Source organism: Euprymna scolopes, chromosome 16 (genome assembly GCF_053919585.1).
Source record: "Euprymna scolopes isolate OS-2025 chromosome 16, ASM5391958v1, whole genome shotgun sequence".
NCBI lineage: Eukaryota > Metazoa > Mollusca > Cephalopoda > Sepiida > Sepiolidae > Euprymna > Euprymna scolopes.
Window position 1 is genome coordinate 131,931,383 of NC_136497.1, and position 72,089 is coordinate 132,003,471.

The following is a 72,089-nucleotide window of genomic DNA, read 5'->3' on the forward strand; positions in this document are numbered from 1 at the left end:
TAAAGAAGCTGACTAGCAGGGGGATCCGGCGTTGTTAGGGATTGGTTGAAGAACAACGCTCCACTTACAATACTTTTATTGTTATCAAAATCGGTGAAATCAACATTTTTTTAATATCATATACTTTGTATTTGTTTTACATAAGTATTTATATGTTGCTACACATTCATGAGCATGTTTCGCTCAGCCAGTTACAAGTAACTAGAGAACTATTCAGGGGATATTGCTTATACAAAAAAGCATAGTCCGTATCCTTATAATAATGTCAGCTTTTTCTCCTCTTCGAACGAGAAGCATTTAGCTTCGAAATGCCATGGTTTAAAAAGGTTTCTCCTTCATTTTCCTTTGTTATATAGGGGTTTCATTATCATTATTGTTATTATTATTCTGTTTCTTTGTGTTGTTCTTGTTGTTGGTGTTATATTGTTCGTTGTTATTAAAAGTGCATGTTAGAGAGTCTTATTAAGAGAGAGAGAGTCTTTTATTAAGAGAGAGTTTGTCGTTGTGTCTTAGAGAGAGAGAGAGAGAGAGAGAGAGAGAGAGAGAGAGAGAGAGAGAGTCTTAGTGAGAGAAATGTTGATAGACTTAGAGATAGATTGTTCGTGTTATGAAGATATTCATATTTATTAAAATGTTTATACTTAGAAGTGTAGAAGCTCTTAGAGTGAGGAGTCAGTCTTCAGACAGTCTTAGTGTTCATATTGTGTATGTAAGATGTGTATGTAAAGACATTTTAAACCACATGATATACAAGACGTATAATAACAATTTTCACTTTACCTTTTGGTAGAATTACAACACAAAGACGACGTTTATAAAAACACATGATGGGTTTATTTCTTCTCACGACCGGTCGTGGCTTCCATCATCAAGAATTGAAAGCTTCACATATTAAGTTTCAAAAGTGAACGTCTCGCTTCTAGACGTTCGAATGTCCATGTCTGGACTGTCGTCTGTCGTCCTCAGACTCTCTCTGACTCTCCCCAGTTTCTCCTCAAGTTTCTAACTATATCTAGAACTTCCCATTTTCCATGACGTCACACATGTTAAAACATGTGTCTTCTTTCACGTGTTCTGGACATGCGTGTACAAAACTTTTTCCCTTGCTTACAAAAGGAATTTTAACCTATATTCCCAATAACCTATTTTTCCAATATGTTAAAAACATGTTTATTAAATTATCTTGTATAGTTGCATTCCTCAACTGAATTTTTCATAACAGACTTGTCAACGCACATTCTTTTCTTGAAACTATTTTATCTCTAAGCTAAACAATAGTTTGTTTTACATTCCATTTTCTAATTCTCTCTCGTAATCTATTTCTAAACCTAATTTACGAGGTTCGAATTTCGTCTATTCTATTTCATTTTCATTTTAACTAAATCTCTCTATTTTTATACTTACATGAAAAGGGGACAGCCCTTATCATGTAACACCTTTCTTTAACCTTTATTGACTTGATAATGTAACTTTACTTTTTTCTTCTAACATACTCCTACATACAGCGCCTGGTATTCCTAAACTCACGAGAACCGGTGTGTCAACGTTATTATACTCCAGGTAAAGTTGCTTCTGCATCATTTTTTTTTATATGTTCTGGATCAAACCTTCCTCGACTTCGCATGCAATCGTTTCGTTTTACTTTTCGTCGGGGTAAACATCTGTAATCATGCAGATGAACGAATAGCTGCGGTTACGAGGGGGACTTCATGCAGACCAGAGAATCTTAAGGCACATGCTTCGTGAAGTCTATGCAAAAAACCGTCTCCCTTTACAAACAAGAAAACATACAAAGAAAGCCTAGAATTCCCAAAATGGTTACCCATCTTGTTCTGACAAGGCTAAACGTTGCTTAGCTTCTGATATCTAACAAGAATCGGTGTGTCAACGTGATTATGTCAGAGATTTTTTTTTTACCCCAAACTAGGCATATTGCCATTTGGACGCAATGAGCCACTATTTACGACCATGTCTACAGGAGAAATATCTAAGTAGTTAAACAGAAAGATGTTTGTTCACATTACATTTAAACTCCTACTTGTTAGTACAGCAAAGGAAGCAGAAAACAGGAAGGGAACTCCAAAGTCTAGCAGTCTGAAAAGAGAAGCTAGTAGAGTATAAGGCTTTCCGGCATATAAGGACCTAAAAAGTGAAGGGGCAGGATTTTGCTGCCAGAAGGTTTACCAGTTGTATGCACATGAAGAGGGTACAAGTGAAATAAGTTCGTCGGAGCACATTCCATTGCGAGTGTCTCGTGTTCGTTACCCTAAATATTTCCTTTGCCTCAACACTCACACCGCCATGTTCCTGATAGGGGATTTTGGGGAGGGTTCCTGGAAAAGGTACTACTATTCGAAACTAGCGATAAGTCTGTCAAAAAGAGAATTAAAGAGAAAATTCCAAGGAGAAAATTCCCCACCTCCACCCCACTCCCGCAATAGAAACGCTAATCTGAAGTACGCATGCGCTAATTATAAATCCAGGGATTTTATTTTCTGTCCTTTTCGAGCGGCGGTTTATGAGAAATGAGCCGCGGCGGTGGTAACTATGTTTTCTTCCTTTTTTCACTAGAGAGCGCACAATGAGCCTAATTTGACGAACTTCTGCAATGGAGGCATCGGTTTAACTCGAAAGCTTTCTCTCCGACCAGTACGCATTGTTGACAACGCAGAGAATATGAATATGTTTAATTATATATATATATATATATATATATATATATATATATATATATATATATATATATATATATATATATATATTTATTTATTTTGTGTTTGTCGTCAATGACTGGGATATGAATACATGTTTACTGCAAGACTAAAAATTTAAGCATGAATCAATAACTACTACGTTGTGCATTCGTAATGCTGGCATTCGACCGTCACCTGGCAAATTTCATTTTTTTTAAATTTTCACCCTTTTGCACCAATTTTTCTGGGCTAAAACAAAAATATAAAGTTTTGCATGAGGTCAAATACATTATATATGAAGCTTCATGTCTGTAAATCATAAACTCTAGGAGAAGTTTGGTAGGAAAAATTTGTTAAACAAAAATATATACGTATACATAAATATATATAGAAACAGTTTTGTGTTTACTATAAAATTTTACGCAAATATTATGCAAGTATAAACCATGTAGAATCTCTGCATGAATATAATTACATGTAATAGTTAACTAAAGATGATCATCCCATAAGAAAACCGAAGCAACTAATAGGGAATTAATTAAAATGAATGTTTAAAAGAATATGCAAATTAGCTAGATCTTTTGCTAGTGAATGCAATTCCACAATCCATATATAAGAAAATTGTATTTTCTTTTTAAATGAATAGAAAAGAAGGGTTTTAATATGAATATCAATACACGCAAAAGAAAGACGAATTTATAGGAGTATATATATATATATAATATAAATATATATCTCAAAGTAATCAAGCAAATATATATATATACTAGCAAAGATACCCGTGCTTCGCACGGAGCTTTGTTGCGCACTCGGGTACCAAAATCTGTGGGCACCTTTCCAGTAAGTTGATGTTGTAAGAGCAACGATTGCATAAGGTGATTAACATTTTAACTACCTCTTGTAGTGACTGAAATTCAATCAGGAACTTCACAAAACATTTTCATCAAAAAGGAAGGTTACTTGATGTTACATAGTAAATTTTTCATTGAAGTAATTTTCAACTCTTGCTTAAATTTTATCTTGCACATTCAATACTAAAAACTTACCACAATCAGATCATGTCAGTTTTTCCTCATATCCATTTCTCGAACTTTTCACTGAAGAGCCTCAGGGTAAACTACATTTCTGCTGCTTTGATTTGGAGCCAGAATGTAGAGTTTTTCTGAACTTCCTGTCCGGCTGATGGAGACGTAGAACATACCGTGACTGAAGCAGTCTGATGTCAAGTCTATGCCAATGGTATTAAATGTCTGACCTTGACTTTTGTTTATGCTCATTGCAAAACACACCTTCACAGGAAATTGGAGTCTCCGGAATTTAAATGGAAGTTCTGAGTCCGATGGAACTAAGGGGATCCTTGGCAGTAGAACGGTTTCGCCTTTGTAGGGACCACAGGAAATGGTGGCCTCAAGTACATTGGTGTGCAATCTGGTGATAACACATCTGGTTCCGTTTGTTGTTTTTGGCGGTTCCAAGGATCGAAGAATCATGATTGGCGATCCAATTTTGAGATTTAAAATGTGTGGAGGTATTCCAGATATCTCCAAAGAGTTTAAAAACTCCACAGGGTAGTGAACAGCTTCATATTCATTAGTAGCCGAATCAACTGACTTGTATTGCTTTGTGTCTCCTGGAAATTCATCCATTATTGAATTGTTCAAATGATTCACATTGCTGTTTAATGGCGAAATAATAGCCCTCTCAGCAAGCCAATCCGGTGATTTTCCATTGTTTTGCAGGTCTGGGTACACTTTGTCTTTCAGTTGCTTCTGATTACCGACACATTTACCAAGCGCAGTTGGAATCTTAATTGTGTCAGGTGAAGAAGTGATAGGAAACTGACCATTACCGATTTGGAGAAGCAATTTTGAGAAGTCTGCTGCAGCTGTGTTATCAGAGATATAGGCTCTCATATTAGTAGTCAGTCTCTTCACTATAACGTGCCTCCAGAGATAGGATTGTTTCAAACTTGCATTGACAATGTTAGCCCTTGTGCCATTTTTAACCACTGGGAGGATTTGACGGAAATCACCGCAAAATAAGGTTGGAATGCCACCCATGGGATTCTTGTTTCCTGTGATGTCTTGCAGTGTTCGGTCAATTGCTTCATAAGCACTCTTGTGCGTCATTGGGGCTTCGTCTACAATGATTGCAGAGGTGTCTCTAATTACATTTGCCAAGGCTGAGTTACCAGTAATTTTGCAAACTGGCTGATCCATTCGATGAGTATCCAAGGGTACTTTAAAAGTGCTGTGAAGAGTGCGGCCACCTTGTAGTAGAGTAGCAGCAATGCCACTGAATGCTGTTGCAAGCACAATCTTTCTCATGGATCTAATCTTTGCAAGGATCAAATTGATTACAAAAGTCTTGCCCGTACCACCTGGAGCATCAAGAAACATCATGTTTTTGTTCATTTCACCTTGTGCTTCCAACATTGCCATGAATGAATTGTAAACTTCTCTTTGAGAATCGGTCAGTTTTTCTTGCATATTTTCTGCTTGTAGGGAAAGTTCTTCAAGATTATAAGTAACTTCACGTTGATACTCTCTCGCGAGTCTTTCATCTCTCCCTTGCGTTGGTGCAGGTAATCCATAGCTTGCCAATGGTTGACCGCACATAAGGAGAACTTTTTCTTCAATTAGACAAAGAGATTTATTGTAGATGTCCTCATTAAAATCTGCTTCTGGATTGTTAACTTCTTGCCTGTATCTGTGAAGAATGTCTTCAGATATTACATCACGAAAAGCCATCCAGATCTCAAGAGGATTTCTTGGCTCACAGGCTGTTAAAATTATCACAAATAGGCTTCGCAAATTTGAAGGTGATTGAGTGGCACTTGCCTCTCCTACTGCTTGATGCAAGTGATGGTCATTTTCTAGAAGGCCTCGAGCAAGGCACGCTGCTCTGTATGTTTCAAACACCTGACCATTGTATGCTCGCAAATTTTGAAATGAAGTTGGACCAGCAACCTCATTGAGCAACAGGCGTAAGAAATAACACTCCCCTGCTTTTGGACTAATCGTGTAGATTCTCCCAATGCATGGTGCCTTCCATACATCATCATTTTCAGTACCTTCAACTTGTACCCCACGCATTCTTCTCATCCATTTCTTTGTCGATTTGTTCCAAGTGTAAAACTCAGGGACTTCTGCGTATTTGAGACCCCTTGCAAAGTCATCCTCATGGCAGAGTTGAAAAAATGCTGTCAAAGTTGTGGCAGGCGGTGGACCTTGGGCTTGTTCCAGAGCAGTATCAGCTGAGAACATGACACGCTGCCCATTTTCAAGATGAACAGAAAGTTGTACAATTGGGGGGAAATGTTCATAGATGGGATGTTCCAATATCCTCCAGGCCGCCTCTGAACTGCCAACATACCTTGCATTCTGGAACTGCTGGATCTCATCCACAATGTGACTTTGTACTTGGCCTTGTTGGTTAGCTGCTCCATCAGTTCTTTGTAGTTCAAACACTGCTTGATCACATCCTTTATTCACGTATTTGAGGACATATTTGATGCTTTGGATCGAGCTGAAAATTTCTACGTTAATGTGAGCGTTGAACTGCTGAAGGAGGACCTTGTTGTACGGAACAATCCACTGGTTTGTTATTTCTTGATTAACATACCGACCATTTCTCTTCATCCTTATTGTACCAGTCTGGCCTCCATCTTCTGGTTTTCTTCGCCTGTACTTGGGGTAAGAGTCTTGGCCTTGCTCGGTACACTGAAGAAATTCTTTTGGGTATTTTTTGGAACATTTGTTGTCAATCATACATGGACAATTTGGATTAAATGGTCCACAAGGTCCATGCACCATATGTGCCATCACTTTAGCATGAAGATCAGGATCTTCCTCTTTGTCAGGGATCTCTGCAGATATGCAGAGATCCATTTTTTCTGGTAGAAGTTTGTCCTCTGGGGCCTGCCAGGTGAGGATGTGTGCATGCGGCAGTCCTCTTTTTTGATATTCAATACTGTACAGGAAAGCCCTCAGCCTGCCAAATCCTCCCTTTTTAATAAATTCAAGTAACTTTTTTAGCTTCTGCCTGAAAACCCTGGCAACAATATCTGGACGATCCTGAGGGTCTTGCCCTTGAAGACAATTTTCTGTAATTTCTGTCCACTTTGGATTTGTTGTGAACGTGATGAAGAGGTCGGCTTGGACCATTCGCCGAACATATGCCATGGCATCACTTTGACGCTCAAACATGTATCGAGGGCCTCCTGTATAAGTTGCCGGAAGTACAACTCGTTGACCAAACTGTTCTGGATTCCCATCCTCCCTAAGAATTGAATCTCTCAAGTTGCTATAATTGTCAGCTCTCAGGGTCTGTTGCTCACGCCTCGGGAACTGTAAACGTTCTGTTTCAATCTTGCAGTACACATCCACCAGCCATTGTTGAAATAGCCTTCGGTACCAGAGAAAATAGTTTCCAGGCCGAGTCATTAAATGGTACGAATAAAATTGCTGTTGGGTAACTTTTCGCCCATTGGATGCCTTCATGTAGATGTTGTAAGATGGAGAACCATAGGGGTACATTAACGGGTACATTAAAGTATCGTAGAGGGGATGTAGTTCGGAGATCCATTTTAATGTATCATTTCTAAAACGCAAGACAATATCCCGGTTAGCTGTTGGTTCATTCTCCATTAATATTCCAATCTCATACGTTGTTGTTGGAGCATTGAATCGCCGTGGATGCTCTTCTTGCGGCCTTCGGTCTTCCCTTATGACAACTTTATGTTCTACCAAGTGTTCTTCTTCAATCCTCTCCTTTGTTGTTTTCAGCTGACAAATAAAGCTGTTGTTCTCATGTAAAAATTCAGTCAGACTTTGGAGAATGTCTCTATTGAGTCTACTGTCACGTCCCCGATTATGTAGTTCCTCTTCCAGACTATCCAAGAAGTAGACTTGAATAAACTTTGCTGTTTCATCTTCAGGTGGTAAAAGACTCCCAATCTGGTGGCAAACCTGGCCTTGAATTCTAAAAGAAGGATTCCACCCATGTACTGCCGCAATTTTGTGACCAAATGATGTCATTGCAAAACAATTGTTATAACAGCGTAGATTTTGCAGAAAATCTTTAGAGATGGGACCATTGCCGGAGAGCAAATCTTGAAGCAACTGAGGCAGTGGTGGAAAGCTATCAAGCACAACTTTGCCAGAAGAACAACAACAACCAGCTGAGCAATGTTGACATACTTTGTCCATTTTTCCTATATCAGCTGTAGTGAGAGAGTCATTTTTGTTGTAGAGCAATCCTTTTCTATTGCAGTGTTCTATTTCATGGTGTCTCAAAGCAGTCATTCGTTGTCTAGCTGCCTCGTTTTCTGTCAATTGCTGGGGCAAAGTCATACCCTCTCTCCATGCAGCCTCTCGTTGTTGCCCTTGGTATAGGCGAAAGCTTCGTTGGGTTTCCGATTCATTCTGATGTCGTTGAGCCCCTCTCAACTGACCTTGTGTACGTCTACTTACCTCATATAATTCATTCGATCGTAATATTGCTTCTCTTTCCAGTGCATATCTTTGCCTTTCTTGAATTTCATCTTGTGATGAATTTAACCGCCTTACAGCATGTCTAGTTCTGTCAGCTTCACGTTGGGTTTCTCTTTCCAAATCTGACAGTCTTGCTCTCCTTTCTCTTTGACGTATCCTGTTAAGTTCTAGACGTCTTTCTCTATCTGAATTGTTTTAATTGGAGCGAATTGCAGCAACTCTTAGTCTATTAGCTTCCAATCTTTCCATTCTTTCTTCCTCACTTTCGTTTCTACTTCATTTGGGTGGCATAATTTCGGTTTTTAACGGAATTGTTTAACGATATTAATGATTGTAAATTAATTAAGCGTAAAGGAAATGTATACTAACTGAAATGGACGAACTATAAATAATATTTCTGAATAGTACAATTATAAACAATTATATTGTACCTATTTACTATGCCTCCCCACGGGACAGAGTTAGACACCAGGGTCGTTTTTTAACGTGGAGAAAAGGTACAAAAATAAAAATTGTCTCAGTCGTGAAGGAACAAGATAATGAAGTGCAGCATCTGAAGAACAGATACTACACTTTGATCTTGACCAAAAGGAATGAATAAAAGCGACCTACGTGTGACTCATTACTTCCGGGTGTAAACGTCACAATCTAAAAGTAATAATTAAAAAAAAAAGTAAATGTAAAATATATGTAATACCAACTTAGGTTAACTAAGTAAACAGTACAATTAAAACAGTTCTATTAAAACAAATAATTACTAAGATCTAGATAATTGTTAGTCTCATTGTTATGGTTTTAAAGAAAAAAATGTGTAAAAAAAGTTCTGCTTTTGTGAGTACGTGTATTTCTTTTAAATTACATAACCTTTTTATTTTATTAATTATATCTCTTTTAAATTTATATATTTTGTTAGTAAACTGGAAGAAATTCAGTTGAATAAAACCTTGTTCGTGTTCTTTACGTTAAACTCATATTTTTATAAAAGGTTCATCCGGTTTAAAGAAAGCGCTAAGTTTAAATAAGACTGGAAATAACTAATTCAATATATAAATAGAAAAATGAAATAAATATAAGCTTTAAGTCTTAAGATAGTAATAATCAAAATGTAATAAATTATTTGTAGTTCAAATCTATGATAAGACAAGCTTTCGAAATAGGCTCGACCAGAAAGATTAAATTGGAACGAAATTATAATCTCCGTGCCATTTTCAAAACAACCCCACAAAAGTAACGATATCCTGCAGTTGGTTAAATGACAATGGTTGTAAGAAAAATGTAAAAGAAAATGCGCTTATCTGTTTATTTTGACCTGTTTTATTTAATTAAAAAAACATTGGCTATAACTGGAAGAGAGCGTTATGTTTTGGGGGTTGTTTAAAAAATAGAATGGAAATAAAGTTAGTTCCGTTTTAATTGTCTTTAATTGCGGCAAGCGCTAACAAAATCGAAAAATCACTGTTTACATTCGAAATGTTAACTTTTATAGGTTTACAGGTTTGCTGACAAGGCTGGGGGTGTTTAATACAATTATTTTACTAAATTGATTTTTTTCATTTAAAAATAAAATTATTTCTTTTTTAATAAAGTTTTATTTTAAAATATTTGTTTTTGTTTATTTATATAAAATTACGATAGTTGAATTGTATTCTTTCAATTATATTGGCAAGTAAAATATAAAAGATTAAAACGGAACGAAATTGAAATTTCCATTACATTTTCAATACAATCCCAAAACATAAAGCTTTCCTCGCCAATGAATTGTTTTGATAATATACGTAAAGTGAAATAAATCGAATATAAAATTAAATGAAAATATATTAAATAATTAAATGTTAAATAGATTTTGTAAATAGTACAGTTGAAATGATTAGAATATTTCCAATATGTAATAAGGTCGAGGTAATTAGTTAAAGAGATTTAATATAATGTGATATGCAAATGAGCATAAGTCATTCGATATGGGGGTGGTTTGTAGACTAGTATATAAAGAAATTAGGCATAGATTCTTATGTCTCCTATAACAGAAACATCCTAAAATGGGTTCTAATGTTTCTCAACCAGGAGAGATCTACCCTCTTACCTCCTTTATATTTCGTTGATGATGGAGAGCTGTACACACAGACAGAAACACACGAACCCTATTACTTTATAAAAATATAGATAGAGAGAGAGATAATATATATATAATACAGTATATATACGTTTATCAATATGTATATATATAATATGTTTTATATATCTTGATTGTTTGGTTGGTTGTTTTTGTTTTACGGCATATCAACCCTTTTCGGGTTATTTAATGCCGAATCCAAAGATTTTGAAGAATATTTTTTTAATAGAATATATTTGTTGTTTTCACGTCGGTTTCTATTCAACCCATAGTTGGGACCCTAACAGGTACTACCACTCCGGGTCAGAGTGGACCTGGGAGCAATGGTAATTAAAGGGTGGCTCCACACTCCTCACAGCCCACAAGCTGGGGCCTCACCACTGGATATAGTTTAAGGTCATATCCAAGACCCCGATTGAGGGACTTTTACACTCTGCAGAGGGGCAGTCGGCGTATTCTAATGCCCCACCGACAGAGCCTATATATTTGGAATTATGGGTGCATATATATATTATATATATGAACAATGTTTGATATATATAATATATATATGAAATATAATATATATATTATATATTTGATATGTGTATCATATATGCATGATGGCAGCAACTCGTTCTCGAGTATTGCCATTACTTAATATATCTCTGGCTCAAATGACGCAAACATGAGCGCAACTAGCAGCACGTGCCAGACGGTCACTTGTATGAACTTTCTATAGTCCTGCACATTCACTAATGACCGGGCCCAAGCTGTGGTGCCCAAACACCTACCAGGCCAGACTCTGGAAGTTTCAGAGCCCTTATTGCCATTGACGCCCATATTTGCATCAGTCCTCATTGAATGTCCATTTGCCATTTTAGGCTAAAGCCAACCTTTTTGTTATCGAGACACACACTGATTGCAAAATGCGTATTCCATTGCATATCAAGTAATGCTTGTGCTTGAAGCTTTTTATAGTGAGGAAAGACTTTGCACCGAGACAATCCCACTCTCTAAAGAACTGTCACATTGAACCAAAAAGAAGAGCAAGTCAACATCATTGGAACCAGCAGTCGCCGCAAGTTTTATATCAGGGGTTTCCTTCTCCTAGAGAGGTTGCCTTCACCACGGCTTACAGGATCCCTCTCCACCCACCATGCCATTTGATCCATGACTGGGACTTAGGTTGCTGGGCACCAAAGCATACTCCACACGCCGGTGGGTCATGTATGCCGCAGCTGACAGGGCCTAAGCTCCTCTGGAGGTTTATGTCAGGGTTACCTCACCCTTAGCCTTTGGTTAAAAGAACCTTGGCCTACAAGGCAGTGGAGATCCAGTTATACGGCGCAGGACACTCGGCGTTCATCAGAGCCCCGTCTTTGTGGCAGTGTTCACGACGAGCACGTGGGGTTGATTTGTCTGGAAAAAGCTTAGAATGACGCTAAAACATCTGTGTGCTTTTAACTCACGTCCACACCAAACCTTGAGCACCATACATACATACATACATACATACATACATACATACATGATGATTGCAACGTCTTGTCAGACGTGTGCCACTCCCTCAGACATTTAAAATCCAGGAGCCCAAATGCCCGAGGGAGTATCTATACAAATATGATGTTACAGAATCTTAGCTTTGTACGACAGCTAAGTCACTCTCTCGGTTCAAAATGTTGAGATCCAGCAACAAGCAAGAGCAAGATAGCCAGCAACAAATTAAACTGCAGACCAGCTTAATGCGGGTAATGGTCTTCCGCTTTATGGTTTTTTAAATTAGAGATTTTCTTCTCCTAGAAAGGTTGCCTTCACCACGGCTTACGGGAGCCCTCTCCACCCCAATACACACACACACACACACACACACACACACACACACACACACACACACACACACAAATATACACGGTGCTAGTTGGCCGTTGACCCAGAAAAAGAGTTCATTCGCCCTTTGGAAGGTCTTGTTTAAAAAACAAGACATACATACATACATACATACATACATACATAATATGTTTTTATTCTTTCAACCCTGGGGATTTTTACTCAAATCATTATAAATTGTTTCGATAGACAGGTCAATAAAAAATCCTGTCTATCTCTTCAGACAATTCAAGCTAAAGAAAGAAAAAAAAATTCGAAAGAAAAAAGATTCTTTTAAAATTACGTACGGATATCAAAAACAAGTTTAACTGCTGGACAGAGATGAGGGAGGGAGGAGTAAGAAAATGAATAAGAGTGTGGGGAGGTATAGATAATATTTATAATTAGGATTGAGATTAAAATTGAAAATAACAAAAAAGAAATAAAAAGAATAAAGGGAAATAAAAAAAGGTTAATAGTATATGATACAAAGTATACCTACAATAACAAAATAAAACATTAAAAAAGATAAATAAATCAAACAATAAAATAAAATAAAAAAGAAATATAAAATAACATAAAAGGAAAAGGAGAGGGGAACTATATATGAATTAGAAAGAGAAAAAGAAGAAGAAGAGACACGGAAGAGGAAAAGGAGAGGGAAAGTATAGCTAAATTAGAAATAGAAAAAGAAAAAAGGGACACGGAAAAGACATATGTCTGAAATGTGTCAAGGGCAAAGCGACAGTAATTTGCGCGTGCCAACAGAGATATAATTTGGTTAAAAGTTCTGTAGTCTCAAAACTACCTACGGTAGTTGTTAATCGGTGCAGTTAGAGCAAAGATACGCCCACTCCAAAAAGTGAATACAAACGCCCAAGAAATCAGTATAAGGTCTTAATAAATAAAAAAAAGGGGAACTTATGGATTGTTGCATGGAAAGGAAGATTATTATACACGACATCAAACAGCGCTTTAAAAATTCGACATAAGATTAATAAAACGAGAAATATGATACTGAGGAATAAACGTTATACTATATTGATTGTAACCCTAACAATGGTTAGGATGAAATTATGATTTAGTCAGTATCTATATAAAAATTAGACTATGTATCATTGTATATATGTATACATATACAGACAAGTGTCATTGCCTGAGGGAGTATGTTTACAAAGATGTTATTACAGATTTTTAGCTTTGTACAACAGCTAAGTCTATCTTTCGGCTCAAAATGTTGAGATCCAGCAACAAGCAAGAGCAAGATAGCCAACAACAAGTCAAACTGCAGATCAGCTAATGTGGGTACTGGTCTTTCGCTTTATGTTTTTTTTTTTAAGTAAGATATTTGCTTCTTCTAGAGGAGTTGTTTTCACCACGGTTTAGGGGAACTCTCTCCACTTCAATGCCATTCGATCCATGAGTGGGACTTAGGTTGCTGGATACCAGAGCATACTCCACACGCCGGTGGGTCATATATGCTGCAGCTTACTAGGCATAAGCTCCTTTGGAGATTTTTGTCAAGGTTACCTCACCCTTAGCCTTTGGTTAAAGGAGCTTGACCTACAAGGCAGTGGGGGTCCAGTTATGCGGTGCAAGACACTCGCCATTTATCAGAGCCCCGTCTTTAGGGAAGTGGTCATAACATGCACGTGGAGATGATTTGCCTGGGAGAATCACAGTATAACGCTAAGATATCAGTGTGCTTTTAACACGCATCCACACCAGACCTTGACCACCGAAGCAACAAACCTTCCCATCCAATCATGGGAATCTCTGGATATGTAAGGTGTGTGATCGGGCCCTGTTGCACGACACACGTTCCGTTGCTGTTAGTCTCACCCTAGTCAACGATGCTTATCAGTGTCATGCGTGTTTGAGGTGTTCAAGTCGCTGGTAGGACTGTAGAGGCATCTTCGGGCACATGGACATTCGGTGGCTAATGGAGTGGCACTCGTCTGACAAGACGGTGCAATCATTATGTATATATGTATGCGTGCATGTATGTACGTGTCTACATATGTATGTATCTATGCATGTATAAATTTATGCATGTATGAATTTATGTATGCATGTTTAAATCTATCAGTCCTCGCGCGAAATAGCAGGACACAAAATGTTTTAAATAATAATAATAGAATAACAATAACAAAGACTTTCGCTGGCGAGGACTACTATATACCGTAACCAACAACAACAAACAGCCTATCCTGCCTTGACAGAGTACAAAATAGACTTCGTGGCTTAGTGGAGGATGCCCTTTTCTCTACCCTGCAACCTCTCTCCCACAGAAGAGACGTTGCGAGCCTATCCTTGTTTTATCGTTATTTCCATGGCAGGTGCTCGTCTGAACTCCAATCTCTGGTCCCCCCCTCGCCAATCTTTCACAAAAAACACCCGTCTAGCTGAATCCACTGAGAAAAAATTTCCCCCACTCTTTATCTGTGCCTAAATCAAAACGTGGATTCCATGAACAAAGCTTCTTTCTTAGAACTGCACGCCTGTGGAACTCTGTTCCGTCTGCCTGCTTCCCATCTGAATACAACTTGGATGTGATCAAGTCCAACGTTAACAAATTACGAATAAACCGCCCCCTTAATTAAGCACTTTATCAAATCTCCACACTAACGTACTGTACTTGCAATAACCTTTATCCCTGAGTGGCTTCCGGGTCTTGATAAGTGGTGACCACCGTGTAAAAAAACAAAAAAAACAACAATTATACAGTCATTTTGAAATTTTCATCTTTATTTTTCTCGTTATGTACTGAATATTTGTGAATGAAACCTATATGAAATATGTTCCTAATTAAATTTGAAAGATTTTTTATTCTGAAAGAAGTTTTAAAAAATTTAATTTAAAAACGTTATTTTAAAGATTTTGTTAAAAAAATTCAGATTTTCTCATTATTCAGACCTGTATTACAAAGAGCGGGGTGCAAAAATAAGTTGCGGTGTGAGGAGAAATACAAACTGAAACACAGAGAATATTCAGATCTGTAATAATACAAAGAGGGAGTTGCAAAAATGAGTTGCGGTTTGAGGAGAAATACAAACTGAAATAGAGAGAAGGAGTGTTTAAATTTTTATTTTAAAAAAGATAAGATACAAGTTAGAAAGCATTTCATCACAGGCATGAAAATTTTTAAACAAAATGTTTTTACTATAGGCTTTAAAAATAAAGGTACAAGATTCAATTTGAAATTTATTTATCTTCAAAGTGCACTTTTATGAATTTTACAAAGTAAGGTTGAAAATTTAATTTAAATTGAATCAAAAAATTACCTTGGTTTTATTTTATGTAATGTACATTTTGTTGCAATTTAAAACATTATCCTTCATCTAGCAATTAATGATATAGATATAAAATTTTCAATGATTTTTTTAAAAAAGTCCAACAAAATGTACATTACATAAAATAAATCCAAGGTAATTTTTTGATTCAATTTACATTTAATTTTTATACCTTACTTTGTAAAATTTATAAAAGTGCACTTTGAAGATAAATAAATTTACATACATGTATGTATGTATGTATGTATGTATGTATGTATGTATGTATGTACGGCATAATCACGTTGACATACCGGTTCCCGTCAGATCACCGAAGCTAAGCAACGTTGAGCCTGGCTAGTACCAGATGGGTGACCATTTGTGAATCCTAGGCGCTGTATGTGGTTTCCGCTTATCTCGGCATTGTTTCCAGTCGTCCGGAACCGCCATTTGCCACTGGTATTCAACAATATGGACTCTGGAGATGTGTGGTTGGAGATTGCGCAACTCTTGCCACATGTATGTATGTATGTATGTATGTATGTCAGATCATGTCATATGCTACTGGTACCATGTAACCCAGTACTACCTGCCTCATGGTCGGGTCACCGGCGACTAAACTGGTTCCCCCACCAGACTTGTTTGGTGAGGAGAGTAGCTAGTCTCCCTGAAGGATTAAAAACAAGACCTTCCAAAGGGCGAATGAACTCTTTTTCTGAGTCAACGGCCAACTAGCACAGTGTATATTTGTGTGTGTGTGTGTGTATATATATGTGTATTGGGGTGGAGAGGGCTCCCGTAAGCCGTGGTGAAGGCAACCTTTCTAGGAGAAGCAAATCTCTGATTTAAAAAACAAAGCGGGAGACCAATACCCGCATTAAGCTGGTCTGCAGTTTAATTTGTTGCTGGCTATCTTGCTCTTGCTTGTTGCTGGATCTCAACATTTTGAATCGAGAGAGAGACTTAGCTGTCGTACAAAGCTAAGACTCTGTAACATCATCTTTGTATAGATACTCCCCCAGGCATTTGCGCTCATGGATTTTAAATGTCTGAGGGAGTGGCACTCGTCTGACAAGACGTTGCAATCATCATCATACAATCATCATGTATGTATGTATGTATGTATGTATGTCTGCTTACTATGTTCATTAAATGAACGAAGATATATTTCTTTTTCATCGTGGTTTCAGTAATCGTGGGGAGATGTCGTATCGAAATTAAAGGTGACTTTCGTTCGGGTTATAACTAGCCACGGTGATTATTGTTGATTAAGATGAAACTTATTTGGATATTTAAAATTATGTTTTTATAAATAATTATTGATGCCACATTCAAAGGGAGAGCACTATAAGTGAAAAGATTTGAATATACATAGTTTTCGCAGACACATATTTCATCTTCTCAATAATTATCGCCGGCGAACCAACCACGAGATTAGAACGCCAGACATTTATTATTATTTTCTTCACTTTGAGTTTATCTATCTGCTGCTTTAAATAGGCAATATATATATATATATATATATATATATATATATATATATATATTGTTAAGAGAAACATTTTCACACCCTTCATATATATCAATTAAGCAGACACCCCTTCCCACACCCAATCCTTAGCAGACGGAGTCAAAATGAGGCTGGCCGAGCGACCTAGATTTCTACACCCACGCAATGACCTTCAACTGTCGCCAACAAGAAAAACGCGGGAGAATCAAGGCAGTTCGACGAAGGCGGTGGACACGGAAACATGTGTGGGGGCATTCTGCTCGAAAAATGGAAACACCACAGTTGATTCGCATGGTGAAAAAAAAAAAAGAGAAAAACATCTCGTCGACTCGTATCGTGCCACAAAGGAACAATATATACCCACCTTGGCACTAATCGATTGGAATTCACGCCGTGCTGATAAGGAATAACATATATCCACCTTAGCATAAATGGATTGGAATTTACGAGAATCGATCCTTCAAACCAGCACCTCATAAAAGGGAAAGAAGTTTCGGATGAATTGAACGTCGACTCAACAAAAGAAGTTAAGTAACTCTTTCTAAATTGTTTTTGCTCGATCAATTATGTGAACTGTTGAATGCCCCATGAAAAAAAAGGAAAAAGAAAAAGAAAAAAAATGGGGAAAAGAAAAGCAACCCTCGAACTAAGGTTTTTTTTCTAAATGCTGAATCCCCCCCTGTTGATCGGCCCACAAGTAACATATCATTGACTATAAAAAAAAGAAAAAAAGGAAGAAGAAAAAAAGGGGGAAAGAAAAGAAAATAAAAAATAGAGGAAAGAGGGAAAAACTATCTCTATATCTTGAGACTTTCAGTGTGACCCCCCCTCTCTGAGTATCACTCATATCTCGTTGATTCTCATCGAAGAGAACAAAAAGAACCTTCCTAAGACAATCGAAATATCACTCACCCCCCTCTCCTTGTCCCAAATCATTGTCTGCATGTATATATTCTTTTATTTTTTTTTTCATGTTATTTCAGTTATGATTTCAGTTGCATGTTCTGTTTTCGTAGTTACATTTTACCCGGTTCAATTTGTTTAAATAAATTGTTGATTTAATAACTCTCATACCCGTGTCGACTTGTGTCTCTTTTGTTTGCCTTACATTGCCGCCCGTGAATGCCTCGAGTATATTCCACGACGATTCTGATCTGAACCTGGACACTGTACCATAGAGACCGCATAATTTGCAGTCGGTACCCGTCAAACTTTTCTTTTTCTTAAAACGCGTGCCCGGCCTTGGGATTTTCTCTGAGAACTCCAACCTTGGTTCCGTACAGGGAGGTTCTCGTCAAGAAACAGGCTCGTGGTACCGTCACATGAGGGCTCTCCGGAGATCAGTTATACACCAAGCAAGTGTAATTTCCTTGCTTGAATAAAAAAAAAAAAAAAATCCTCGTGAACGTACTTGTGCATTATACACGGACGGTAGGACAAATGACGGACACCGACGAATTCCTTAAAAATCCATCCCCAGATAAATTATATAGATTAAAAAAAGATGATCTAATAGTAATAGGAAAGAAATTAGACCTAGAGGTTAGGGGAGCTATGAGTAAAAGCCAGTTAATGAAAATAATAGCTGAGCACATGGTAGACAATGACCGCTTCGATGAAGAAGTGCTGGAAGATTTACCGGCGGTGAAAACGACCATGACTCCTGATCAGGTCGAACTAGAGAAAGCCAGAATAATGGCGAAAGCCGAGGTAGAAAAAGCTCGAATCGAGCAAGAGATTAGGATGAGCGAATTAAGTATAGCTCACCAGCCACAGCAAGTCAGACAAAACAGATTCGACATAACTAAACAAGTGCGATTGGTCCCAAAATTTGTAGAAAAGGAGGCGGACGATTACTTTGCGCACTTCGAGAGAACCGCCCTAAATATGGGCTGGCCACAAGAGTGTTGGGCAATGCTGTTACAAACGGCATTAAGCGGTAAGGCCCAAAAGATATATGCGGCACTTCCAGCGGAAGACTGTGCCGATTACGAGGTAGTAAAAGAAGCAATTCTTAAAAGTTATGAACTCGTCCCACAAGCTTATCAACAGAAGTTCAGAAACTCAAAGAAAAGCGAGGGACAAACCTACGTAGAGTTCGTTAAACTCAAAGAGAATTATTTTGATCGGTGTTGCAATGCCAAAAACATAGAGGGTAACTTCAACAAATTGAAACAACTCATGTTAATTGAGGAATTTCAAAACTGCATACCCGATGACATGAGGATACACCTGACCGACAAAAAGGCTGAAACAGCAATCAATATAGCCACGGCAGCCGACGAATACATATTGACTCACAAGAGAAGCAGGGCAAAACTACAGGGACCCATGCAGTCACAGGTCAGGGAACATTGTGCAGTAAAGACACTGTACGAAAATCCATGAGTACCCATCAGAAATCCCCTCAACACAACCAACCGACCAGTACTGGGACGGGAAGCGAGACCTATAGTATGCTTCAACTGTGGGAAGCCAGGTCATGTAGCTGCGAAGTGTCAGGCGAAACGATTCACGGAGATGAATCGGAATACCCCAGCCAAACCACAAGGGGCGATATCTCAGGGAATAGATGAAACGTACGAACCCTTCATATCGAAAGGATATATAGCGCGAGATAAGGAAGGTCAAGGGGAACCCATTAACATTCTCAGGGACACGGGAGCATCCCAATCCCTAGTGAAAAGAGGATGCATGCCTAAAGAAGCGACAAGAGCAGCAGGTAGAGCGACCACGATAAGGGGCATAGGAAACAGACCCATAACGATTCCACTATTTAAAGTCCATTTAGTGTCGGATTGGGGCTCAGGAGAAATAACTGTAGGCGTAATTGACGAATTACCAATGACAGGGGTAGCCATGATACTAGGAAATGACATCGCGAAATATCAAGACGGCAAACTCATAGGGGTGACCACAAGAAGTAGAGCGATAGAGAGGGGAAATGTAGAAGACAAGCCGTCAGGGGAAAAGCAACCGAGACCGGTGGTAACACCCCAACCTTGTTTACCCATGCCACGACAAGTGCTGATCAAGGAGCAACAGAATGACGGCGACCTAAAACCCTTATTCTGTCGGGTTGGAGAAGAATATCCTAACAAATCAAAAAGTCAATATTTCCTCAATAGGGGCGTACTAATGAGGAAATGGAATGCCCCCAAGACAAAGGGAGAGTCGGGAGATACTGTGCGGGAACAAGTAATGGTACCCGACATGTATCGAGAGGATATCATGAAAGTGGCACATGAGATACCACTGGCGGGCCACCTAGGTGTCAACAAGACCCTAGAAAAGTTGACCAGACATTTCTACTGGCCAGGAATCGTGGGAGATGCCAAAACGTTCTGTAGAACTTGTGGGACGTGCCAAAAGACTGGAAAACCCAACCAGAATATTCCCCCGGCCCCACTCCAACCTATACCGGCAGTGGAAGAACCGTTTAGTAGGGTAATAGTGGACTGTGTAGGACCGCTACCCAAAACCAAAACAGGACACAAATTTATATTAACTATAATGTGCGCGTCCACAAGGTTTCCAGAGGCGATCCCACTGCGCAACATATCAACGAAAAAGGTGGTAGATGCCCTGATAAACTTTTTCACTAAAATGGGGCTACCCAGAACCATACAGACAGACCAAGGATCTAATTTTACGTCGAGGCTATTCGAGCAGGCTACGGAGCAACTGGGAATCACCCACATAAAATCCAGCGCTTATCACCCTCAATCGCAGGGGGCTCTGGAACGCTTCCACGCCACCCTGAAAACCATGCTCAGGGGCTATTGTATGGAACACGATGCCGAATGGGATCAGGGGATCCCATTTGTGCTTTTCGCAGCTCGAGAAGCCGTCCAAGACTCGTTGGGGTTCAGTCCCTTCGATCTAGTCTTCGGTCATCAGGTACGAGGACCATTAAAAATGATAAAAGAGAAATGGGTCAGCGATGAACCCTTGCCAAATAACATGACGGATTACGTCACTAAAATGCGACAAACCTTAGCTGAAACACGGAAGTTAGCTAAGACCCACCTAGAAAGTAGTCAGAGGGTCATGAAGACCACATACGATAAAAAGGCAGTAGATAGAAAGTTCGAAGAAGGAGAGGAAGTGTTAGTACTCATACCCCTGAATGGTCAACCATTCAAGTCGAAATATCAGGGACCGTATACAATTACTGAAAAGATAAGCCCACTAAAATATAAGATATCTACCCCCAAGCGTAGAAACAAAACTCAAGTATGTCATGTGAACATGATGAAAAAATATTTCAGGAGAGCGGGAGAAAAATCAATATTGACAGCACAGTGTCACCATGAAGCTGTAAGTGATGAGTACCCCGAAAGAGATCTTCCTGTAGAAAAGGACCCACCCATTAAGTTAAAGAATTCGGAGATAATGAGTAACCTAGGGTGCAAACTTGCACACTTACCGCCGAAAGAAGGGCAAAAGTTACAAGGAATGGTAACAGAATATAGCGACCTATTTGCTGACGCACCTACGCGCACAAGAGCAATAGTGCACGACGTTGAGCTAAAGGAGAGCGAACCAATTAAACAACATCCGTATCGCATAAGTCCGAAGAAATTAGAGATAATGAAAACGGAGATAGACTACATGCTCGAACACGAGATAATAGAGCCCAGTCAAAGTGAATGGGCATCACCGTGCGTGCTGGTCGATAAACCGGACGGAACAGTGAGATTCTGTACAGATTATCGCAGAGTGAACGCGATAACCAAAGCAGACGCATAACCTATGCCACGAATAGACGACTGTATAGATAAGATAGGACCTGCCAAATACATCACCAAATGCGACCTTCTTAAGGGATACTGGGCAGTGCCTCTAACCGAGAGAGCCAAGCAAATATCGGCGTTTGTAACCCCAGAAGGAGCATACCAATATCGCGTAATGCCATTTGGGATGAAGAATTCCCAAGCAACATTTGTAAGACTGATGAACACATGCCTTGCTGGGATTAAAAACGTAGATACATATGTCGATGACATAGTCATTTACAATGACACATGGGCAGAACATATCGAAACAATTGAAAAAGTATTTAAGAGGTTAAGAACGGCCAAATTAACCATAAACTTAGCTAAAACAGAGTTCTGCCAGGCCGAGGTCAAATATCTAGGGCATGTGGTTGGCCATGGGAAGATCACCCCAGCAAAGGCCAAAGTAGAAGAGATAAAGAATTATCCCATACCAAAAAATGTTAGGAGTTTAAGGAGATTCCTGGGCATGGCAGGGTATTACCGCCGGTTCTGCAGGAATTTTGCATGTCTCACTGCGCCACTGACAGAGCTGTTGAAAAAGCACAAGCGATTTCAATGGACACCCGAATGTCAAGAAGCAGCTGAGAAGATCAAGCTAATGTTAAGCAGCGAGCCAGTGTTAAAGGCTCCATCGTTTGACAAACCCTTCAGTGTGGCGGTAGATGCCAGCAATAGCGGGATAGGAGCAGTACTGTTACAAATGGGGAAGGATGATCAACTACACCCAGTCAGTTACTACTCAAAGAAACTGAGCAAGTTTCAAAAATCCTACTCCACAATAGAGAAGGAAGCTTTGGCGTTAGTGATGAGTTTATCTAATTTTGAAGTCTATGTATCCTCGGTGCATGGCCCGACTATCCTATACACAGACCACAACCCATTGATATACGTCAATAGAATGAAAAATAAAAACCGGCGAGTACTCTCCTGGAGTTTCATATTGCAGGAATTCGACCTAGACATCAGACACGTAAGGGGTCGGGATAACGTAATAGCGGACGCCTTATCACGTAGATTCGAAACAGAAAGGGAAGAAAAGGGGCGGGGGGAAAATTCATAAAATAGCTGTAGGAAAAAGTGATGGAAACTCCACGAACATCATTTCTTTAGAGTGACACAAGTTGGTGTCCTTAATCTCAAATATTATTTTCTTGTCTCATACGAGTAATTTTATTTTAAATACATATAAATATAAAAAAAAGAGGAACAATTCTCTTTTTTTTTCTCTTATGGAGGAAGGTGTTAAGAGAAACATTTTCATACCCTTCATATATATCAATTAAGCAGACACCCCTTCCCACACCCAATCCTTAGCAGACGGAGTCAAAATGAGGCTGGCCGAGCGACCTAGATTTCTACACCCACGCAATGACCTTCAACTGTCGCCAACAAGAAAAACGCGGGAGAATCAAGGCAGTTCGACGAAGGCGGTGGACACGGAAACATGTGTGGGGGCATTCTGCTCGAAAAATGGAAACACCACAGTTGATTCGCATGGTGAAAAAAAAAAAGAGAAAAACATCTCGTCGACTCGTATCGTGCCACAAAGGAACAATATATACCCACCTTGGCACTAATCGATTGGAATTCACGCCGTGCTGATAAGGAATAACATATATCCACCTTAGCATAAATGGATTGGAATTTACGAGAATCGATCCTTCAAACCAGCACCTCATAAAAGGGAAAGAAGCTTCGGGTGAATTGAACGTCGACTCAACAAAAGAAGTTAAGTAACTCTTTCTAAATTGTTTTTGCTCGATCAATTATGTGAACTGTTGAATGCCCCATGAAAAAAAAAGGAAAAAGAAAAAGAAAAAAAATGGGGAAAAGAAAAGCAACCCTCGAACTAAGTTTTTTTTTCTAAATGCTGAATCCCCCCTGTTGATCGGCCCATAAGTAACATATCATTGACTATAAAAAAAAAAGAAAAAAAGGAAGAAGAAAAAAAAGGGGGAAAGAAAAGAAAATAAAAAAATAGAGGAAAGAGGGAAAAACTATCTCTATATCTTAAGACTTTCAGTGTGACCCCCCTCTCTGAGTATCACTCATATCTCGTTGATTCTCATCGAAGAGAACAAAAAGAACCTTCCTAAGACAATCGAAATATCACTCACCCCCCTCTCCTTGTCCCAAATCATTGTCTGCATGTATATATTCTTTTATTTTATTTTTTCATGTTATTTCAGTTATGATTTCAGTTGCATGTTCTGTTTTCGTAGTTACATTTTACCCTGTTCAATTTGTTTAAATAAATTGTTGATTTAATAACTCTCATATCCGCATCGACTTGTGTCTCTTTTGTTTGCCTTACATTGCCGCCCGTGAATGCCTCGAGTATATTCCACGACGATTCTGGTCTGAACCTGGACACTGTACCATAGAGACCGCATAATTTGCAGTCGGTACCCGTCAAACTTTTCTTTTTCTTAAAACGCGTGCCCGGCCTTGGGATTTTCTCTGAGAACTCCAACCTTGGTACCGTACAGGGAGGTTCTCGTCAAGAAACAGGCTCGTGGTACCGTCACAATATATATATATATATATATATATATATATATATATATATATATATATATATATATATATATATGAATAAAAAGGAATACGAAAAGTATAAAAGCTTATAACTTTTCTTTATTCGTTTTCAATTGATGACGTGCAGGAATACAAAATAATATTATGAAAAAAATTAAAAAACTTTTTTTATAAGTACATATATATATATATATATATATATATATATATATATATATATTATATATATACTATTATACAAAATGAACTTTTTGTGTATCTTTGTGTCTGTGTACGTTCGTTTCCTATGGACTCAAAAACGACTCGGCCGATTTTTATAAAATTTCACACGCGGTATATTATGTATCTGGCAATGGTTTTAGATAGGTTTTGTATTCTAATTTTATTCGATGAGTATCGATAATCGATAATCGAAATAATCCAATGAAAGACGAAACATGCGATTTTGAGCAAAGATAACACTTTACATAACCTGATATCACAAGTTTATTCGAGAAGTTCTATTACCACACAATCCGAAAGGCCCGGCACATACAATTAAAAGTAGGTTCTTTGATATGACATGGGCGCGTCCGAAATGAATGTTTCTGTTTAGAGCACAATTTAAACATGGTACTTGACGTTTACATTTTAAGCTTTAATTCCATCCATTATATATAAAAATAATTTTATAAAATCAACAGTAGGTTCTCCGCGGTACAATGAAGACGTCAACGTATTGTGGGCTAAATCACTGCGGCGCGGGGGGGGTATGTCAAGCTTCCTCCTGGTGCACTATGATGGGTCTCAAATTAGTGCAGGCAATCAATCAATCTAACTAAAAAATTGGCGCTTTCAATGACGATAAAAATATGAGAGTATAAAACATTCGTTGATCATCATAGAATCCCGGGCAACATCGGGTCTCCATGTTAGACACTTATAAATGGACTTTTGTGTCCATATATTTACATTATTTTCGATGTTGTTATCATAGAGTATTCGATTATTTTTTTTACGGAAGCCTCTTACTTCACGCTTAAATAGATATCATTATTTGTTCTATCAGTGTACGCGGTACATATGAACACATGCAGGTAGGGATGTTAGGAACGCGTATTCCATTGGATGAAGCCATAAATGCGTTTATAAAGAATGCTTTCTGGAGAAGCGATAAGAATCTTTTCGCAAAGCAAAAACCGATTTTCGTTTTCTTTTGTCTTTTTTAAAAAATTTTTTCTTTTATTGTAGCCGCGAGTCATTTTGTATCGTTTATTTTCCGACATTAGTACAACTTCCCGCCAATTTCGACGCCATTGTCGTCAACAAGTTTATAGCGTCGTAGAAAGGAAGACCGAAAATAGAGACGGCCGTTTATCGTCGAGATCTTCTGCCGGCAACGCTTGTAAAATTTGGTTAGATTGTGATGGCGGTGGTTTTCGTGATGGTGGTGTTGAGAAATATTTCATTGACGAACGGTAGGATTGTCAAAAAAAATACACTTCACAAATCGCTTGCGCGATATTTACGGCTTGAATACGAATAATGGAATACGAATAATGGAATACGAATTCCATTTGAATCAGAAATAAATGAAGAAGAAAAAAAACTTAGCAGAGAAGCAAAATTTCATTTTTTAAAACTATTTTTGTTTGATTGCAGAAATACGTAAATGGTATTTTTCTGAAAAAAAATATGATTCAGCGTGAGAAATATTAATACAATCAAGAAAAACGTATACAGAACGAACGTCATGATAAGAACATTAAAATATAGAAACACAATAAGAACAGAACAAAAAACAAAATGGCGTCGGTTAAAATTTACTGAACCATTAATGCAATAAACCGGATGTAAATGGAATTATTTTAACTTATATTTTATCATTGAAAAAGTATTTCGTGTTCAATCACGTGAATATGTACTCAAGAGTGTGCGCGCATGTATACAAATGTACGTATACATAATTCAGATCCGCATAGAACATACGACAATATATATATATATATATATATATATATATATATATATATATATATATATTGTCGTATGCTCTATATGCATGTATAATTACGAATATATCTATATCTTCAGATCTTCTCTTACGCACGCACACACACACACACACACACACACACACACACACACACACATATATATATGTATGCATATACAGGGTGAGTCAGAGGAAACGGATGTTTTTGATTCATCAATATTCACGTATGTATACAAATGTACGTATACATAATTCAGATCCGCATAGAACATACAACAATATATATATATATATATATATATATATATATATATATATATATATATATATTGTCGTATGCTCTATATGCATGCATAATTACGAATATATCTATATCTTCAATCTTCTCTTACACACACACACACACACACACACACACACACACACACACACACACACACACACACACACACACACACACATATATACAAAGTGAGTCACGGGAAACGGATGTTTTTGATTTATCATTATTGACGTAAGTCTCATAAGCAAACACACGGTGTTCACGACTCCACGGTAGCACGAGGGCAATGAACTAAATAGAAAAGCAATTCAAAATCAATAACTAAAACAAAATTTAACGTAAAAGATAAACAAATGACAACAAACTAAACGGCATCTTAAGCATATTTAAAGACCGTCTTAAAAAACTCAAGGAGAGCAAGGAGCGTTCTAAAAAAAAAAATATCCGTTTCCCGTGACTCACCCTGTATACCTGCTATTGTTATATATTCGGGATTGTCATAAAGGAGATTTTGTCAAGGAGATTCGTGTACGTGATCGTCTAGTTTCTAATCTTTTATTTTTGATGTCTTCGTGGGTGTGTGTTTGTGTGCATGCATTTCTTAACATACCTTTATTCATGTGTCGTCGGTTGTTCCTCTGGTTTTCATTGTCTCTTGGAGGGGAGCTGGCCTGTTGGATGAAGAATTCACTCCAAGACGATGAAATGGTTTTATAGTTTTTATTCACCTTCCAAAGGTCGACACAGAATGGAGGTGAACCTTGCTTGTTTGATGATACACGTCAGCGTCCTCCCCAGCCCAGGGGGGGGGGACAGCTGAAAAGCCGTCTGTCTTATTCAACACCCGAAAACCCAACTGCCAAGAAAGAATCAGCTAACCTCATCACATGATACCACGTCATCTGGTCAGCTGACCCTTCTTTTGCAAACGTGTCCACTGTCCACGTTATTCACCTCTCTCTCTCTCTCCCTCCCTCTCCCTCTCCCTCTCTCTTTCTCTATTCTCTAATAGAGACACACAGAGAGAAAATAGAAAGAGTAAGAAAGCCAGAGAGGGGGGAGAGATGCTCTTTAACATTCCTCCACCCCTTTTTTATCAAAATGTATGGCAAGCCATACATTTTTAATAACTAACTAACTAAAAAAAAATAATTATGTCCGAAGTACATCTTTATTTTTTCACTTTCCGGACTCACCCCTTTTCCAAGAAAGATCAGGCACCAGTACTCTTCTACAACACTATCAACCCTTCTGCTGCTTCTCAAAAGTCCCTCCTAGACATTAACTTGCTTCCAAGTTAGACAAAGATACAGCTTTGCAGATATACATCTTGTCTAGGCGGTCGCATTGTTGGATATTTTCCACTGACTCTGCTCTTTATTTGGACCACTTGGCCAAACAAATGGAGACTCCATTTTCGATCACTTTTTCGAAATGGGGCCAGCATATCGCAATTACGACCAGAACGTCGGATGCTCCATGTTGGTGGTAGCTTTATCGCATGGGGACTCGAACCCCAGACCCTCAGATTAAAAGTCTGATGCTCTACCGACCCAACCATCCCACTCGCGTTCTCGACTTTCAGCATAGGCCTAAGTCCCAGTTTTTTTTTCCTTTACTGTAATGCCCTGACGTCTTTCTCTGAGTGGTCCTATTACTGGAGCTTTGTTCTATTCTATCTACTACTTCGGGACTTCACAAAGCTCTTCTACTAACTCCCTTGGTTGGTCTAAGTCAAGATACGCCTTCACACTGATTCACTCGGAGCCTGTTTGAGTTCCTGGAACCCGACAAGATACGGAATCATCACTCCCTAACTAATGCGCCATCAATTTCTAACTAAGTAGTTTTCCCTTTGTGATTTTTCCGCATTCCCAGCAAGTCCCAAGATTCCAACCCAGATATCCCTCACACATTCCTCTAAAAAAATAAAAAAATAATAAGGCTCTATCTTGTCCCTTACGTAATCTGCATCTTTCCCTTTCTTCTATCTCCCCGTGATTAGGCTTGGTACCGACTGTCCAGTCGCTCCGTACCCTGAGGAATTATCGCGACCTCGCACGCCAGACTTTTGTTGGACAAGACTTATTGCCGTTGCTTGGGCCTACGTGGCATCTTCCAACTCACTGGAACCACTAGTATTGTTTTAACAGGGTTCTCATTACTCTAAAATAGTATTTCCCCTGCCAAATTTTCTAATTTGTGACAATACCGTGGCTTATAAAAAAAAATAAAACAACAGAAAAAACTGCTTTCTACAGCCTAATCGCCTTGTAATTCTCATGAAAAAAAATGCAACTACGCGCTAAACGTCCCTAAAATATAACTAAACCAACCAAATCTATTCCAAAATAATTTAATTTAATAATACCAATTAAATTCACCCAGCATGGTTTTTTTTAAATTTTGGTACCTTTAATTCACAATATGGTAACATTTTATTTTCCTAAGTACTTGCATACATATTTCATTCATCTTCTCTTGAGCGATTCGTAACATAATGGCCACGTCAGCCATTGCACCCCCTCTGCCCCTTACACCATGTCAGAGGGCATTTCATTTGCTCCCTGAAGTTGATTACAACTAGATCCGCTCACGCTGGACAGAATACATTCCGTTCACTGCTATGTCAGAAAAAACTTTCTTTTTTTTTTTCCAAAGTCGGTAAGCGCAACCTGCCTTGAAGACACATAGCTTCACGGAAAACATCGGATTTCCACACATGAAGTACTCAAACTTGCTCCATGTTGATTCTACTCGAAATCAACAGAAATCACGATAAAAAAAATAAAATTCGAATCATTTCCCGAGAATAATGAAATTAATAACTACCCATGTAATTCAACACCTCTCCAAAATTCTAACATGCTTGCCACAGAAATTAAATTCCATTCACGCCCCACTTTTTTCTTTCATTTCTTCATATAGTTTATTTAACCCTATATTTATCCTTTTTTTTTTTTTTTTTTTACCTTACTTATGTGGTCAAAACGTCACTCATGTCGAATAGAACATTTATTCTACTTTTCGAAAATTGAAATTAATACCGACTGAACCTTTGACTCTTCCGAAACTTTTTTTTTTTTTTTAAATCATTTATTACACTGTTTAAATCTTATTTCTTTCTCCCTATTTTATTATTACTATTTAATTAATTAAAAACACATTTTTTCTTTTATTAATCCTTCTTTCCATAGACCCCACAAGCAAGATTCCACCTCCCCATTCTGCGAAAAAAAAATACATGTCACAGAGTAAGAAAATCCTGCACAATACCATTTTAGAACACATCAATTACATAAAGAAAATAAATGAAAAAAAAATACAAAAATATCCTATAAGCATTCAGAAAGTCCCATCTTAGCAATAAATAAAATCCAAACAACAAAATTTTGTCCACGTCAGCAAAAAAAAATTCCTACGAAAAAAATCGCACAATCAGCGAAAAAGAAAAAAAATCATTTTACAGGACATGATCATTGTCTTTTCACTAAAAGCACATGAAGTTTCGCAGTCCAAAATTGCAACAAAAATTATTATTAACAACAAACCTTTCGTGATTGACATGTTTTTTTTTTTTTTTTAGTAAGGTGACAGGCTCATTTCTGACACACACGTTGTAGCTAACAAGTCATATGTTCTATTTTCTTTTTCTTTTTCTTTCTTTCTGTCCTTCTGTTTTACACTTGCTGTTTAATTCAAAATTAACAATATTTTATCAGTTTGTCTTTCGTTATAGCTGGTTTTTTTTCCAAGTTATTCTACTGTTTTTCTCACAGAATTTTTTTTTTCTTTTCTTTTCTTTTTTTCTCTTTACTATTATTTTTCCTTATTACTTAGTGTTTTAACGGACCATCGTTGTGTGTGTGTTGATTTGTATTTCTTTTTTTTTCTACTAATGTTCTTTCTCTTTTTTTTTTTCTTCCAGACATTTTATTGTGTTGTATAGTTTTTTTTTTTGTTTTTGTTTTTTTCTTGTCTTAAAATCTCCTTTCCCTTTTAAGGACCTGTTTCCACGTCGTATTTCTTAAACACAGGTTCGACTTCACATCGATGATGTGAACTTAGTCACGAGCACCAAAACGAATATGTTATATATTCGGGGGTGTCATAAAGGAGATTTTGTCAAGGAGATTCGTGTACGTGATCGTCTAGTTTCTAATCTTTTATTTTTGATGTCTTCGTGGGTGTGTGTTTGTGTGCATGCATTTCTTAACATACCTTTATTCATGTGTCGTCGGTTGTTCCTCTGGTTTTCATTGTCTCTTGGAGGGGAGCTGGCCTGTTGGATGAAGAATTCACTCCAAGACGATGAAATGGTTTTATAGTTTTTATTCACCTTCCAAAGGTCGACACAGAATGGAGGTGAACCTTGCTTGTTTGATGATACACGTCAGCGTCCTCCCCAGCCCAGGGGGGGGAGGGACAGCTGAAAAGCCGTCTGTCTTATTCAACACCCGAAAACCCAACTGCCAAGAAAGAATCAGCTAACCTCATCACATGATACCACGTCATCTGGTCAGCTGACCCTTCTTTTGCAAACGTGTCCACTGTCCACGTTATTCACCTCTCTCTCTCTCTCCCTCTCCCTCTCCCTCTCTCTTTCTCTATTCTCTAATAGAGACACACAGAGAGAAAATAGAAAGAGTAAGAAAGCCAGAGAGGGGGGAGAGATGCTCTTTAACACTATTATATATAAGCAACTTAATCTCTGTGTCCGTAAGTTCATTCCTTATGGACTCCAAAACGGCTGGATCGATTTTTTTTGTAATTTCACACGAAGGTACCTTATATAATACTTAATCAATAATCAAAATAATTCGATGAAAAAAGGCACAAGCCATTTTGACCAAAGTTAACGCCTTACACAGCCTAACATCACAAGTGCATTTGAGAAGTTTTATTAGCATACAAGCAGAAAGGCCCATCATATAAAATCAACTAGGTTCTTTGATATGACAGGGGCGCGTTCGAAATGAATGTTTCTGTTTCGAGCACAATTTCACAGTGATACTAGACTTTTTCATTTTAAACTTAAATTAAAGCTATTACCACCGCACAAGCAGTAATGCTAGGCATATAAAACCAACAGTAGGTTCTTTGATAAGACAGGGGTGCGTTGTTTAGAACACAATTGAAGCATGATACTTGACTTTTGCATTTAAACTTTAAATGCAAGCTATTATATAGTGTCGTCCACTTAAAAGTAGCCCCAAAATGTAGTAGAGAGAAGGAACATTCTTTTATTATTTAAATTACCTGTAGTGTTGTAAAAGATGCTGGAAGTTCTCCCCGTTGACATCTCTATGTTTCTGGGCACTTTTAACAACGTTTGAAGATACTGCCTGTAAATCTTCGTCGGTGATTCTCCTGATAACGTTGGCAATGTTCTCATTTAGTTGGTCTAGATCAGTGGTTCTCAACCTTTTTTTACTCATGGGCCCCTTTTCTCTTCTTTTTATCTTGGTGGACCCCTTTATAACTATTGGTCGTAAGACAATCTTCTATTTTTCACTCATATAAATTTTGAGGTTTTAATAATCAAAGAAATATTTAGCTTTATTTTATTAAAATTATTATCTAATAATATAATTAATACTAAATTTATTAAAGCTTTATTTTTAAATGGAAACTAAATTAATGCAAATTCGGGACAAGATCAAAGTGTAGTATCTGTTCTTCAGATGCTGCACTTCTATTTCTTGTTCTCTTTCGGTGGAGGAGAAATCCTTCACGACTGAGACAATTTTTTTATTTTTGTGCCTTTTCTCCACGTTAAAAAAACGACCCTGGTGTCTAACTCTGTCCCGTGGGGAGGCATAGTAAATAGGTACAACAACTATAGTAATAATGATAATAAGTAATAAATAATAATAATAATAATAATAACAATAATAACAACAATAATAATAATAATAATAATAATAATAATAATAATAATAATAATAATAATAATCTAAATTAGAGTGATAATAATTCTTTACCAATATCTTGTATTACAATATTACAATGTTTCTTCCATGGTCAAACCGATGGATATCAGACAGTAGAAATGAAAAGTTTAATAATAAAAGCTATTCTGAGTTGGTTTTCTTCATGGATCACCAAAATATCGTTGTGAACCCCCATTTTGTTATGTTTTACCTTCGGACCCCCAGAAATATTCCATGGACCCCTACGGTCCATGTGACCCCCGGTTGAGAACCCCTGGTCTAGATTGTGAGGATTATTTGCATGAACATTTTGTTTAAAAATTCTCAAAGATAAAAATCACATCATGACACGTCCATAGCCCTTTGCTCTAGTAATTGTCTGTATTTTTGAGATGAGGTGTTTTCATTTATTGAGATTGTCGGACTGACTTCCTCATCTTGGTTGTTATAGTCTCAACGTTTCGGCCGTTTTGCCCTCCGGCCTTCATCAGGTGTTTTGTATCGAATATTCTTTTACATCTGGGCTGTTACATCTACCACTAGTTTCTCCTTTTTAGACAGGATCCAAAAAGAAGAGTTTCCAATCTAATAGGTCCCACACTATCAACCAAGCTCCAACCCCTGTCCCATCACCACAATGTTGCATCCCTGTGCCTGTTTTACAAGTACTTTTATGGAATGTGCTCTGACAAATTTTTAGCACTAATGCCCCCTTGACGTAAATACTTCCGACAAACCCAACAAGCTGCAAAATCACACCCCTTCACTGTAAAAGTCCCTAGATGCTGGAAAACCTTCAATTCTAATAGTTTCTTAGTAATTGTCTGTATTTTTGAGATGAGGTGTTTACATTGATTGAGATTGTCGGACTGACTTCCTCATCTTGGTTGTTAGAGTCACAACGTTTCGGCCGTTTTTCCCTCCGGCCTTCATCAGGTGTTTTGTATCGAACTGGGGAACCGTTTGTTAGGAGTCTCGAACCCAACCCTTTATTATTATTACGGGGGTACCGTGTTCGGACTCCAGCTAGGCTCTGGGACATAGTTGCTAATTCTCTGTTTTGAATGTTACTTTTCACTGCCTTCGTTCAGGATTGAACTCAGTACCTTTGGGTAACTGTAAGCTTTGATAGAACGTCTAGGACCACTTGTGACTATAACAACCAAGATGAGGAAGTCAGTCCAACAATCTCAACCCTTTGCTCTCTTCCGAAGATATATGATGTGTTTGAAAAGGTTTATCACCGAACAAACAGAAAGCTTCAGCCTATAAAATCAACAGTAGATTCCTTATATCTCTACATATAAACATGTATATCTTGTATATATATATTATTCCTTAATTGGAATTCATTTTTGAGATGAGCATTATATGTTAATTATTATTTTTATTTCGGACTATTAGTCTCATCTCATCTCATAAAAAGATCCAAAAACAACAACTAATAAAGATGAGACTAATAGTCCGAAATAAAAATAATAATTAATGTATATCTTGGTTTGTTAGTTTTTGAAAAACTAAAATACCACCGAACCGATTGCTTCGACGTTTTGGTATAGGATTTGCAGTGTACCCATGCGTGTTGCTATATATTTCTTTTTTTAATTATAACATTATACTTAATTTTTATTTAATAAATTAGGTGGTTTTATTTGTAACGATCCGGCCATCTTTTTTATCTGTAACGATCTGGCCATCTTTTTTATCTGTAACGATCTGGCCATTTTTTTTGTCTGGCCATTTTTTTTATCTGTAACGATCTGGCCATCTTTTTTGTCTGGAGAAGTATCAGCATCACGGCCATCCGTCACGTGACATCACTAAAAGGAACTTTTCGTCTCACTTCGTAATGTGTTTACAATATGGGTAAATTTTAAATGGATGATATTTAATCACGTGATTATTGAAAATGTAATCATGTGATTGAAATTTAATTTTAATTAACCACATGTGTCAAATATTCATCGAAAAAGTCGATATTTCCATTTCAGTCTTATTTTCAGCAGAGTTTTCCCCAGGCCAAAAATGTCACATCTAGCACGTATGGTCGAGTTAGGAATCTAGCCGGAGATGCGAATGGGGGAGATACTGTGAAGGCAGTAGTGATCGAAGACTTTATGTAAAAAAAAAATACATCAAATGGATTTTTTTCGTTTAAAATTAAATTACTTCATTTTTGTTAATATAATTTTATTTTTATAAATAAAAATAAATAAAGTACGATTGTTGAATTTTCTCTCGGTAGAATTTGAATCATTGAATCATTTCATTTAGTTAGGCATATTTAATTTTCTTTTCTTGAATTTTCTTTTCTTTTATTTTTATATAATAAAAGTTTGTTCATTTTTCGACGATACTTGTCCACGTTATTTCTCATGTGATTTCGTTGTCCAGTATATTTCATTTTATTGTTGTCTTCGGGACGGTTGTCCCATTCCCATAACAACGCATTATCAAGGAACCTGGGAAACTTTATGTTTTTTATAGATTTCGTTTCGGTTACAATTAAAAAATAAAGATCAACGCGGAACGAAACTTAAATTTCCGTTCAATTTTTACAACAACGCTAAAACAACTCATACTCCGCAAGTTGTACCCTAAAGTATAAACGTCTAGATCTATGTACGTTATATTAGAAACTAAGCGACACCTAAAAATCTGGAAGCTGAGTGTCAAATCAATAATAATCTGATTAAAATATTGAGCAAAAACAAAAAGAAGAAAAAAAGGCGGATGTTAGCGAGATTGCCCACCTAAATTCCATAAGTTTCACTTTTTTTAAAAAGATTTTCCTTTTAATATCATCGATTATATACTTAAGTTTTAGACTGTAAGAAAAAAAAAATAAAAATGAAAAAACATTTTTTATAACTTTCCACGTGTGGATTCATTTTTCAATTATAACGTGGTATTAAATTGAATACGAAATTTATTGAAAACTGAACCCTCATGTGAAGTTATACAAAATGTTCTTTTCAATTTTTTTTATAAGTCTGTAATAATAGGAAAAAAAGTTTTTAAAAAAGTGAAAATTGCGGAATTTAGAGGGGGATTTAGGAGGGGTCAATCTCGCCAACGCCCCTCCCCCCAAAATAAACAAAACATCGAAAAGACCTCTCTCAACAACATGGGCAATAATTTGATTTCGTGTTTCCAATAAGGGGGATAAATTTAATAGGGCTTTGTATTAGAAACTGAGCACCCCTTATAAATATCTAATTATTGAAGTTTTTGCATTTTAGTTGAATTTGTTAGTTTGCAATCGGTGATAATCCACTCAAAAAATTGAAAAAAAAAAGACGAAATTAGAAAGAATGGTACTCTTGCAGAATTTGACTCGAATTCTCGGGATCAATTATGGTTAGGGTTAGACCAGCAATTATCGGATTAAGCCGAGCGTTCTTCAAATGTTGAAACACTAAATCGACATTTTTTTTTTTGCATAATTGATGGGGGTTTTAACAAAAAATAGTTGGGACATTTTCTTGAAAAGATTTTTTTTTATATACTTTTCCCTAATAATTTACAGTTTTCATAAAAAGAATTCATCTTTTCTTATAATAAAAAAAATATGTATTTGTAAAGGGAAACGTTTACTGCCAATTTTCTTTTAAAAAAAGTAAGTTTTCTTGGAAAAAACTTTAGCCTAACAATTTACGGTAAAATAAAATCAATTTTTTATAAAACAATTGTGGGAAAAAAACTAAATAAACAATACAAAATGCGACTTATATATATATATATATATATATATATATATATATATATATATATATATGTGTGTGTGTGTGTGTGTGTGTGTGCGTGTATTCAGTAAATTTGCAGGTTTTTATTATTTTATATAAATTGTATTTCTATTTTTTTCCGTTTTTTTTTTGTTTTGAAATTCGTCTGCATCTGTTACTTTGCTCGACTTCTCCAGTGACTGCCGGTCAAGCCCGAATCATAATTGACGAAAAATCTCGAGGATCTGGGTCATATTATGCAAGAGTACTAAAAATATATGAGGTTTTTCAGTGTACAGGTCTGTCGATAAAAAGGGTGCTTCTTCATTATTGTAGTGAAATCGACCAGCCGAAAAGTTTATATTTAATTAAAACAAAACAAGACATGATAACTCCTTATATTTTTTGTCAATCAAAACAATAACCAGTGTAATATACGTAATTGTCATGTCACAATAATTTTTTCGATGATTACACAAAAAATTGATTTCAGCTATGTTTGTTTGGTCACATGACATGTGACGTAAACACAAAGAAAAATGGATAAAATTTCTAATTTCTCCGAAAACTATTTCAATCAATCATTAATTTCTCCCTGATCGTTTTTCGTAAGTTTTGGCTATTTTCATTACTGTGACTTGACATGGCTATTCAATAAATACTATTGGTTTCACTTGAAAATCAATATTTCGATTTCTGAATTAGCAACAATAAAGAAAAAGCACCAAAATGTTTACGGATATTCTCATTAATTATATTTGAAAGCAATATATTATATTTTCTTGGAATGAAAAAGAAAAAAAAAAACAAAACAAAAAAAAAAACAACAGTTTAACAAACTATTTCCTTTCTACGAAAACTTATCCTAATATATTTTTACATTCTTTTCTTTTCTTCTTTCTTTCTTTATTCTGAATTATCAATGGTCTCCCACTTACTTTGTTGGTGTATTCTTTAAACAGTTTTCCTTCCAATTTTTCCATCGGTTTACCTTTGATAAAACACTATACTTACATACAAAAAGAAAATAGGCTAATTTGTTCTACTTTTCGATATTTTTCAGTGCGTGCTCACATACATGTCTATAGTAAAATTAAACTCTCATGTTTTTTCTCCTGTCAACCGTCAGGAAGAACAGGCAGTGAATGTTCATTGTATGATTTAAACAGATATACCATTTTAATTTAAGATATTGCGCTTCACATGTCGCTTGGCGTTTGCAATAACCATTAACACGGTTCAGGGACAATTGTTACATTTGTGTGACTTATATCTACACCATAATGTCTTCTCACATGGTAAAGTATATGTTGCGTGTTCTACAGTCGGAAAACAGACAATCTCTACATTGGCACAGATATTGAGAACATAAACATAAAACATATATTGAGCCACAGCAACGCGTGACCGGGTACAGCAAGTATATATATATATATATATATATATATATATATATATATATATATATATATATATATATATATATATATATATTGGCGTATAAGGCGACCCTTAAAGTAAAAAAAATCACTGACCGACGAACTCATCCCCCGGCTGGCGCAACATATAACCGAACCACCAGAGTCTTATTTTCAGCAGAGTTTTCCCTAGGCCAAAAATGTCACATCTAGCGCGTATGGTCGACTTAGGGATCTAGTCGGAGATGCGAATGGGTGAGATACTGTGAAGGCAGTAGTGATCTAAGACTTAAAATTTTCACCGATGATGAAGTTAGTAAAGTAATTAACTTCGTAATATACACGCATCTAAACTGTGAGTATGGCTTTTAAACAAGCGCTGGCGGGAGCTCGGCGAATACTCGGCAAATGGCGACAATCAGGCTGGCTTTGGTGTTGTGGAAGGTCATGTTAGTGATGTTCTCGACATATTATCAAACGAAGTAGTCCAGGTTGAGAGGAGAAGAGGGGTTAGTGAAAGAAGTACACAATAGTAGCACTCCTTCTGAAACGAAGCTAAGGATCTTTTTGGACGTGAAGGCTGGCATACTATCCTGCTGCCACTCCCAGGGTCTTCCAGCGACCACCTGATTGCTCCAAGGGATCACCACACACTTCAGCACATCCAGGTACACTTTGGTGTTGGCTTTCAAGCCGACTTCGAAGATATGAGGTGACATAATGTAGCTCTTACTTGAAACCATACCAAAGACCATAACCGTAGCTGGAAACTTCGTTAAGCTGAGCCCTTAAGCGTTGAACCGTCTGGATTTGCATTTTGAAGGTGCTGGCAATGCTCCTTTTGTTATAACTAAGATCGGTAGAGAGCATGAATTGTACAGCGGCGCATCTCCGATCTCGCTCGTTGAACATTGTACCACTAGGTCAACTAATAGATGGTCTGTAACAAAAAAAAAAAAAGAAAACCGGTTTTCAACAAACAAAAATGGAACTATGTTGTCTTTTCTAGGGCGAAAATTTTATCGCCCCACCCTATATATATATATATATATATATATATATATATATATATATATATATATATATAATATTACACCTTGTCTCGGCAGCCGAGTTTAACGCATATCTTATTTTTCTTTTAATAATATTATTGGAATTCTTTCCCCCTTTTCCTTGTACATATTTGTGAATTATTCCACGGATTTGACCTTTTGGATTATTTTGGACCATCTTCCAATTACGCGATTTCCTTGGATTTTACTTGTTCAAATGGAAATTTAATTAACTTTCTTGGATTTACATTTTTGCATTTTACCGTCATTAGATTATTTACCTTTCACCAGATTATCCATTCACGTGAAATCACTTTCTTCTTCACCATATTCCTTCTGCTTCACTTTTTGTTATCAAGTAAGATTTTTGACTTACTTGTTGTTTCATCAAATACTTTTGCATGCAAAATCCGATGCCGCATTTTGTTAATTCCTACCCTCTCATGAGAAGGAGAGTATTTATTTAATGTTTCCTTTTCAGATTAAGTAGGTTTTTAACTCTTTTTCAAAGTGTTTTTTAACATTCTTATTAACTATTTGCTCATATATATATATATATATATATATATATATATATATATACACGGTGACCCCCCCCCAAAAAAAAACGGGCCCCAACTCTAATTAGGCCCCGTTTCTTAGTGTTTTGTCCGAATTAAATGAAACTTTGGTCATAACTAGTTTATTATATTCAGAACATCACATCAAAACACTAGGGTCTTTGGCCTTTTTTCTCCGTTGACTGTAAAATGCTCAGAAAAACAATTGAATGTCCTCTGTTTTTTTTTGGGTCACCCTGTATGTGTATATATATATATATATATATATATATATATAAATATATATATATATATATATATATTTATATAAAAACATGTATGCGTATATATAAACACTGGAGTTTCATAGGATTAACATCCAGAAAATAAACGACAATACAATCACTAGTTGCGCTTAAAGTGTAGTATCTGTTCTTCAGATGCTGCACTTCAATTTCTTGTTCTCTTTCGGTAGAGGAGAAATCCTTCACGACTGAGACAATTTTTATTTTTGTACCTATTCTCCACATTAAAAAACGACCCTGGTGTCTAACTCTGTCCCGTGGGGAGGCATTGTAAATAGGTACAATAACTAGTTGCGCGCGAACACACACACACACACACACACACACACACACACACACACACACACACACACACACACACACACATATTAGATGAGAGAAATAAATAGATATATCCTTTTTATAGACGATTGTTATCCGCAATTTTAGCATGCGATAAACAATATGGCGAAAGCAAAGTTAAATGAAACAAAAATTTTCCACCATTTTAAAGAAAGTAAAAAAAAGCTACACAAACAAGTGAATCTCGAATATAGCTTGAAGAGTCGTAAGAAAAGCGAATGAAGACGAAATTATAAAAAATATCAAGTGAGAAACAAAACGAAGAATGCGACTCGCAATATCTAGAATTACTTTTTACACATCAAATACTTAGTTTTTGTTTTGCATCCATTTTGTTTGCTGAAATTGATTTTGAAGTTTTATATTCACACACACACATACGCACATACATACGCACACACACATACACACACATACACACACATACATACGCATATACACACACGCACACACATACGCACATATATACACACCTACATACGCACACACACATACACACATACATACACACACATACATAGGCACACACACACATACACACACGTACATACGCACACACACACATACACACACATACATACGCACACACTTACGCACACACACATACATACATACACGCACACATATATACGCACGCACACACACTGCACACACATACACACACGCACACTGACATACACACACATACACACATACACACACATACACACACACGCACACACACGTACACACACACACACACGCACACACACATATATAGTAGTAGGTGCGCAAAATATAATACTTTAATTAACGCACATTTCATAATTATCATTATGGAGTTAATAATTACAATATTATATTGTACGTAATATCGATGCTTCCTTTCAGTCTCGGAAGACAATGGATACCCCCTGTAAGGGTAGCTGCACGTGTAATTGTGTGGCAAGGGTTGCGCAATCTCCAACCACACATCTCCTGAATCGGCACTGCTTGAGTCCAGTGGCAAGTAGAAGTGCTAGATGACTGAAAACAATGTCGAGATAAGCGGAGAGCACATACAGCACCTTGAAGTCCCAAATGGTCACCCATCTGGTACTGGCCAGGCTCATCGGTGCTTAACTTTGATGATCTGACGAGAACCGGTGTGTCAAACGTTATTATGCCATATAATGTACCTAATATTGTGTAACCCGGATATAAGAGACTTCGGCGCAGGGACCTACAACTCTCTTATATCCGGAGGCTCTTATATAAGGTTACACTGTACATTAACACAGGCTCTAATTTGGGACCAGAGAAAATCTCTCTTATATCCGTTTTTCTTATACTCAGGTTTCTAATATTCGAGTTACACTATATATAGTTGTGATTTCAAAAGTAAAAAAATATATATATATCATTTGAGTGCCATCGGCTAGAATCGAAACCAAATCATAACTTAACAAGTTAAGGAAAGACTGAAGTTTATTTTTTCTCAATATGGTTGAACTGTGGAAACGAGTGTGAATTTTATTAAATACAAGCTGGTTTCCATGACAACCATGTTTTGATAGACAAGATGCAAGCAAGGGCGGTCGGACGGTCGGTCCACATAGTTTTAAAACCAATATACATATATATAGTCATCCACATACAGTACTGTTCCGCTGTTTCACAGCTCATCAGTGGAGGCTAGACAAGCAGCTACCTTAAGCCAGGATCGAAACCAGATCACCCAAATGACAGGCGGAGCTTCCAATCATTGCGCTATACGGCAGCTGCTGGGGGGGGGGGTGAATTAACAATGTTTTGACATTGTCCAAATACACAAGCTCAACTTGTTTATACAAAGAGCATCGCTTCATACGCAAATGGTAATTTGTGTATCACTTCCCAAATGCTCAACCTAAGATAGGGAGCATTATAGTCATGCACATATAGTATTGTTTCGCTGTTTCACAGCTCATCAGTGGGGCTAGACAAGCAGCTACCTTAAGCCAGGATAGAAACTCTATCAGCCAAACGACAGGCGGAGCTTCCAATGTTTGTTTAAATAGACATTCGGACAGATTACTTGCGAGCATCGCTTCCGCTTTGAGGGGTCAACATGACGGTTCTAGGTTCGATCATTGGCTTGGGAGAGGTGCTGGTCTAGCGGCACTGATGAGTTGTGATACAACAAAACAGGACTGTATGTCGATGACTACAAATAAATTTTAAAGACCCCCCCCTCTTTGGGTTGAGCACTGTCGTAAATAATCTCACTCGCTACTTAATTTGGCTGAAAAATGCGTAGCTCGCGGTTTGTTTAAAACAAGAGGTTTGAGCACTGTACAAGTGGCGGACGAATGTTTATTTAAATAAACATTCGGACAGATTAGTTGCGGGCATCGCTTCTGTGGTCGAGGGGTAGAACTGCCGACTATCAATACGACGGTTCTAGGTTCGATCCTTGGCTTGGGAGAGGTGCTAGTCTAGCGGCAATGATGAATTGTGATACAACGAAACAGGACTGTATGTCGATGACTACACACACACACACACACACATATATGTGTATATATATATATATATATAAAAAGTATAACAGTTTATAACTTTCTTTATTCGTTTTCTATTGCGGGAATACAAAATATTATTAGTAAAAAAATTTAAAAACTTTTTTTACAAGTACATATTTTCGACCAATCCTTCGGTCTTCATCTGTGTAGTATATATATATATATATATATATATATATATATAGTCATCCAGATACAGTTCTGTTTCGTTGTATCACAACTCATTAGTGCGGCTAGACGTACACCTTCTCACAGCCGTGGATCGAACCTACAACCTTTGCATTGACAGTCGGTAGCGCTCACCATCAGGATACGAACAAGTGCCGTAAGTATTACCCCTCAAGTGTGTATTACATCCACACCCGCCCGTCGCAACAGTGCTCTAACCATCAGTTTGTTTACAAACAAATTAATCAAGGGTTTCGCTTTATAGTTTAAATACGCGTCGGGTGAAAATATATTTACAAAGTTCTCAACCAAACAATAGAGTTTCTTTTTTTTTTCTGTATTTTTCTCGATCTGCCGAGCATTGCTTTGAGTTTCAGTTGCTAATTTTTTCTATAATGTAGCCGATTAATTTTTTGTCAGCCATTTTTCACTAGAACTTTCGATCATTGATCGGCATCAAGCGTAAAAAAAGCCTTTTTAACAAAATTGAGGTGCAGTGAACTAAGTATTATGGTATCCGTTCGATAACTAATAAGAATTTAATGAAAAAACGAGTATGCATTAAACTATATTCAATCAACAATTTGATATATACGGGTTATATTTTCTGCTGTTTTTAACGTGTTCAAATTTTTAGTTATTATTATTATTATTATTAGTAGTAGTAGTAGTAGTATTACTATTATTATTACTATTATTATTATTACTATTATTATTAAATAGTATTACTATTATTATTATTATTACTATTATTATTATCATCATTCTTAACACTATTATTATTATTACTATCATTAACACTATTATTATTACTATTATTGTTATTATTATCATTATTACTACTATTATTACTACTATTATTATTACTATTATTATTAGTAGTAGTATTAATCTTACAATTATTATTATTATTATTATTATTATTATTTTGGCTCGCAGGGAGTTTTCACATATGTCATAAAGGATCTCTCCTTGAAAACAGCCTGCAGTGTTCCCTGGAAGCTGAGTGACAACAACTCTTCCCGGTCTTCCAGCACTCTCTACCTCTTCTGATAACATTTGCAAATGAATTTGCATTATCGCAACAGTCGCGTTCCATTGATTTCTCGCTTGCTGCGGCCATTGATTTCCACTAGAATTTGAGTGGCAATAAGCCTCCCCAAGGTCCCAGTTCTCGTCGCACTTTCCAGCGGAGGTCTGATCAGTACTCTCTCCTCGGTCTTTCTATCCTCTTTAACCCTTCCTGGCTATTTCCATCCTTCTTTTTTTAAGGGGCGGTGATTGGAAAATGGAAGGGCATGGGAGGGGGTAGAGAACTTATAGATATGCATCTTCAATGTTCTTGGTTTCACGTAACACTTCTTCATGTTTTATCTCTGCAGCAGCTCATCTGGCCCGCGCATGTGGCTCATGTGTATTAGTCTCCACATTCAAGAGTTTTCCTGAATATTTCAGCTGTCTTTACCATTGTTACTCGTTGTATTTTTCCAACCATTCCCCTGATTCCAATTTCTCACATTCTTTTTGCAAAGTTTTTCGGAATTGTTCTTAGTACTCTTACTATTATAGGTACAATAATGCTTGGCCTTTTGGCCAAGATAAAAGTGTAGTATCTGTTCCGGCAGATACTGCAAGCAAAGACCATATGTGGGGGCAACTCCACATATAAGACCTTGGTCAATGTAGGGGCAACCCTTCATACCAATTGTCACTATCCAGCTCCCCTACTCCCCGGGGAGTTGGTCCCCATTTCCCCTTCACTCCTCACTTTAAAAATCGGCCTTGTGCCTAATTTGCTCGGTGGGGGAGCAAATAAATACCATCTGTTCCGGCAGATACTGCAAGCTATGACTAGCTATGACTAGCAAAGACCAGATGTGGGGGCAACCCCACATGCCTGATCTTTAACCAGCTCCCATTTCCCACCTCTCGGGAGCTGGTCCCCTTTTCCCTTCCCCCTCCCTTCACTCCTCACATTAAAAATTGGCCTTGTGCCTAATTTGCTCGGTGGGGGAGCAAATAAATACCATCTGTTCCGGCAGATGCTGCAAGCTATGACTAGCAAAGACTAGCTATGACTAGCAAAGACCAGATGTGGGGGCAACCCCACATGCCTGACCTTTAACCAGCTCCCATTTCCGACCTCTCGGGAGCTGGTCCCCTTTTTCCCTTCCCCCTCCCTTCACTCCTCACATTAAAAATCGGCCTTGTGCCTAATTTGCTCGGTGGGGGAGCAAATAAATACCATCTGTTCCGGCAGATACTGCAAGCAAAGACCATATGTGGGGGCAACTCCACATATAAGACCTTGGTCAATGTAGGGGCAACCCTTCATACCAATTGTCACTATCCAGCTCCCCTACTCCCCGGGGAGTTGGTCCCCATTTCCCCTTCACTCCTCACATTAAAAATCGGCCTTGTGCCTAATTTGCTCGGTGGGGGAGCAAATAAATACCATCTGTTCTTCAGATGCTGCACTTCCATTTCTTGTTCTCTTTCGGTGGAGGAGAAATCCTTCACGACTGAGACAATTTTTATTTTTGTACCTTTTCTCCACGTTAAAAAACGACCCTGGTGTCTAACTCTGTCCCGTGGGGAGGCATTGTAAATAGGTACAATTACAGGTACTATCTTGATTTTTTTTAATCATCTATATCCCTTTCAGCTCTCTGGCTAGCTCTGTGTATTTGCTTCGTTTCTCCTTTTTTTTTTTTTTTTTTTGATATTTATCCTGTGGTCAGCTGAAACAGCAAAGTCTACGATTTGGCAGGATTTTTTTCTTGTTAATTATTATGACATCCGGTCTTCTTGCTTGAATTGGTTTATCCGTTTGTATGTTTATGTCGCATAGGATTTTTGTGATTCTCGTTTTCAATTATGTTTGCACCATTTTTCTGTGCGTTAGAGGTGCAATTATTTGCACAATTTCCAGTGTTTGAATCGCCGAAGACCAATCAAGATAGATGAAGACCAACTCGGTGTTCTTTTGAAGGAAGATGGCCATCAAAGGTGTAGAGAATTGGGTAAAAAGATGAAGCGTGATTTTGCGACAATTTCACGCCGCCTTTAGTCGATGGGATTCACACAAAAACTTGGAGCTTGGGTCCCACACGAACTTATTTTGCTGTTAAAATTCTTTGATTTTCTTAAAAAAAGACAAAAAAAAAAAAAAAAAAAAAAAAAGAAACGACGGGAACTTATGCAACAACACAATATAATAGTAGAGATGATGGAAATACTACTATCATTTTTACTAATGCTATTATTATTTATTATCATAATTTACTATTATTATTATTATTATTATTATTATTATTTATTATTATAACTACTATTATCATTTATTTATCTATTTTATTATTTACTAGTGGGGGGGGGGCTTTGCTCGGGCGTAAAATACGCTTAAATATGATATTTTAATTTTCCCAGATTTCGTATATATTATTATAGAGTCGTGATTTCCAAAGTAAAAACTAAAGTATTTGGGTGCCATCAGCTAGAATCGAAACCGCAAAGCTGATGACGTTACCTCTGTAGCAACGTGACACGCATATGAACTGATTAAAAATTACAAATGAACTAAGATGAATGTACAAAATGTATAACGATTTAAAAAAAAAAAAAAATTGACCCATTTTTGACGGGTTAGAAAATATTTTAATCGGCTAAAGACCCATAAAAGAACAGTCTGTAAAAAAAAAAAATAAAAAATAAAAAATCAAAAAAAATCCAATCATTTAAGGCCCTTAGCGTCGCTCTGCATCTTTTAGTTTCGGAGGAGATAGAGTTTGAAATTATGGAGACAGACATACAGACAGACATATAGCCGTTTATATATTAGATTTATTCAGAAAGAAGTCTGTGAATAAGCCTCATTGCAGTCGTATTATTCTTAAAAGTTTCAATATTTTTTATTATTACTATTATTACTCGTTCAGACGTTTGCGCACACCGTAATTTTAGTTATTAGGGATCTTACCTTGGGGCCACAAAACCCCAAAGAGACTTATAACAGTTAAAGCAAGAAAAAGGGAACCTTGAAAGGTGGGCAAAGAAAAAAGAGACGAAACTAATCGAAATACATAATAAAAGGAACGCCAAATAAAACGCGAGACAAAAGGTGATTCGAAAAGGCAAAGAAAATAATAAGGACGTAAAGGAAAAGGGACGAGAAAATGGGGACGATGAGAAGAGGGGTCCCGTCTGCGTCAGGAGCGACGAGCTATAGAGAGAAGTGCCTCGAGCGATGTCGGGTGAAATCGAAACAAGGACATATAAAGAACTGAAGAACGAAAAGATGAATTGGGGCAACGAAATAGCTAAAACGAAACGAAAAAAAAAAAAAAAATGTCGGCTCGAAGCATTTTTTTGCCTTTAGAAAAAAAAAAAAAAAAAAAGAGCAGCGTTAAAAAAGACGATGAAGCTGATGGGACGCGGGGTGCTCTGCGAAGATAAAGGGAATATAGAGAAAATGTTTGCTTTTTTTTTTTTTTTTTTTGGTAAAAGGGGTAGACGACATTGAATGGGACTTGCGGTTGTGGAGGCGCTTTCTTATTGTTTGTTTTTTAATTGTTTTTTTTTTCAAAGAGGGGGAAGGGCGTCATCCAGAGTCTAATGAGATAAAAGGAAAAAAATCCATAAAGTGTAAAGGGACAGTTTCGAAACATAGGTAAGAATAAATGCTGAAGAAACTTATGCTGTGTATTAGATACATATATTACATATGTAACACACACACACACACACACACACACACACACACACACACACACACACACACACACACACACACACAGAGACTCTTTCTCTCTCTCACACACACATAGACACGGATACATATATACATATATACTAGCAATTCCAGATAGAATATGATCTATAAATAATTTAAAACAGTTACTAGTGGAAAAGTGATGTACCCCTCCACACACACACACACACACACACACACACACACACACACACACACACACACACACACACACAGACTCCTTCTCTCTCTCACACACACACATAGACACGGACACATATATACATATATACTAGCAATTCCAGATAGAATATGATTTATAAATAATTTAAAACAGTTACTAGTGGAAAAGTGATGTACCCCTCCACACACACACACACACACACACACACACACACACACACACACACACACACACACACACACACACACACACACACACACACACACACAAACATACTCTTTCTCTCTCTCACACACACACATAGACACGGACACATATATACATATATACTAGCAATTCCAGATAGAATATGATTTATAAATAATTTAAAACAGTTACTAGTGGAAAAGTGATGTACCCCCTACACACGCACCCACACGCACGCACACACACACACACACACATATGTGTGTGTGTGTGTGTGTGTGTGTTATTTGAGAAGGAAAACCGAGCACTAATAAAATATTAATCAACGTTTCGTCCCTATTTCAGGGGACATAATCAGGATTTCGTAGGAAAAATGTCGAAGAAAACAATACCAGATCAAATGCGAATGCGAGTGTAATCGTTTTCTTCTACATTTGTCCTACGAAATCCTGATAATGTCCTCTGAAATATGGGCGAAACGTTGATTACTACTGTTGTGAAGGAACATAACTGGCTATACACCGGTTACAAACTGTATATATATATTGGACTGTTTGGCAGACAGCGGCAGACAAGCAGTCGCAGTAAGACGGATAGTCTTACGTGTTGATTATCAGACTTTCTTCCCCATACTTGTTACTATGTACTTCTATTTACCTTAGGCGAGCAGCCTTACGTTTCTGTATTATAAATAAACCCCATTACACATACCACTCGGTGTAACTCACGTTTGTCTTTATTTCCTAAGTATTTAGGAATATAACAATGGCGACGAAAGGATGTTCTTTCTCTTAACAGAGATAAATTACCGTACCAAGGACTGTGTACAATGCAAGGATTTTTTGTTTTACGAAAAAAACAAACTACACAAGGATTTTTGACCACGTGCGTCAATGAATTTAAAAATTTTTCCTACCTAAAGTAGCGAAAAGTACGGATTTTTCTTCGTAAAGAACTCACAAGAAATTATAGAAACATGTTCAAGGTAAAGTGGAATTTATATTTATTTTGACAAGTAAAAAAAAAAAAAAAATGGTCGCAAGTTGAATTCGAAACTACACTAAAGGATTACGAGTTTCGAAAGAAAAAAATATAAATACAACGACTATTGTACCATTTTATGCCACGTGGGAACGGCAGCCATATATTTTTTTTTTTTGAAAATTAATTGTTTGTTATTGCCTTTATATAAATAATTGGAACTATTTGTCGTGGGAAGTAAGAAATATTTTGTGTATGAACTTACGTTGTTGAAAAAAAAAAAAAAAAGAATTATTTTACAAAGCCTGTTGAATTACTATGGATGAACTTTGTTGAAACGTGTTGTGTCTGCATATTGCTACTAATTTACGATATACGTAAATTTACGATTTTTCTTTGGAATTATTGTGTAGAATTCGAAAAGACATTTTTGTACTAGAAGCTAACATGGAACAATTAGCAGAGTTAACTAAGGCTCTAGCCCTTAGCATCCAGGAACAGACAAAAATGACTCAACAATTTTTAGCGCAACAACAACAACAACAACAAATTCAACAACAACAGCTACAGCAACAGCTGCAACAACAACAAGAAAGAACACAAAAAACTTTAGAGGCACAACAAGAACAAACAAACATACTACAACGACAAATGTCGACACAGCAAAAGAATTTAGAAAAGCTAATTCTAACGTCGACCGGGAAGAAGACTAATTTTTCTGCCGAGGGTATTTCAAATTCACTAACGGAATTTCGTTACTCCCCGGATACTGGTGTTACTTTCCCTGCATACTACAGAAGATACGAAACAATTTTTACGAAAAGATGTTTAGACTGGACCGATGAGGAAAAAGTTACCCTGCTACTACAAAAACTGGGTACTGATGAAAACACCAAGTATGCAAATCTAATTCTACCAAAAAAACCGGAGGAGGTTTCGTTCGAGGAAACAATTAGTACCTTGTCGAAAATATTTGATAAAAGGGATAGCCTATTTCACTCTAGATACAAATGTTTGAACATTCAGAAGGCAGAAGCTGAAGACTATCTAGAATATGCTTGCACTGTGAACTGTTTATGCGAATCATTTAAATTGAATGAAATTTCCGCAGACCAATTTAAATGTTTAATCTTTGTACAAGGTCTCACAGCACCAAGGGACAAAGATATACGTTCACGGATCCTAACAATTATGGAGGCGGATCCTAACATAACATTGCAAAAAGTCACTGAAGAGTGTCAACGTCTGATTAACATAAAGAAAGACAACACTCGCATTGAAGAGAAAAATATTTTTAAGGTGCAGCAAGTAAAAAGGCAAGGGACCACAAGAAAGTCCAGGTTCCAAGAACACAGGATCCTTAAAGGATACAAAGACCCAAAGCTAAAGTGTAAATGTTGTGGTAGTTTAAGACACAACAATAAGACCTGCTGGTTTAGGAACAAAATATGTTATGAATGTGGTCTCAGAGGTCACAAGGGAACATACTGTGCCCAGAAGAAAAGACAAGGGACCGATAATGTAAATACGCTTCGCATGAATAAAGAAAAAAGCTGCGAAAGACGGAAATATGTTGATGTTCGGATAAATGGACATCTGGTTACATTGCTTCTGGATAGCGGTGCAGATATTAGTATTATAAATGAAGATATATGGAAAAGGATAGGTCGACCTGAATTAACGAAAACCAGAAAGACGGCGAGAAGTGTGTGCGGCAAAAGATTAGAGTTCAAGGGAGAATTAAAATGCAAAGTGACATTCGCTAACCAGACTCATAAATCCAAAGTGTACGTCGTACCAGGAAAGAATACATGCCTGTTTGGGGTAGATTGGATTGTCCTGTTTAATTTATGGGAGAAACCCATAAATTCGTTTTGTAACGTTTTAACTGCAGAAAAAGCAAACCAAAGGGAAGACTTCCTGAAGGATTTGAAAACTGAATTTCCCAATGTTTTTGCCGGACTAGGACTCTGTATTAAGACAGAGGCAAAATTTGAATTAAAGAAAAATGCCACTCCAGTATTCAAACCTAAAAGGAATGTGCCTTTTTCAGCGATGGACGCAATCGAAAAAGAGTTGGATAGACTTCAACAACTGGAAGTCATTGAAAAAGTTAACCACACAGATTGGGCAAGTCCAACCGTGTATGTAAAGAAAATAAATAACAGAATAAGGGTCTGTGGAGATTTTTCAACGGGTTTAAATGACTGTCTATTGGACCATAATTATCCCCTTCCGTCCGCAGAAGATCTGTTCTCTAAGCTTAACGGAGGAAAAATTTTTTCTAAGATAGACCTCTCAGATGCTTACTTGCAAATTAAGATCAGCGATGAATGCTCCAAATACTTAGGCATAAATACTCATAAGGGCATTTTTAAGCTAAAGAGGCTTCCTTTTGGATTAAAGGTTGCTCCTGCTATTTTCCAGCAAATTATGGACACGATGCTGGCAGGGTTGGAATTTTCAATGGCCTACCTTGACGATATCCTAATTAAAAGTGAAAATTTGCAAGATCATAAGAAGCATGTAAAAGAAGTATTCAAAAGAATACAGGAATTTGGTTTTAAATTGAGCCCAGAAAAATGCGATTTTTTTATGAAAAAAAATTAAATATCTAGGTCAAATAATCGACAAAGAGGGTCGAAGACCGGGTCCACAAAGGACTGAAGCAATTGAAAAGATGCCTGCTCCAGATTCAGTGACAAAATTAAAATCGTTTTTGGGATTAGTTCAATACTATGCAATTTACATCCCTAACATACATAATTTAAGAGCTCCTCTTAACGAGTTACTGAAAAAGGGTGTTAAATGGAACTGGAATAAGGAATGTGAATCTGCTTTCCAAAATATCAAAAGATGTCTACTGTCAGACTTAGCATTGGCACATTTCAATCCAGAAAAGGAACTAATACTAGCAACGGACGCCAGTGATTACGGTGTTGGCGCTGTATTACTTCACAAGTATGAGGATGGTAGGACAAAAGCTATCGCCCATGCTTCAAGAACGTTGGTTGCAGCGGAGAAAAATTACAGCCAAATTGAAAAAGAGGCGCTGTCGATAATATTTGGAATTACAAAGTACAATCGATTTCTCCATGGACGATCTTTTATTTTGCAAACCGACCATAAACCCCTACTTACCATATTTGGATCAAAGAAAGGCATTCCCACACATACTGCGAATCGATTACAGCGATGGGCTGTAACCCTCTTAAACTATCAGTTTAAGATGGAACATGTATCCTCAAAAAAGTTAGGACACGCAGATGCATTATCACGGTTGATCCCTAAAAGAAGCGAAAGTTTCGAAGAAACGGTAATTGCTGCGCTTAAAGACGAAAGTGAATGTACAAGTTCAATGTGTAATATGATACGTGAACTTCCGGTAACTTTCGAAAAAATAAAAAAAGAGGCAGTAAATGACATTTTCATTAAGAAAATGAAAAATCAATTGGGATGGATAAAAAAAAATAAAAAGGTAGATCAAACAACGCCTTTTTCCATCTGTGAAGATGTGCTCATGTATGGTGAGAGGATCGTAATTCCACTAACGTTACAGAGGAAAATTCTGAAGGAATTTCATACAGGTCATCCGGGCATTTCGAGAATGAAATCCCTTATGAGAGGATATGTGTACTGGCCTGGTATGGACAAGGAAGTTGAAAAATGTGTCAAGACATGCAGAGGATGTCAATTAGCAGCTCGAGATCCTCCAGTAAAAACGACGCCATGGCCAAAGACGGACCTACCCTGGTCACGTCTGCATATTGATTATGCGGGACCTATAAATGGTTATTTTTACTTGATTATTGTAGATTCTTTTTCAAAATGGCCAGAAATATTTAAGTTTAGACATCCAACAGCAAAAAACACTGTGAGTGCGCTTAATGAAATTTTTAGCCGTTTTGGAGTGCCAAAAACCTTAGTGAGCGATAATGGAACAGCATTTACTGCTCATGAATTCAAAGAATTCTGTGACTCACTAAATATTCTACATATGACAACACCTGTGTACCATCCACGATCGAATGGGTTGGCCGAAAAATTTGTAGATACGTTTAAAAGGGCACTTAAGAAAAATCTTACTACGGACACAGACGAACAATGTATTCAAACATTTTTAGCAATTTACAGGGTGACACCAAATCCTAATAATAATGTCAATTCTTCCCCGGCTGAGCTAATGTTTGCAAGAAAGATAAGATCTGTCTTCGATAGGCTGCTACCAGAGAAAAAGAAAGTTTTCAAAAAAGAAAACCTTAATACCAAGTGCTTCTCCCCAGGTGAAAATGTATATTTCAAAAATTTTCAAAATGGACGAAATCAGTGGGTTGAAGGTATTATCAAAAAAAGGATTGGGAGCATGGTCTATACCATCCAAGGATTAAGTTTTGTCTGCAAAAGACACAGAAATCAAATACGTCCCAGACTGTCTCCAAATGTGGAAGAGACACCAATGGAAACATTGTGCGATATTTTTGATATACCAAAACCAGCGTGTGTACCGCAAACAATGAATATTTCGCCTGAACCGACCATACGGGCTGGACAGAAACCTTTACCCCGGGTAACACTGACCAGAAGGAAAAGCGCAAGAAAGAGAAAAGTTACCAGGAGATTAAGCCCTGACCCTAAAAGGAAGAGGTATTTAAGCTAAAATCAGGAAGATTTCAGCTTCAGGGGGAGGTGTTGTGAAGGAACATAACTGGCTATACACCGGTTACAAACTGTATATATATATTGGACTGTTTGGCAGACAGCGGCAGACAGCGGCAGACAAGCAGTCGCAGTAAGACGGATAGTCTTACGTGTTGATTATCAGACTTTCTTCCCCATACTTGTTACTATGTACTTCTATTTACCTTAGGCGAGCAGCCTTACGTTTCTGTATTATAAATAAACCCCATTACACATACCACTCGGTGTAACTCACGTTTGTCTTTATTTCCTAAGTATTTAGGAATATAACAACTACTTTATTAATTCTCCGTTTTCCTTCTCAAATAACATAACGTCAACCATCGCTTGCATTTTTATTTTATTTTTACTCATATATATATATATATATATATATATATATATATATATATATATATATATATATATATATATTTGTGTGTGTGTGTGTGTGTTCGATCCACGGCTGGGAAAAGGTGTATGTCTAGCCGCACTGATGAGTGGTAACGAAACAGTACTATATGTGGATGACTATATATATATATATATATATATATATATATATATATATATATATATATATATATATATATATATATAGTAAGTTATAAAATATATATGGCGATTAAGCTACACTGAATATTCCGTGTTTCGTCCACTCTAGGACTCTTCAGGCTTATGCGCATAAGCCTGAAGAGTCCTAGAGTGGATGGAACGCGGAATATTCAGTGTAGCTTAATCGCCATATATATTTTATAGATTACTAACTAGCTCTACCTACGTATTGAGCACTTTTGAAGTAAATACTTAAAGTTTACGCATAAATCTATACTTTCGTATATTAATTTTACGTGAGTAAATTAAGTAGTTATATATATATATATATATATATATATATATATATATATACATGTATATATAGTATATACAGTGATGATCATATTTATTGGCACGGTAAAATAAAAGTTAAATTTTGTCTAATAAATTCTAAAAAAGGGATTAAATTAAAGAAAATAACAAAGTATATTATGTATTTTTAACTGGCCTTTCCGATGCAGCAATCGGATTTTAGAAAAAATAAATAACAAAGGAACAACAAACATAATTGCAAAAAACCCTTGTTCAAAATTATTGGCACGGCTTTGTTTTTCTTTTAGTATCAGTATAATATCAATCAATTTCCGGTTTACGTGCTTTCTGAACTTTTTTATAGCCATATTATGCTTGTTTAACGCTAATTCAGTGAATAATTTTTTTCAGATAATTTTTAGATAGCGATTTATTTAAACTATTATAAGTGACTAAATTATAATTTTCAATCGCCATGGTTAAAACTAAGGAACACAGCGAAGACGTCAGGAAGCTTGTTGTAGCATGCCATACTAATGGGGAGGGCTATGATAAGATTTCAAAGAAGCTAAACCTTCCCAAATCCACTGTTAGAGCCATAATAAACAAGTTCAAATCGCAAGGCCACGTTATGAGTTTAGAGGGTAGAGGGAGAAAAAGGATTCTTTCCCCAAGAGATGAACGGAAAATTGTTCGACAAGTAAAACAAAAGCCAAGGATCTCTGTTGGGGAGATTGTTGATGAACAGAGCACCTCTGGAGTGAATGTATCTCGACATACAGTTGGTAGAGTTTTGAAGAGAGCTGGTTTAAAAGCATGTCGTCCGAGAAAGACTCCCTTATTGAAGCCTATGCACCTGAAAGCAAGGCTAGCCTTTGCAAAACGTCATATTGATAAAGATGTTGCATTCTGGAAACGTGTTCTATGGACTGACGAAACGAAAATAGAGTTATTTGGCCATAATAAAGTGTCTTATATTTACAGAAAATCTGGCGAAGCTTTCCTGCCTAAGAACACCATACCCACAGTGAAGCACGGTGGAGGCAGTTTGATGTTTTGGGGATCCTTTGCTGCCTCTGGACCAGGGCGACTTGTTAAGGTCACAGGTAGCATAAAAAAGAAAGATTATGTTAAAATATTGGATGAAAACCTGAAAGACTCTGCTAAAGAGCTCTAACTTGGTCGTCGTTGGTGGTTCATGCAAGATAATGACCCAAAGCATTCGGCTAAACTGACTAAAAAATGGCTTGAGGACAATCATATTAATGTTTTGGAGTGGCCATCACAAAGCCCAGACCTTAATCCAATTGAAAATTTATGGAAAACATTAAAATTGAGGGTAATGCAAAGGAAGCCTAAGAATCTTATTCAATTGGAGGATTATTGTCAGGAAGAGTGGGCTAAAATTACTACTGAAGAGTGCAACAACTTGGTTGTAAACTATGAAAAGCGACTGAGGAAGGTAATCAAGGCCAAAGGCTATACAATTGATTATTAAATAAATCGTGCCAATAATTTTGAACAAGGGTTTTTTGCAATTATGTTTGTTGTTCCTTTGTTATTTATTTTTTCTAAAATCCGATTGCTGCATCGGAAAGGCCAGTTAAAAATACATAATATACTTTGTTATTTTCTTTAATTTAATCCCTTTTTTAGAATTTATTAGACAAAATTTAACTTTTATTTTACCGTGCCAATAAATATGATCATCACTGTATATATACATACATGTATATATATTATATATATATATGTATATGTATATATATGCATATATATATTATATATATGTATATATATATATATATATATATCTATATATATATATATATTTGTTTACTGTTTTTGGGAGAAAGAATTCCAACAAAGTGCTCGATTACGAAGAAAAACTTTTTCAATATAAGGGCTTAATAATTATTTATTGAATTGTACAGAAGTTCAGAAAAACATTGGTACCGTCGGTTTCAAGCCCAACATAAAGGGGACTAGTTAATGGTAAAACGTAAATGATGTTAGGCTCTCGTCAGCCATGTTGTTTCTGTCCGAGAAAAAAAAAATAGATATACAAGTTAATTCAGAAAAAGTGTTGGTTTTATTAATCTTTAATAAGATAATATAAAATAATATCATGTACTTTTTAAATTGAGCACTCTTGATGACCTCGTTAAAATCATTACTTATCACTCTTGAATACCTATCACCTGATATATATATATATATATATATATATATATATATATATATATATATATATATATATATATTTAAAGGAGATTAGAACAATAGTCTAAAGAGCAGAGTGTATTTTAATGTAATAGTGAAATTACTAGTTTAATTAAAATATAGGAAAGAAAAAGTGCTCGTTGTAATTTAGATATAAAATGAGCTCGATAGGTAAATATCCTAGAGCTAATTTAATATTTAGTAATGTGATTGATAGTTTAAAAATCAAATTATAATTAAATTAAAAATCCGTTTCATAAGAAGGAACAACAACAAAATCAATAATGAAACGGATTTTTAATTTAATTATAATTTGATTTTTAAATTATCAATCACATTACTAAATATATATATATATATATATATATATATATATATATATATATATATATATATATATATATATATATTAGGTTTACAAGAAAGTTCCTGCGATTATTAACTTTTAAATTCAAACGAACACATCTCTGATCAAACAAACAGGCATCGAAATAAACACGCATTTATCAACGTACAACAAGTATATTTATGCCAGTAACCTTAAAATCTTGCCCTCTGGTGGCGATGACGTCGCTGAAAACGTTTTTGATATCGCTTAGTTTTTTGAATCAAGTTGCCGAGATGCTTGAAAAAGTGGAAGAGTTTAGAGAGTATAATGGATTAGGCAGAGTTTCGTAGCGCGATTTGTTCAACTTCTGCAGGGTCGGATTAGCAACGTGCGGTCGGGCATTGTCGTGGAGAAGAATTGGGTCTTTTCTGTTGACTAAAGCTGGATCAATAATTTTTCCCACTCTTTATCTGTGCCTAAATCAAAACGTAGATTCCACGATCAAAGCTGCTTTCTTAGAAGTGCACGCCTGTGGACCTCTCTTCCGTTTGCCTGTTTCTCACCTGACAACAACTTGGATGTCTTCAAGTCCAACATAAACAAATTCCTGATGAACTGCCGCCTTAAGTAAGATACTTTATCAAATCTCCAATACTAACGATTACTACAATACTATCCCATTGATTACTGTACACGCAATAACTTTTATTCCGGTGTGGCTTCCGGGCCTTGATAAGTGGTGACCTCCATGTAAAAAAAATTGTTGTCAACGTTTCTGATGCATTTCATCCATTTGTTGATAGTATTTCTCCGCCGTAATAGTTTCGCCTGCTCTAAAAAAGCTATAATGTATAAAACTGTTTGAAGACCACCTGCAAATGCAATGTAAAAAATAAACCATTGTTTAGCTTAGAGATAAAATAGTTTTAAGAAAAGAATGTGCAACTATAAGATAATTTAATAATGTGCAACTATAAGATAATTTAATAAACATGTTTTTAACATATTGGAAATATAGGTTACTGGGAATATAGGTTAAAATTCCTTTTGTAAACAAAGGAAAAAGTTTTGGACACGCATTTCCAGAACACGTGAAAGAAGACATGTTTTAACATGTGTATGAGGTCATGGAAAATGGGAAGTTCTCGATATAGTTAGAAACTTTAGAGTTAAGCAGGGAGAGTCTGAGGGGGAGTCTGAGAGAGAGCCTGAGGATGAGAGACGACAGTCTGGAGTCCAGACATGGACAGTCGAACGTCTGGAAGCGAAACGGTCACCTTTGAAACATAGAATGTAAAACTTTGAATTCTTGACTAAGAAAACCACGACCGGTCGGAGAAGAAATAAACCCATCATGTGTGTTTATAAACGTCATCTTTGTGTTGTAATTCTACCAAAAGGTAAAGTGAAAATTGTCATTATATGTCTTATATATCATGTGTTTTAAAATGTCTTTACATACACAATGTCTCAACACTCAAAGAGCTTCTACACTTCTAAGTATGAACATTTTATATATATGAATCTCTTCATAACACGAACACAGAACACAACATCTCTTAATAAGACTCTCTAAGACTCTAAGACTCTAAGACATCCTAATAACAACGAACAATAACAACAACAAAGAATAATAATAATAATAATAATAATAATAATGATAATAATAATGATAATGATAATAATAATAATAATAATAACAATAACAATAATAATAATAATAATAATAACAATAATAATAATAATAACAACAATAACAATAATAATAATAATAATAATAATAATAATAACAATAATAATGATAATAATGATAATAATAATAACAATAATAATAATAATAATAATAACAATAATAATAATAATAATAATAATAATAATAAGAAGAAGAAGAATAAGAATAATAATGAACACACCAAACAATCAGCAGGAGCTTGTTTTGGTACAACTATGAATTCGGGAAGTCTCGTGAGATGAGCGTCGCCGGTTGTCGTAAAGAATCCGCTTTTCATCGCAAGTTTAAACCCGGTCGAGAAACGGGTAGTTCTTGCTGCGGAAAAGAAGAGAAGGTGACACTTCATAACGACGTCTCTATTGGTTATCGTTCACTTCGTTAGGCATTCATTTATCAAATTATTTTCTTTCCAATCTTTCTGAAATTGTTGGAAATCGTCGTATACGTTACGTCGTATTCAGAAGCAAGTTCCGAGCAGTTATGCGTTAATTAGCTTCGATTGAAGCTCTTAATTGATCATTGTCAACATCCGACGGCTCATCATCTTCAAGACTCTCGTTGCCGCTAATAAATTTCCTAAACCCTCATTGATTGCTGGGCGCCCAGAAGTGGTTGCCGGGCAAACGCTTCGTTAAAATCGCGAGTTATTTCAGCAGCTTCTTGGACCAGTTTGAATTGAAATAAGAAAATTGGGCGCATTTTCCATCTTGTATTCGACGTTCTGAAAAAAAAAAGACGACCCTTTTAAAACGATTGTAATCTAAACAATTGGATAGAGCGAGAAATGCTCTCTAAAAAGATATATAAAGTAAAGGTATTATAACGAAAACTTATTTGAAAATACATCATTTGAAATCAACATTAAAAATCTGCAAGAAGTTTCTAATCACCCTATAATAATAAAAAAAATAAATACATATTTATACGAAACTAAGGCAAATTGGGAAATGAATAGCTAAACATATGAATAGAGACTAAAATCTGGTGTTGGGGAGTAAATCAATAATTAAATAAATAAATTAGAGAGGAAATAATAAATATGAGAATAGAAAAAAAACAGTAAAAAATTAAATGAATATAAAAATAGAAAACAGTCGAAATATCATATAAAAATAAGAAATACAAAAGTGGGTACTTACTCAATTCGAAGGGAATCGCAAAAAAATAACGAAATAAATAAAATAAAATGATAAGGAACGAGTTGAGTCTAAACTGCTTGCTTCCTTAAAAAGGGATTATAGAATATATGCATATATACTTGACAAATGTATTTTTGTGTCTGAAGAGTAGCTACGTTTGTTGTCTTTATTTATGCAAAAATATTATATATATATATATATATATATATATATATATATATATATAGTAATTTATAAAATATATATGGCGATTAAAGGAACGAGTTGAGTCTAAACTGCATAAGCCTGACGAATCCTATAGTGGATGAGACGCGGAATATTCATTGTAGCTTAATCGACATATATATTTTATAAATTACTAACTAGCTCTACCTACGTATTGAGCACTTTTGAAGTAAATACTTAAAGTTTACGCATAAATCTATACTTTCGTATATTAATTTTATGTGAGTAATACTTTATACTGTATAAACAAAACCTAGACTTCAAAAAAGGTTTTGATAACAATAGAAAGTGGATTTCATTTTAAGTTACAATTGTTTCCATACCAGTTCGACAATTTCAAGCATTATGGCGTTTGAAAATTTTCACAACCAGTATTTCTTCAGACTTCTTGAATAAAAACACTCTTGAGACAATAGAACATTTTTTAAAGAAAATTCCCTTGACGGAAAAGAGGCATGTAAAAAAAAAAACAAACAAAAAAAACATTTACCCTAGAGGCGTCCTCCGTGAAAAAAAGCCCATTCAAATATTAATATATCACTTAATTTTCGTATCCTTATTTAAAAACCAAGTTATAAGAAGTTTCCACAAAAAAACCGGTAGCAATTTAATTTTTTTAACATATATCCCATTCCTGAATTAGATTTCTATATTTCTTTATTTAACATAATTAATTTTTTAAAAAGAGTCTTTTAATTTTATTTCTATATTCATAATATGGCCAATAATAACCTTGCGATAACGTTACGGTTTATCTTTAAATTTCTATTATATTACATACAAGTCACTCTCTCTCTCTCTCTCTCTCTCTCGCTCTCTCTCTCTCTCTCTATATATATATATATGTATATATATATATATATATATATATATATATATATATATATATATATATATATATACTAGCAAAAGTACCCGTCGTTGACTGGGTTCAAAAACAGCCTACAGAAAATGGGCTCTGATTTATGAAAGTATGAGAGGTTATGAAAAGGAAGGGTTGTAAAGAGATAGATTTGAATTTTGGGGTATCAAAACCAAAGCAAAATATGATGAAAGTAAAAATAAAATAGATAAACCCCATAATTTATTATACCATACCTGTTCACACTGAAACACTTATCACAATATTCTCTGGATCTATATTAAAAAACTTTGTTAAACTTTGTGACATATTTTCATTCTATGGAGGTCAGGCGCGAACGAATACCTCATAATTTTATTATACCATATTTCTACAAACTGAAACATAATTATCAAAGTATACTTACGCAGATAGATATGAAAAGTCTTTATTAAAGTTTGTGCCTATTTCCATTCTATGGAGGCCAGGTGCGATCGCAGACCCCACAATTTTATTATACGTTCCTTATTTAAGTTAAAACATACTTATAAAACTATTCTTATGTACATCTATATCAAAAACACGTGTGAACGTTTTTTTTTAATTTTTAAATTTTTTATTTCCATACTTTGTGGACAAGGCGCGAACGCAGACCTCACAATTTCAATGAACCACCGTTCTGCCGGATCAAACATACTCATTCCTGTGTCTCGATACATCTATCATTATATGTAATCAGTTTTTTAAAAATATTCAATCATATAGGAGCCTAGTCGTGACCACACACACACACACACACACACACACACACACACACACACACACACACACACACACACACACACACACACACACATTCAGCTTCATATATATATATATGTATATATACATGTATATATATATACATGTATATACATATATACATATATATACATATATACATATATATATGTATGTATGTATATATATATATATATATATATATATATATATATATATATATATATATATATATATATATATATATGAACCCTTTTTCGGGGTCAACGGCCAACTAGGACCATGTGTGTTGGGATGGAGAGGGCTCCCATAAGCCGTGGCGAAGGCAACCTTCCTAGGAGAAGCAAATCTCTGATTTGAAAAACCATAAAGCGGGAGACCAGTACTCGCATTAAGCTGGTCTGCAGTTTAACTTGTTGCTGGCTATCTTGCTCTTGCTTGTTGCTGGCTCTCAACATTTTGAACCGAGAGAGAGACTTAGCTGTCGTACAAAGCTAAGACTCTGTAACATCACCTGTGTATAGATACTCCCTCAGGCATTTGTCTATGAAAATGGTCCTGTGGCGATGGAAAAGTTATGACGCATGGAGGCTTGAAATGCTGGAAACATGTAATAATTGATCTCAATGACCGTCTTCAGTATCATGCCTGCGTGAGCGTGTGAATTCACCAGTAAGACTAAGAAAAGTCATTTCTGGGCTCATGAACATTAAGTGTCTGAGGGAGTGCCACTCGTCTGACAAGACGTTTGCAATCATTATATATATGTATATATATAGCGGATAAGAGGGCAGGCTCATTACCGTGGGGTCCCGATTTTGAATCTCACTAGATTCAGCCACTCTGATGAGTCGTAGCCGACGAAACACGTATCAGTGGATAATGATATTTAAAAAAATAATTATATATACCGCTCCCTATCTGGGGGTACCAAATTGGTTAAAGGGAAAATTTATCCTAACTCCCATTTAGGTAAAATTGCACTTTCATAAATAATTGAATTCATTCAAAACGTATCGCAAGAACAAAAACAAATAACATCTAAATAAATCGCGATATATCCTAACAGTCAGCGAGATGGGCCAGCAGATAAAGAAGTCAGGCTCATTACCGTGGTCTCCCGATTTCGAATCTCGCTAGATTCAGCCACTCTGATGACTCGTAGACGACGAAACACGTATCAGTGCATAATTATATATATTTAAGTTTTTTTTTTTTTTTTTGCATGACGTGATCTGTAGGTTCAAACCCCGCACGTAAATTTCTTAATGTTTTTTTCGATAAATGGAAATCATTTTATATAAAATAATTTTATAAAAGGGACAGTAGGTTCTCTAGAGTACAATATAGAATAACATATATTTGGGACTAAGTTATTGCATGGATGCATGTGAAACTTCCACCCGGGCGATTTCACGGATTTCGATGACAATAAAAATATAGGAATGTGATCATCATTCAATCCTGGACAACGTTGGGTCTCCTTGCTAGTATTCTTATCAATTAAAATTGTAAATATAATTTCTGCTCGACAGGTATATGTCTCAGAGGGAGAAATCAGTCTGTAATCCTGTAAAGATCAATATTTATTTTCTGTTTTAAATTTAATAATATATAATCCAATATTAGGGTACTACAAGTCCATTTCCGGAGAAATTCTTTGCAAAAATTGAGCAAATTTCGTGATTGCCCCGATTATTCCGAATGGAACTCTTCGAATACCGAAAACCAACAAAAGATGAAATGAAGAAGTGGACATGTTTTTTTTTTCTTAGGGGGAGACGAAAGGGGAGGTCATCATCTATCGTAAAACTGTAAGATATACTAAAACCGCATTTATGAATTCGATCAGTTTTTTTTTTTAGCAGAATCTTGGAATATGTTTTCACAAAGGAAAAGTAAATAAAAATAAAATGAAATTGAAATTTGATAAATTGTTTATTCTTTTTTCTGATTTTTTTTTTTTGCATTGAAAAAAAAATGAATGGTTTTTGACTTTGCAAAAAGGATCTCTTGACATTGGTTGGCATTTTTATAAATGCATGACTAAACAAACAATGAAAGAGTGGGCGAGCGAGTGATAGTGAAGAAGGAAAGAAAGTGCGGAAGAAAGGAAGATAGTATGAAATATATAAAGAGAGGGGAGGGAGAAGAGAGTGAGACAGAGAAATAGAGATTGGAGAAGAAGAAAGGATGAAAGAGAGAGATATAGATATAGATAGATAGATAGATAGATAGATAGAGAGAGAGAGAGAGAGAGAGAGAGAGAGAGAGAGAGAGAGAGAGAGGAAATAAGAAAATATAATAATTTTTACATTGCGTTTTTGCGGTTTCAATTTTTTTTTCGATTGGGTTTTATTAAATATCTGTTGTCGCTGTGCTGTGGTAATCCAAAGCCCTTGTAGTTTCGGTTAATATGTGCCAACCCAAGTGAGTTACTAAGAACGCACACAGCCATAACTCATAAGGACTAAAACGTGGTGGGGGAGTGTTGCAGGAAAGTGAAACAGGAACTGTGAGTGTGTACACGCGCCTCTATTTGAGAGAGAGAAACAGAGAGAGAGAGAGAGAGAGAGAGAAAGTAAGAGTGAGAGAGAGTAAGAGAGAGAGAGAGAGAGAGAGAGAGAGAGAGAGAGAGAGAGAGAGAGGTCACAAACGAGACTATTTTCAAGAAAGAAAAAAGAAAAAGAGGAAAAGAAACTGCAAGAGAATAACTAATTAGAGTTAAGGTTAGGGTTAGGACTGTGGTTAATTAGAGTAATGCTAGTTAAAAAATTGTTCAATAAAACTAGTAAAAAACACAATTTACGAGGAACGTTCCAAAACACTCCTATTTTTATTCCACCCGAATGGATCATAGGGGATTGCAAATTGCATTGTTATGATGTATCAGCTTACGCATTCATGACCTGGAAGTTTAATCTCTTTGTTGCAGATATTAACGCTGGGAAAATCCAAGAAAGCAACCCCTGTCATGGCCGTGCGTCAGAAGCAGAGATGCATCATTGAATTCCTTCCTGCATGAAAAAATCAGAACCGATCAACATTCGTCGGCGCCTGTTGAACGTTTACGAAGTCGATGCTGTTAATGTCAACACGGTTAGAAGACGTGTTCGTCGATTTCAGAGTGACTGCAGAGATTTGGGTGACAAAGCGTTCTCCGGACCTTTACAACAGAGGCATCAAAAGAGACAAAAGTACATTGAGAATGCTGGTGACTATATAGAAAAATAAATATTGGAGCACAAAATGTCACTCGCTTTAATGGTATCCCTCACGTTTTCGTAGCTCTTCAACATTTTCACTTTGGGTTAAAAATAGGAGACCTTATTTTTTGGAACTGTCATCGTGTTTTGTCTGGTGTCTTTAATGTCCACCATAAGAATTGGCTTTCTTTCTCAGGTTGCGTAGATGCAGCTGAACGCTCTATATATAGCGTCTCTATAACCCATTCCCTGACACAGACAATAATGTTCCCAACTCTCCTCCCAAATCGTGAACACCAGTAGGCTTTACTTCTAGACCTATTCCTCACAATAGTACCCGGAGTACTTGGAGATGCATGAGGCCTAGTGCTATTCTTGCGTTGCGGATATACATATTGAGACAACATATAACAGGGGACTCTCAACAATGACTTTGATATCTGTTTACATCACGACGACGACTGTTACGATTCTTGGGGACTTCCTATTATTAATACGGTGTTGTTTTTACATGAAGGTCACCACTTATCAAGGCCTGGAAGCCACTCGGGGATAAGGGTTATTGCGTGTACAGTAATCAATGGGATTGTATCGTAGTAATCGTTAGTATTGGAGATTTGATACAGTGTCTTACTTAAAGGAGTGGTTCATCAGGAATTTGTTTATGTTGGACTTGAAGACATCCAAGTTGTAGTCAGGTGGGAAACAGGCAAACGGAAGAGAGTTCCACAGGCATGCACTTCTAAGAAAGAAGATTTGTTGATGGAATCTACGTTTTGATTTTGGCACAGATAAAGAGTGGGGAAATTACTGACAGTGGTTTCAGCTAGACGGTTTTTTTCGTGAAAAATTGGCGAGGAGGGACCAGTGATTGGAGCTCGGACGAGCACTTGCCATGGAAATAACAATAAAACAAATATAGTGGGAAAGAGGTTGCAGGGAAGAGAAAAGGGCATCCTCCACTAAGCAACGAAGTCTATTTTGTACTCTGTCAAGGCAGGATAGGCTGTTTTTAGCAGCTCCAGCCCAGATGTGGCAGCAGTATTCCATCCTTGGACGTACTTAGCTTTTATACAGATAGAGAATTGAATCAGTAGTGAGACATCTGCTGGAGCGGTAGAAGGATCCTACCATTTTACCAGCGACCTGGGCAACAGAATTGATGTACGTGTTCCATTTCAGATCAGGGGTAAAGGCCAAACCCAGAAACTTGTAAAAACATGGAGCCTCCCCAAGACGAGAGTTATCCATTTCAATTGATGCTAGATGAGGGATCAGAGTGTTGATGATGTAAAGATAGGAGCTTGGTTTTAGATGCATTAAAAGTAATCAGTCACCTCTTCCTTCACTGTACCACGCGCTCAAGATTAGAGGAGTGAGAATCAGAGAGAACTTTGTCATTTACGGCCTGTGTGATGTGTGTCTTGAAACATTTATGCAACAGATATACATTATTGATGATGGTGGCGGGGATATTCAATTAATACTTTGGATGTTGATAGACACATTTACCTTTCAGTTGTAATGACGACATGAAGACAAACAGTAACAAAATATAGAAGGAGATCATTTATTCATCAGCCGGCCGATTGATAACTCAGGAATTCAAGCTTGTATGGCTACATGGTCTCCTATACCCTCCTTCTTCGCCTCTAAGGGCGTCAGCTTCACTAAGTCGCTGCCTGACTCTGAAAATGATAATAACATTTATATACATTTATATCATGACGACTGTGATGATAATTCTTTTATCATATTATAATACGGAGCTGGGACATTTACGCAACAGTTCTTGTTAACGAAAATTGAGGGGAGATACGTTATTGATGATGGCGGGGAGGATGTTATACAATGCTCATTTATAATAATAGACAAAGAACATTTACTTTTTCCTATTTGGTTGGAATGACGACACGAAGACAAACAGTTAGAAAATATAGATGGTGATTCTTTATTCATCAACTGGCCGATTGATGACTCAGGAATTCAAGCTTGAATGACTACATGGTCTACTCCGTCTTCGCTTTAAGAGCATCAGCTTCACTAAATCGCTGTCCGACTTTCGTCTCAAACTATAACTGTGACTGTCATTCTCTCATTGACTCTAACTTCGAACCCCTGTCTCAATATATTGAGAATCTCCTTTCTATATTACGTCAGAGATGTGGTCAACCAAATTGAATTTATCACGTTTCAATTTATCCGTGCCATTTGTACATGTATCTAAGATATCTCATAAAGAAAAGAAATCCGTAAATTAAATTGTATCATTTAACCTATTTGTTGCATAACATTTTCAACTTTGTTATTGCCCATTCTTTTAACTGACATATTTAATATCCAGTTATTTCTAAAATAAGGGGCAATCGCTCTATTTCTGACATAAATAATATTTAGTTATTTGCGAGAATAATGTCATCTTTCTGCATTCCTAGGATTTCAACATCTATTATCTTTTAACACTTGCATACTGGGTTCGATTCTAGCCTTTTCCTAATATCATTTTCAAACTTATCCAGTTTTGCTTTCTTACTTATTTGGGCCTCTCCCTTTTCATAACAGTATCAGTTGACATCACGCTTAAATTCCAACTCCAAAGTGAGGAGCCGTTGCTCAAAACAACAATATACTACAAAAAAATCTGATTGGGAAACCATTAGAGAACACATCAGATATACCCCATGGACCAATATCTTTTCTCTTCCTGCTAGCCAGTGTACCAATGAGACAACTGAATGGTGCGCAGCAGGCGTTGAAGCACATGTTCGCACACGGAAGTATTATAGCAAGCCCCACTCACCCCCATGGTTCACTACAGATTATGTAGCTGCCCTTGTATAAAGGCAGCATGCATTCCGCCGGTTCGTACGTCAAATATGCAAAAAATTCGTAGATGCTAGAAATCATTGTAAGAGAGAAATAGCCACAGCAAAAAGAAAACGTGCTGAATTAATCGGGGAACGCATAGAATTGCAAAAGATAGGAACTCGTGATTTCTGGAAAATCTATAATAGTGTAGTAAAAACTCCCTCCCAAATTTCCCTGTGCGGACGGATCACACTAGATTATGTGAAAATCTCCCTTTCTCATGTTCGCGATATCATAAACAAATTTAGAGACCTCCAAGGCGTGTAGGTCTGATCTCATCCCTACTATACTAATTAAGAAATACTCAGCTAAGCTAGTCCCTGCACTTTCCAAGCTCTTCAAATAAATGCCTTGCTAAATCTTGGTTCCCTAATAGCTGAAATATGGCTTCTGTTGAACCAGTGTACACAAATTCTAGTGGAAAGACTGATCTCTTAATTATCGCCCTATCAGTTACCCTCCCCTCTTCGCTGAAATCTTTGAGACCTTAATAAATCAAACACTAGTCCACCACCTCAAAAAGCAAATCTTCTCTCTGACAAACGATATGAATTTAGGTATTTTGGACGTATACTAACCATAATCAGATACTTCTTAGACAATAGGAGCATCCATGTTGTCATTGATGGACGTACATGCAAGCAGCATAATATTAATGCGGAAGTGCCTCAGGTGTCGATCCTTGGACCACTATTATTCCTGATATTCATAAACGAACTCCCTGATAATATTGTGACCGAGATGGGTATATTTGCTGATGATACAACGGTCTATAACATGCATGAGGGAAGAACTGATGTACATAAATATAAGACAATGGCAGAATCGTTAGAAAAGGACCCTCAAAACATAATGGGATGGGGACGCAAATGGATGGTAATATTTAATGCTAGTAAAACTAATCTGCTCTCCTTTAACAATTACAAGACGCCTCTCCAAACAGTGATATCTATAACAAAGTACACCCATCCTGAGAATTCTTCCTTCAAACTAATGTTGACGGGCAATATGAACTGGAACAAATACATTGGGTGCATTGCGAAGGCTGCCGCAAATAAGGTGGGTTCTCTCTACCGAGCTAGAAGATTACCCACAACTGAAAGTATCCTGTACGTCTACAAGGCCACCATTCGCCCATGCATGGAGTATTGTTGCCACACCTGGATTGGTGCATCTACCAGCGGTTTCATTCTATTGAATAAAACACCGGTTAACGGGCGGGGTCTATGCTCAAAATCTCTGTTGTAAAGTTCTACTTTACAACAGAAACTTTGAGCATAGACATCACCCGTTAACCGGTGTTTTATTTCTATGTTATTTTTTCGTTGTTTTCCCCCTTCCACCGACGCTGATGATTTGTATTGAATTCAAATCAACCACAGATGGCTGGTTCAATACAATGAAACCACGGTTCGTCTTTGGAATATCTATGCATAGTTTTTGAATAAATAATTGCGTTTTTGATTGCACTTTGTTTATAACTCGTGAGTAGAATTTAAGTTATATATATTTTTAGACGAATTAACACAATAAAATGCCGGAACTATGACTTGTTTGTCGAATTAGCTCATTTTTTTTTTATTATTTCGCCTGAATTTATCAGAAGAGATTGCAAATTAAATTGTTATGATGACCCAACTTATTCATTCATGATCTGAAAGTTTCATCTTTCTGTTGAAGATATTGACAATGTGAGACTATAAGAAAACAACCCCATTCATAGACGTCCGTCAGAAGCGTAAGATGTGTTAATGAATTCCTGACAAAAGTGTACTGCGAATGGTAGTGACTATGTAGAAAAATAAATTTTGGAGTACAAAAAGTCGCTCGTTTTAATGGTACCATTCGCGTCTTTGTAGCTCTTCAACTTTTGGGGTTGAAAAATAGGAGGCCTTACTTTTAAAACGAACCTCGTATATGATTTCTTAAACAGTGAGCAGATTATCTCACTTATCTGATTAGTTCGTTAATTATATTTCCTGGTTTTGCCTTTTAGTCCACGAGTGACCTTTCTGACAAAGGGGGGAAAATTGCTTTTCTCTTGATCGCAATCTATCCATATGACACTTATTGTTAACTCATTTTTTTTTTAACTTTGAAGTGCTATTTCCTTTAGATTCTTACATCAAATGGCTTTATGCACTGTCTTAAGTAATTTTCATAAAAGAAATCACGACAACTGTGTTGTCCACGATATTCTTAAATCTAACTGTGTTTATAAGGGGATTATTTCTGGGAAGTAGATGGTTAGAGTTAATTATTGTTACGAAACATGCGCAGTGGGTTAGTGGAAGAATGGTAGGTGATTATGATCTAGTGTTTATAATACAGACTGACCAATTGGTTGTTTCAAGTTCGAATCCAGTTCGTTCCATAAAAAATCACTTTCAGTTAGGATGTTCGCAACCTTCTCCTGATCCCTTCCGTAGTTACCTGATGTCTTTCAAGAAAAAATTTTCTCTAGAAATATATCGGTGGAACCAATGCCAACAAAAACCTCACAGTGCATAAAATTAACAGTGTGGGAAAACAACAAAGAAAATGCAGTATGGAAATTCCTTTTATGTTTTTCGAGTCTTCATTTGAAAACCTGCTTTACGGACTTTCGCATGCAAAGTCGGTAAAGTATTGCGGAATCAGCACATAATCTAAGCGTGTCTACTTCTTGAGGAAACCTTGCTTTATTTTTTTGCAGTTTCATGGCTTGAAAAGTATCAGTTTACAAGAAATCGCGAAATAAACAAATTAAAAAAAAATGGCCGCAACAAATACGAAATTACATTTGAAAAAGAAATTAAAATGATAAATAATTTCACTGAAGCATTATTTGTGACGATTAAGGAATTTTTAAAAATATTGTTGTTAAACAGTTTTTCAGCTGCGGAGCTGATAAATCATCATCATCATCATCATCATCGTACTCCTCCTCCTCCTCGTACTCCTCCTCCTCCTCCTCCTCATCATCATCATCGTACTCCCACTCCTCCCACTCCTCCTCCTCCTCATCATCATCATCATCATCATAATCATCATTGTCCTCATTATTGTCATCGTCATCGTCATCGTCGTCGTCGTCGTCGTCGTCGTCGTCGTCATCATCATCATCATCATCATCATCATCATCATCATCATCATCATCATCATCATCATCATCATCATCATCATCATCACGATCATCATCATCATCATCATCATCATCATCATCATCATCATCATCGTTGTCGCCATCATTGTCGTCATTATCATCATCATAATCATTATCGACGTTATCGTCATCACCATCATCATCCTCACGATTTAAAGAAAATAAAAAATAAGATATATGGGAATATTTCAGGTGGCAGATTGCATCCATCTTTTGTCTCATTCCCCAACGTACTTTAAAATAATCTGAAGAAATTGTAATTTAACGTCGAATATATTTTGTTAAAATTTTACAAAACCGGCCTCGTCTAACTGTTCACAAAGGTTTTCAAATCTATTTTACTTTTTACGTACGAAGCCAAAATAAACTAAATATAGTCTACATAACGATCGCCTGCGCGTAGCAGCTACGTTTTTGAATTCAAAATTAGCAGTTTAAAGGGTTTAGCCGCGATACGCAACTTTATATGAATGGAGATGTATACATACATATAAATTACAATGTGGAGCAATAAAATTATCGCACTAGAAAAAACAACATGATTCCATTTCCGTTTGACGAAAACCGTTTTTCTTTTTTGTTGCAAACCATCTACTAGTTGGCCAGTTCAGTACAAATCCCAAGAACAATAGGATCCTTCTATCATGTCTTAAGTGACACAATGTTCAACAAGTGAGACCAGAGATGCGCCGCTATACAGCTGATGCTCTCTACCAATCAAAATTATGACAGCAGGATCATTGCCAGCACCCTACAAAATGCAAATCCGCTTGAGGGCACAGCTCAACTCATCATACGACTCTGGTATGGTTACAAGTGAAGGCCACATCATGCCACCTCACATCTTTGAATTCGGCTTAAAAGTCATCACCGAAGTGTACCTGGATATGCTGAAAGGTGTGGTGATCCCGTGGTGCAATCAGGTGGCTGCTGCCAGACTCTTGGTGTGGAAGCAGGACTCTCTGCCGGCCCACACGTCCAAAGAGACCCAGGTTTGGTGTTAGAAGGAGTACTACGATTTTGTACTCTTCTCTCACTGCCCCCCCACTCCTCCCCCGGCCTTAACCATAGGGTTTACTTCGTTTGGTCATACACCGAAAACATCACCAACATGACCTCCCACAACACTAAAGCCAGCCTGATTGCTGCCATCCGCCGAGTATTCGCCGAGCTTTTGCCAGCGCTTGTGGAAAATACATGCTTCCAGTTCCGGACCCGTACCTAGAGGGAGATTTAGGCTGAAGGCGACTACATTGAACAGATGTCATCTCTACTACATAATAAAGTTATCTGAATTGATTTTTTTCAATAAAAGTTTTAAAATAAGGCTGTAGTGTTGTTTTCTTTAGGCCGACAATTTTATCGTTCCACCCTGCATTAAAATGAATGTTTGAACAATTTTTTTGTATTGTTTAACTGCACAAGATTATTAAATATAGCATTTACGCGGAAGATATAGTAGTATT

The 72,089-nt window shown here is 36.5% G+C and overlaps 1 protein-coding gene and 1 pseudogene across 1 annotated transcript; both read left to right on the forward strand.

The window, feature by feature from the left end:
• Window positions 1-15,705: 15,705 nt before the first annotated feature.
• LOC145296496 (5S ribosomal RNA) lies at window positions 15,706-15,822 on the forward strand (annotated as a pseudogene).
• A 2,546-nt stretch (window positions 15,823-18,368) lies between these two features.
• On the forward strand, window positions 18,369-25,708 carry LOC145296232 (uncharacterized). Its single transcript, XM_080142446.1, has 4 exons — window positions 18,369-19,024; window positions 19,328-21,037; window positions 21,200-21,623; window positions 25,478-25,708. Exons 1-4 carry the CDS (start codon window positions 18,369-18,371, stop codon window positions 25,706-25,708), a joined length of 3,021 nt encoding a protein of 1,006 aa, XP_079998572.1.
• Window positions 25,709-72,089: the final 46,381 nt, after the last annotated feature.

Bases quoted from the DNA above. Each gene is read 5' to 3' on its own strand.
- LOC145296232 (XM_080142446.1), top strand. From the start codon at position 18,369: ATGACGGACACCGACGAATTCCTTAAAAATCCATCCCCAGATAAATTA. The intron at 19,025-19,327 runs GTTCGTTAAACT...AGTACCCATCAG, and splicing joins GAGGGACAAACCTACGTAGA to AAATCCCCTCAACACAACCA. The intron at 21,038-21,199 runs GTTAGTACTCAT...AAAATATTTCAG, and splicing joins TTCGAAGAAGGAGAGGAAGT to GAGAGCGGGAGAAAAATCAA.